The sequence below is a fragment of the Pinus tabuliformis genome, chromosome 7, assembly GCF_031772625.1.
Source record: "Pinus tabuliformis cultivar Carrire ecotype Pingquan chromosome 7, CPIR1, whole genome shotgun sequence".
NCBI classification, from domain to species: Eukaryota; Viridiplantae; Streptophyta; class Pinopsida; order Pinales; family Pinaceae; genus Pinus; species Pinus tabuliformis.
Window position 1 is genome coordinate 1,053,736,922 of NC_142293.1, and position 72,089 is coordinate 1,053,809,010.

Below are 72,089 nucleotides of genomic sequence, written 5' to 3' on the forward strand. Positions count from 1 at the left end.
CAAACTTGCAAAAATTTGTTTCCCTTTCATGGACGACTTCCCCATCATACTGCCATGGCCTACCCAGCAGAATATGACACACGTCCATTGGCATGATATTGCAAGTCACCTTGTCCTTGTACTTGCTAATATGAAACTCTACCTCGCACTACTCATCGACCAACAGTTGGTGACCTTTTTGCAACAAAGACACCCTATATGGAATTAGGTGCTTCAACTTCTTCAAACCCAATTTCCCCACCATTTCAGTAGCTACCAGATTATCAGTACTTCCACTGTCTATGATTAATTTGCAACATTTCCCATGTGACTTGCACACAATATGGAAAAATGCTTTCCTTTGTGTCTGATCAGCTACTTCCTTAGCTGGTTTCAATAATACCTTGTTCAACACCAAGGCTTCCCCGGTTTCAGGCATACTTTCCACCTCCTATGGTGGTGCCTCTACTTCATCAGGCTAAGCAACATATGCTCCCCTCTGTCTAGTTTGTTAATTTTTAGGACATTCAAAGGACCCGTGTCCCCACTTGTGACACTTGTAACACTGATAGGCATTTCCTCTGCCTCTGCCATTACCTCTTCCTCGCTAGTATGACCTTCCTCCTCTGGTGTTACCTTCTCTTTCAGTCTGTCCTTAAGTCTTTGAACTACTACCCTCTTCATTGTTGTTGGCAGTCCTACCTTTGCCAAAGGATTGTCCCCTACCTCTTCTAGAACCATGTCCTCTTCTGGCATTTTGTTTCCTGTCAATCTTTTCCTCTGCTTTCAAAGCACTCTGATAGGCTTCCTCTATGGTCTTAGGGGAAAGAATATTGATTTCATCTAGGATCTCCATCCTTAGACCATTTACAAACCTCATTGTTTTTTAGGGGTATCTTCAACATAGCTAGCTCTCAGGTTTACTTTATAAAATTCTTCAGTATATTCCTTTACGGTCATCATTCTTTGTCTCGGGTTCTCTACTTGTCTATAAAGGGAAATTTGGTAATCTTTAGGCAGAAATTTGCTCTTCATCCTAGCAATCATCCTGTCCCATATTTTAATCAATGGTTTGTTCAATCTTCTCCTTTCTGCCTGCACACTCTCCCACTACAGTGTTGCATGTCCCTTCAACTTGGTGACAGCAAACCTGATATTCTTGTCTTCGTTGATTTCTTCATATTCAAAATATTTATCTAGCTCACTTATCTAGTCTAGCAATGCCTCTGTGGAAAAAATGCCATCATAATTAGAAATCTTCGGTCTTGGCTTGCTACTAACCAAAAAACTGACCTCAATAGTTTAATCGCTGGTCCCTCTTCATCTGACCCATCCTTCGTGGTTGCGTTTTCCTCCTCACTGTCATCCCCACCTTCCGGATCTCTACACCTTCCTGCTTCCACTGCTGCCAAATGTGTAGTTAAAGTCCTAATCTCTTCTTGTAGCCCTTCATCGGCTACTATTCTAATGGCTCTACCTCAACCCCTTCTTCCTACCTCCATCTTTATTGAGAGAAAGGAACTAACTTGCTTTGATACCAAAATTGGTGGAAATCCCGAGGAGGGACACGTATCAATGACCGTTTAACTCTTGTCGATTTTTCGAATAAACAATAACAGGGTTTTGGTGTGAGGTTTTAATGCACTTTATTGTTTTCGGCCTACCCTTTGTACTGGCCTTGGTTTCGCAAATGTGATCATTTCACACCTGCCGAGGGAAATTAGGAGTTCATTCTTGTATTCGTCGTGGTCTGGTTCGGCTCTGTGGGTGCGTTATGCCTTCACTTGTTTCTTGTGGTGGTTTGTTAGTGTTGTGCCTTCACTTGTTCCTTGTGGTGGTTTGTTAGCGTTGTGCCTTCGCTTGTTCCTTGTGGTGGTTTATTTTGCTGGTTCTCAGAGGTTTCAGGTCGACTTTCAACCTGCAAGTTGTTTCATCTTTGTTACCCGGCTCATGCTTTGTCTCTACTCTGCTCGTGGTGTTTTTTTTTGGTGTTGTTTCTCGTGTTAATCTACCTCTGTGTAACCATAGATTCTTTCCTTGCTACTGCAATGGGTGGCTCAGCGAACACTACTTCAGGTAATGTTTTTGTTCCAATTCCATTTCTACACCTCGTTTTTATGACTCTAACCCTCTGGCTCGTTGGCAAGTAGGTAAACTTCTCCTATGGCATTCCTATTCGGAGAAACCCTCTGGCGAGAGACTCGGTTCTCATCCTCTGGTGCAAAGTCAAGCCTTTTCCAGGTAAATCCCTGCTCCTTTCTTCGTTTATCTGCTCATTGTCCTTTTGTTTTGTTGCCCCACTAGTTTCTTGACTGCCTCCTTGTTTTTGTGGTGGTGTGGAGGTCATTCCTAGGGAACGCTGCTCCACGGCCTCATCCTTGGGAGTCTTCGCAAGCTTGGGGAAAAATAGGGTAGGATCCCTCCGTGGCTGTATTGTGGTTTTTATGTTCTTTACTTGCGCTATCCTTAGTTGGGTATAACCCTTGGGGTTTCGCTTTCTCCGTGTTTGTATGGTTTCATGGGTTTTCATACCCTCGTTGTTTGACTAGTCTTGGCCTGCAAATTGTTGTTTTCAATGTTCGTGGGTTTCGGAACCCTCTACTATTTTTGGGTTATATAAATGTATAATGAACTATTAAATTTGGAAATGTAACGAATGCATAGGTGTGCTTGAATATTGAATGTAAATGTACCTGGGTTTTTGTTGAGAAAAGTTGTGTTGTCTTTGTTGGCTTTGCCTTTGTCTGGTTCCTGGTCTGAGATGCCTTCAGTCACGAGATTTTTGTCGATGTCATTCAGCCTCTTAATGAATTATTTCACTATTTTGCTTTAACACAATGTCTGAAACATTAATGCACAGGAAAAGAAGAAATTGTTTTGCTTCCTTAATGACAGGTTCTAGATTCATTTGCTTTCATAGATATTCAAGAAAAATTGTAATTTCAAATTCTATGTCCTCTCTTCTCTCTGGATGGCAGCCCCTTTCATGAGGCTCTGGTTTTTCTTTTTCAATGCCTTACTAGCAGTTTCTTACAGTTGAGGAACTGTTCCTCAGTTACCTTTTAGTTATCTAACAGTTTCTTTAAACATACTCTTAACTAATCCTATTTTTACTTGCTTGCTTAATTTTTAAAGGACAATGGTTGTGTCAGCCTTAATTTAAGTAAAACAAAAATAAAACAAAATTTGAAATGTTTTTCTTTCTTTCCAGCAAAAAAATGAAAACCATTTTCAGTCGGATGCTCCTGCATCACATTGCAAAAGGAGCAGCTTCTTTAACATATATAGAGCAACTCGTCCACTAAGAGAAACCTATGTAACTGATATTGGATAATGAGGATCCTAAGTTGGATAATGAAGATCAAGCATTACATGGGAGAGAAGATATAGCAGAAGAAGCTCACCTCCAAACAAAGGAAAATGATATAGTCACAAAATAAGATGTAATGACTATAAAAATTGTGATGCAACGACCAAAAATAAATAAATAAATAAAATCCACCTTATAAATATTTCCTTTAATAAAATAAATAAATAATAACTCACAAAATAAAATAAAAATATAATTTTGAAATTGCAATCCCCACTATCCAAATATCACTACAACCTAGGTTCACATAATTATGTTTCTTTAAAGTGTTTGTTGTTTTGCTAGCAATTTGTTAAACTACTTAAAAACCTTAAAAAATACTAACCCTTTGAAATTAAAAAATAAGTTAGCTCATCATAACTTTATATAACCCAACATTGGGAAATAGCAATATGTGAGTATAACTATCATCATAATTTAAATTGAGATGTACTAATATATTCACAACCATCCATCTATATATATATATATATAATTAATGTCCAGGTTAAATCGAAATCTTAAAAAATGTGACATTTTTTAAATTTTAATTATTTAAAATATTTAAAATCTAATATTTTTATCTATTAAATTTGAATTTTATTTGTATAATATTAAATATATTTTTAAAATATATATTTTTAATTTAAAATAAAGTAATTACCTTATTTTAATTGAATTTAATAAAAGTTTATGGGGCTTTGGATTGATGGTGGCTTTGGATTGATGGTGAATGAGTGCATTGTTAGGGCGCTCTTGCGATAAGTTATTGATTCAAATCCCTTGTGGGTGCTTACCTACCAAAAAAAATTAAATTTAATAAACATAATATTAATTAAAAATAAAACACATTATAAAATTTTAATTTTTTAATATTAAAAAAAAAATTGAATATTAAAAAAAAAATCTAATAATAAGTTTAATATTAAATTTATATTAGAAAACCTCAATATTCAAAAAAAAATCAATGTTTTAAAATAGCTAATAATAAGTTTAGATAAAATATTAGTTTTATTTTTATTATCACTTATTCATGACAAAAGTCTCCTTGTTTTATAATAACTAATAAGTTTTAAGAATTATTTGATAAAATATTAGTTCATATTTATTATGATCCAAGTTTGTAGGGTTTTTAATTATGAAAAAGTGTTATTTAATACTAATCTCAATCTCAGTATAATTATAACTATTTTAAAAATAATATTTTATTTTTTATTTTTTCATTTAAAAAAAAATAGAAATGAAGTTGTTATAATTTTTCATATTTTCAAAGATATATTAACACATATATTTTTTTTCGATAGTTTTGGTTATTTATTTTAGTTATTATTATATGTTAGGGTTTTTATCCATTATTTTGTTGCGATATAAATAATGTATCTACTATAACAACACTGTAATGTTTATGTAAAAATTACTTATTATGCATAAATAATATAATTAATTAAAATAAAAAATATATTAAAAGAGAAAAAATATCAATTTTGCATCCATATTTGTTGAAAAATAGTGAATTTTTTTATTATTAAAATTTGAAAAGTTTATTTTAAAAGCTTTGATTCATATATATAAAGTTTGGTTTTTAATTAAGAATGATTAGGTTATGTGCAACTAAAATTTAACATATTTATGTTGAAATATATTTATATTTTTATGTTAGAAATCTTAACAATCATATGAACAATGTTGTAGTATGAGTCTCCAATAACCATGTAAAAGTTAATATCTCAATTTTAGTTGGAGATTAAGAATGCCATATTGTGGAAAAAAAATAGAATCTCAAAAACATGTTACTCTACTCTTAAAAAAAAAGAAGATTAAGACTGTTACATAAGCACTTTGGCTAGATAGGTATAGTGACTTTATAATGGATTTTGTTTGTGTTCCCTTTGTATCATATGCATTATGTTTTGTGTGGTTTATGTATTCTTTCTCACACATTGATATTGTCAAGTGACTCAACTTAATTCTCTCCTAAAACAATTCATAAATTCCATTTCCTTGATTATTATTAACAAACCTGTTTCCTTTTGTAAACATTGACTTGTCCAAATAATTCAATCAAATAAACATTAACAATGTCCAAATAAATTGCACAAAACTTCAAAAAGTGTAGAGATTTTTAAAACAACGATAACATTCAAAAATGGACACATAAATTTTATGAAATAAATAACTGAACACACACACCAAATTTATTTGCTTCATACAACTTTTTTTTGTTTCCATGTCATCTTTGTTTCAAAAACATATATATAAATAGATAGAAAGTTTTAATACTTAGATAGAAAATTAAAGTGCAATGATTAAGAGTGTCATGTAAAATTCAAAATCAGCCTTGTATATCTAAGGTTATATGGGCCAAAAATACAATATATATAATTATTATGTAACGTACTTATCCATGGCTTCCAGCCACAATATGTGTAGCGACTAACCAACCATTAAAATTCCAACCCACAAGAGACCATTTCACCGTGATAATACAAAGTGATCCTCTGTAGAGGCTCAAAATTAATTTAATGCATGTGTAATGCATAACATGCAATAGAATATACAAACATGAAATAAGAAGAATTCAATCAAATAGACATTAGCAATGTCCAAATAAATTGCACAAAACTTCAAAAAGTGTATATATTTTTAAAACAATGATGACATTCAAACATAGACACATAAATTTTACAAAATAACTAACTGAGAACACACACACACAGATATCAAATTCCCTAATTTTTTTCTTCATACAACTTTTTATTTTTCCATGTCATCTTTGTTTCAAAAACATAAATAGAAGGTTTAACATATATTTAGATTAAAAAAAAATATAGAGTGAAATGATTAAGAGTATCATGTAAAATTCAAAATCAAACTTATATATCTAAGGTTATATGGGCTAAAAATACAATACAAATAATCATTATGTAATTATGTACTCATCCATCGCTTCCAGCCACAATATGTGTAGCAACTAACCAGCCATTAAAATTCCAACCCACAAGAGACCATTTCACTATGATAATACAAAGTGGTCCTCTGTAAGGGCTCAAAATTAATTTAATGCATGCATAATGCATAGCAATAAAATGCAATAGAATATACAAGCATAAAATAACAAGAACTCATAGCAACCAAATTCCCATGACCAAATTTAAGCATAACCACACAAGGCATGAAAAATGCATACAATTCCATAATTAAAAGAAGACATTAAATTACAGATTTTGGAAAAAAGAACTCATTTATCTTTTAACAGAATAGAGTCCGAAGACATTGTCCTCACACAAGCAAGTTTCCACCCAACAATAGGCATTCAAGGTAGCCACCACCCCCAAATCAAGCTATGAGACCACCATGACAATGGGACCAAGCTATGGGTTTCTAACTCACTAACCCAACCATTGTTCTCATAGCTTAGAAAATCTACTCACAACATCACTCCAGGCATGTCATCCATCCATCAAACAACCATGGCACTATCTTCCACTACCTTACCAACACAAGGAAGATATTTCCTTTCTATGCTCAATGGTCCCTCGGGGACATTCTTCCCTTCCAATGCACTTTATTGTAGGATAAAAGAATCCAATGTGTCGTATGCCTTATTGGAATAGCCTACAAGAACAACACTTGGATATGAAGCATCAAAGAGCAACAAATACACAATAGGTGAAGGCTTCATAATTTTCCTAGCCTCTATGCTCACCTACAAGGATCTCTCTCATCCAAGGTTCACAATTATTTTTCATAGTGCTCATTTGGTCAATTTCCATGTTGATTCATGGTTAGCAAAAAGGAACACATTAAGAGAAGTGTAGTAGCATGAACATAAGAATTATAGAGTGAGAGTAAATCGCAATGAGAGGGTTGAGGGAAATGATGATGGGGTTTTCTTTTAACATATTGATAGGATAATGAAGTAATTTTATATTACCTATAATGAATGTACTTCGTACATGCTTAATAACTACATGGGAAAACTTCCCCACCAACCTCTACATGCATTAAATGATTGGATTTCTAATTCAATGGAGGTGGATGGGTTCATTTAAGGCATGTGATGGGAAAAGGACATGAGACCATATGTTGAAACTTGGTAATAAAAGTACATGTCCCGTAGGCCCCATTTTCCCCTTGGTGAAATAACTTCCCCTCTTGTGCTCTCTACAACCATCTTATACTTATTTATTTTCATGTAATGCATTTCTTGGGGAAACTCACAAAGTGCTTCCCCTCACTCTAAGGATGATACTTACGGTAAATTGGATTCTTTAAGGCTCAAGGCCAAGTCAACAGTGAACAATTGGCTCACGAACAGAGCAAGCATATCACAAAATGGGATTGGAACCTGGTTGACGGAGCATTCAACTTTCCTCTCAACCACTTGCGCCACACCCAATTGATATGTTGGACCACTATATATTATATTCCAACATTTATATTTATATAGGTTGATTTCATCATGAAAAGCCTACCACATAGTCCATAGAAGTATATTTACAACATCTACATGGCTATTCATTCACTAGTTGGGCCTTAGCCTTGAGATCCACATGGGGTATGCATTCAAACATGTTTATATTATTTACACATGGGGTCATATGTTTAAGCTCGCATGGCTCAACTCCCATCAGTATAACCACATTTCTAATTTATCTATTTTATCTAATCCAATACATTATAGGGATCAAAACCAAGGTATTATAACTCAGCTCTCAAATTCGTTAACCTCATCATCATCTAGCCCAATAAACATCAAACAAGGCTCACATTTGATGGTAAATAGTGGAATGGAAGAAGTTTTTTCAACAATGCTTGTGAAAAAAAAAGAGGTCCAAGATGGGAGTTTTAACATCCACATGCCCATGGTTATAATGCCCATTAGTATATTCATCACTCTTGCAAGATAAATAAATATGCTCAAATGCACAAAGAAAATATCCTATGCCTTTTTTTATCCCAACTTGTAAGTGAATAAAACCATAATTGCTCTAGTTCACCTTTGTTATTGAAGAGTTTTCCACTTGTGAAACAACATGAGTAGTAAGATTTGCAAATCTACACCATTTTCTCCATGGAAAATCCACCAGCAAACAAGGTTCGTGCTCCTCCTTTCATCCAATGTTAATTTGTCTAAAAATTCATCCACTCCAACAACAAAATTTGAAAACTCTTCCTTCACTTTAGTCTATAGAGATATGCAAATAATCATATGATTGCTTTCTTCAATCTAGTGGTCCCCTCTTTTGAGAAATGTAACTAGAATCGGTCTTCATAATTGTACTTGAGTCATGATGTAATGTATTTGTCAGAATAAAGAAAAGAAAAATTATTTTATAAGCACAGGTTTCATGCTTTATTTATTTTATTTCTATGTCAAAGAACTCATTATGTGCTTCTACGGTTTGTGTCATGAGTCATAGTCATAGTCACCATGTAAAAGACCCTTTATTGGTCTCCTTATGTCAAATAAGAAAATTTGATTTTGTGTCAAAATGTAAAATAAGTCTCCTCCACCAAGTCGACTCCATCTCCACCAAGTCAACCTCAAACATTTGTCAAGTCAGCCTCATAATGGAGATACAACCAATATATATAGATGAGCAATTCAACCTTGTGGCATCCATAATAAAATCCATTCGATCTGCAATAGAAACAAGAAGAAAAGGAGTGTGAGAAGACTAGAAAACAAGGATAAGCCTTAGCAAAGGAAGAAAGAACTCATTCTTGACTATTCCATCTCACACATGTAAAAAGGATGAATATTTATAATCTGTTGTAGGGCCGAAAAGTTGCAGACCTGTAGGTGAGGCCTAAAAATCAGAGTTGACCAGCAAAAGGGAAGTCTAACTTTCGTTGAATTTATTGATTTGGGTCTATATAAATTGAGAGGATAACTTTGTGGATTGGAGGAGGCTTTAGTCTTGGTAAAAGGGTCTTGGTTGTCTCATTTGATTTTGTTCTAAAAGAAGAGAAGAAGATTTTTTGGGTTTTCCCCTAGAAGAGGGATTTTTCCCTGGTTGAGTGCCTACATCTTGTGTTCTCTTGTTTTGTTTGTGATCTTAATTGTTTGTTTGTGACCTTAATTGTTTGACATTTGTCTTGATGATAAAGATATAATAATTGCAAATAAAAATTAAACATCGCAAGAAATTGTCAAGAAAGAGAAATCAAATTGAATAAAACCTTAACCATGATGCCTTAAGGATTTCTCAACATGGTATCAGAGCTAAGGAAAGTGGTATCAAAGGAAAAAAGAGGATCACAACTTGAAAGGTAGTGAGACTACTTGTATTAGTTCTCTAAGACGAGTTCTTGGAAGGAAAAACCAAACTAAGAAGGAGCACATTTCTGAGTCAAAAACTTCTGCAATTAGGCTGCAGACCTGAACTTATAGGCCAAAGTAGTAAGAGGAGCTGAGAAGCAACATTTTGGAAATCCAAAAGGCCATATCACAAAACTAGTCGAGGCCAAATGCCTTGAGAGGGAGAGTAAAGTTTTGTGCAAGAATATTAGGGTCTGAATAAATCATTTCTGAGATCTGAAACTACAAAGTCCTGTAACAACAAAGAAGTCATCATCATCATATGTATATGTATGTGTATGTGTATGTGTATGTGTATGTGTATGTGTATGTGTATATGTATATATATATATATATATATATATATATATATATATATATATATATATATATATATATATATATATATATATATATATATATATAGATATATGTTTGAGTCTTAACAATGACTTAGAAATCGACTTTGAAAGATAAAGAGAATCTTTGTTTTGACAAATCATATTGGGTCTATTTGAAAGGACTACTTCACTATCTAAGGACTTAGCCCTAATCAAAATGTCATACTCAGAATTCTACATCAATCTTTGACAAGTCTTATAATAGCCTCTCTATCACACAAATTACATCACCTTGAAGAAGATCAAGAAGTAGCATTGGGACCATACCTTTTGTTGAGAACAAAGAAAGCAAAGTTCTAGCAGCTCCTACATCTTCTCCTAATCAAAAGTAGAAGAGTAGTAATATTGCCTCTTATTCTTGTTTGGTGCATTGGAAGGAAATATTTGGTGGTAGCATCTAGTATCTTGGGACCAACTTGAAGGAAGTCAATAGTACTGTGTGCCCTAAAAAATCTCATCATCATCAAAAAGGGAAATATCAGTCCACCATAAGATATATTTAAAAGACCTTATAGGTCTCTTCTATAATAACATAGTGAAAATGTGAAGCCCTATCTAGAGGAAAGGATACCTATGTTAGCACCTGGATTTAAGAATACAAAATTAGTAAAAAAGAAGGATGCTTGGTTGGGAAATTGCTTAAGAAAATACAAGACCTATTCCAAATGGAATTTTTGTGAAAATGTATGACAATCAAAGAAGAAGCTATAGTGGGGTACCATTTGGCGTTAATCATGACATCAATAATAGTTGTTGTACTCTTTGAAGGAATTCCTTAACCTTGTGTTATGAAACCAGCTCACAAAAATATGGAAAAGATAGATCAACGCCTTATAATTCAGCCTCTTCGAGGGGGCAACCTCCTTTACATTACATAAATGAACAATTCTTGGATGATTCAAATGACAAGACCTCCTTTCTATATATAGGAGTCTAAGGGGTCATAATATAATCAAAGCCGACATAACAATAATAATGTAAGGGCACAATAATAAGAATAGTGGGCTTCTATGGGGCACAATAGTAACAATATGGGGACTACATGGGTACAACAATATAATAATGGGGTTGTACTAATAACAATAAGGGGTTACACTAGTAGTATAGGGGCCTAACATGTGTCATGAAACCAGCTCACAAAAAGATAGAAAAGAGAGATAAACGCCGTAAAATTCAACCTCTTCGAGGGGGAAACCTCCTTTATATTACACAAATGAACAATTCTTGGATGATACAAATGACAAGACATCCTTTCTATATATAGGAGTCTAAGGGATCATAATATAATAAGAGCCGACATAACAATAATAATGTAAGGGCACAATAATAACAATAGTGGGCTTCTAAGGGGACTACATGGGTACAACAATATAATAAGGGGGTTGTACTAATAACAATAAGGAGTTACACTAGTAGTATAGGGGCCTAACATGCCCCTCTCCTTCAAAAAGTGTTGTCCTCAACACTTGAGTAGTTCTTGATGCTTCTGTATAAAATTCTTGTCCTTCCATGTGAAATCTTCAACAGGTAAGTTCTTCCACTTGATTAGGTGCTTTGAAATTGATCGATTTCGTAGTTGTCGACTTCTCGGTTCTATAAATGCTTCAGGTTCCAATATGCTTTTTCCTTCCTTGTCAAGTTTTGGAAATATTGTTGGAACTGGGATATTCGACAACTTTTGAATGAGTTCCCACCTTGCTTCGCCATTCTTCCATTCATACCTTCCTTTGTTTATCAAATTTGGTTGGATAATTGTACCAACCTCTACCATTTCTGCAACCATATGTTCAATTTCACTCCTTTGGGCATATGGATATCTATAAGGCTTGATGTTTGGAGGAACACATCCTGGAATAAAATGAATAGCATGATCATGATCACGAATACGTGGGAGACCTTTGGGAGTCTCAAATACCTTGGAATGATTGTCCAAGACTTTTTGGAGATCTGGAGAAATACATGATTTCGATGTGCGAACAGTTAGCGAACATAATTGTGCAATTACGCCTCGTTGTTATTTCTTTAGAAGCTTTTTCATTCCATCAGAGTTGATTATGTTTCATGGTTTCCCTGTGATACCCCTTAATTCAACTTCCTTTCCTTACGAAGAAAATTTCATAAAAAGTTCTTGAAAATTAAAATCTGTTGTACCCAAGGATTGTAGCCATTGGACTCCTAGTACAACATTAGCACCACCCATTGGAACGGAAAACATTGGGCTATTCAATAAATATTCTCCCATGGATATCTTGATATTATGGCACTTTCCAGAGCAATTTATGGTTCCTCCACTTACAACCATCACTTGACACTCTTGTGCTTGATCTAGGAAGCAATTCAAGTCCTTGTCTATCTTGCAATTAATAAAATTATGGGTACTACTTGAATCAATCAACACTATTACCTTTTTCTTCTTGATATGTCCTTCTATTTTCATAGTTTGAGGAGTGGTAATTCTAAAGAATGCATTACAAGATATGGTCAAATTCATTTCTTCTTTCTCTGGGGTTGGTTCCTAGTGAGTATCCTTTTCTTTTTATGTTTCTTGATACTTTTCTTCTTGATATTTCACTATTTGAACATTATTCTTCTTGATATATCCTTTTATCTTGAGAGTTTGGGGAGTGGTAATTTCTTCCAATGCTTTACAAGATATGGTCGGATTCATTTCTTGATGCTTGATATGACCTTTCACTTCTTAAACATTTTTCTTCTTGATATGTCCTTTTACCTTAATAGTTTGAGGAGTGATAATTCTGGCCAATGCATTACAAGATATGGTTGGATTCATTTCTTCTTTCTCGATGTGATCTTTCACTTCTTGAACCTTTTTCTTTTTGATATGTCCTTCTATATTGAGAGTTTGAGGAGTGGTAATTCTTGCCAATGCTTTATAAGATATGGTTTGATTCATTTCTTCTTTCTCTGGGGTTGGGTCCTGGCGTATATCCTTTTCTTTTAATTTTTCTTGATCCTTTTCTTCCTCCTCTTCATACTCTATGTAAAACAATTTCTTCTCAGCACACTTATGACTTTTAGTGCATTTGCTATCACAATTGTAACAAAGTCGTTTTTCTCTTTTTTATTTCAATTGTTGTGGTGTAACCCTTGTAGGTTGTGGAAGGCTAGGAGAAACAACACTTCCATCTTTATAGTTGTGAGGAGTAGACTTGCTTGTTGCCATAATTTTACTTTCCACTATGTAACAAATCCCTTTTACTCTTTCCAATTGTTTTGGTGTTGCTCTAAAGAAGGTGTTTCTCTTTGTATCCTCATAATGTGCTATCATTTCCTTCGTGAAAATTGACCACATAACAAGATGTTTATGAGAACAAAGCCCTTTATACCATAAAATTGATCCGATTCTAAATATGAAGATGCAATACACACCTTTTGTAATAGTGGTACACCATGTAGATCAAAATATTGCTCCATCTGAAGTAGCCAATTTACCATATCCTTGCCATCAAACTTCCTCATATCACCTTTTCTTGATTTTAGGAGCTCGATCTTGAAATGACTATAACTTTGTAATTTCAGTTCTTCCAGTTTTGAAATTGCAACCTACAATATCCCTCGGCGTACTCTCTCTAATGCCACCAGTCTAACCCAAATTGGATTCTCCAGGGAAGAGTTATGCCAAATCTTCCACAGTGACCTGATTATAGACTAGTTCAGTAGAGCGTACTTGTATGGCGTGCCACATGTCACTGTTTCAACCTTTGCTTCTGAAAAATATATACAAGAAACTACAATCCGTCCTCTTTTTGTAACTTCTTACGAAATTTTAATCCGATGCTCAAAGATAAAGTTATGACGATTTTCCCAAGTCACCTGTTTGGAATGTAATTCAGGAGTCTGCGAAAAGACCAACTTCCTCAGATCATATCTCTGCAAATATAGCGCGAAAAGCTCTGAAATTCGGATCCAAGGTTCAGTGTGACTTCGTCTCAAATGGGTTTTTTTTTCTTCTGAAACATCGTAGAAAAAAAAAGTTATAGCGAAAATGCCACGATGACCTATTTGGAGCAACGAAACCCTAGAATCCAAAGCTCTGATACCAAATGTTATGAAATCAACTCACAAAAAGATAGATCAACGCCTTAGAATTCAGCCTCTTCGAGGGGGAAACCTCCTTTACATTATATAAATTAACAATTCTTGGATGATTCAAATGACAAGACCTCATTTCTATATATAGGAGTCTAAGGGGTCATAATATAATCAAAGTCGACATAACAATAATAATGTAAGGGCACAATAATAACAATAGTGGGCTTCTATGGGGCACAATAGTAACAATATGGGGACTACATGGGTACAACAATATAATAATGGAGTTGTACTAATAACAATAAGGGGTTACACTAGTAGTATAGGGGCCTAACACCTTGACACCTTCTGAAGTGTTCATTCTTGAAAGAAACAAGAAGATCAAGACATCTTGAAGAAACTTCTGCAGAAAACTTCCTGTAAGCTTGGAGAACTAAGGTAAGTATTCCTTGAGGTATGTATAATCATTTTTACTTATATCAGGTCTAACTCAAATTAGATTAGGGTTTTTCGATCTTATTTTTGGTTCTAGGGTAGTAGCCTTCATATTGTTGAAAGTTGTTGGCGTCTAAGTTCTAGTAATCCCTAGTTGGTATTTGGAAACCCTAGTCAATGTAATAACCCTAACCCTAATATAATTATTCCTCCATAAGAAACCCTAGATTTTGGTCTCTACAATTTGTAGGTAGTAAGAATAGAATTGGATTTGAAAATTCAAACCCTAGGTTTGATGTTTTGAAAGGTAAAATCAAGAATCTTAGAGTTTGATCTGGAAATCCTAAAGATCCCTAATCATGATTATGTTATTGTACTTGTCTACTTTTGGTGGTACTTGTCATTGAATGTTGCAGGTACATAATTAAATGTTGATCTTATGTCATGAGAATGTTGATACTTCATGGTGAGAGGGAGCCCTTGAAAAGGAATCTCTACAAGGTTTGTGAAGGAAGAAACTCTAGGTATGTGTAAAGGTTTGTAGCATGTCTTCATCATATAAGAAGGTACAATCATTTCGTCTTTAAAATTTCTTTACATTAATGAGTCTCATGTCTAGGGTTTTTCTATAGTATCATAAAGATTCTTATATTGTTAGGCTGACTGATTTCTAGATTAAATCAACCATTGACATACTATCTTTTGCAATTTATTCGTTTTGATAAAACCCTAGCCTTTTAGGGTTTGTTGATGATATCTAGAACATATGATGAAACCCTATCTTGGTCTAATTGTTGTATATATAATGTTTAATATTAAATTTTTGATGATGGTATCTACAGTTTGTGACAAAGCCCTAGCAAAGGTTATTGTAAAAGTCTAGGGCATGAAAGTGTAACCCTAGTTTATTGTTATCTAGGTCTATGATTTGAATATCTAAGCTTTGATAACCCTAGATGTTCTCCTTATGATAAAATGCCAACCCTATATAAATAAATTTTATTTCATGCTCTTGTACATATACATTTGTGTGCTTGGTTATACTTATTGTTGAGATTTGCACGCACATAGTTTGCAAGACTGTCAAGTTGTAAGTTTGCCTTGTGTTTGACAATAACCTTGTAATAAGCATGATGGAAAGGAGGAGTTGTAAGAACCCCGATGACATTCAATTTTACTTTTATGATTGAAGATGACCTTTTTGCTATATGAAGATAAGAAGAATGAAGTTTTAGAAGTTCAAAATTCTACGATGACATGATGATGCAAAAGAAAGAGCCTATGAAGCTGAAAAGTTGTTGATGAACTCATCTCCCTATGTTGAGAGGAAGCTTTAATGAAGGAAAGTATATATCCTCCATAGTGGAGAGGGAGAACATGATGTGTTAGTCATACATATAATAAGGAGAGAATGAGATTGGAGAATAGCTAAGGCATTGTTGATGGTTGGTATTGATGTATCATGAATAAGATTTGATTGTTTTGAAAAGTGTTGAAGTTGTGTGTGGTGTTGTTGGAGAAGTTGGAGAAAGGAAGCTTACATTGAGATTTGTTTGGATACTATGATGACCTAAGAAAGCTTAGAATGGTTGAATACCCTAGAGATTGTGCTAGCATATCAATAATAAGAACCTATATATTGGAAGTGATTAGGGTCGTGTGGCTACAGTATGATGAATTACTAGTTAACGTGTTGATCTATCCCTGAAAAGTTTGAAGCATGTTTCGATTGGTGGATATCTCTGGTTTGATTGAGGGAGAGATGAGTACCATAAACTTCCCATATGATGGTACTTGGGAGGACATCTTGGCCTGGTTAGTATTGATATCTCATGTTGTGGTTTGGCCTTGATGATGGTTGGATCTCAATGTGGGAGGGTATCTTGTTCATGTGGAGCTCTGTTGTTGTGTTTGGCCTTGATGATACCTAGATGCCTGAGGGTTGGTGTCTTGGCATAGAGGCCTAGATGGTATATATATCCAATTGGATTGATACTAGGGTTATAGCCTTATGGTACCTATAGTGACATATTGTCTTGATGATACTTTAATCCCTAACAGTGTCTTAGATCCCTGTATTAGTGTCTTGGAAATTATACTTGGATCCTTAAGTTGATGAATCCTAAAAATAATGTCATTGAAACTTGGATCTTTGATGTGTTGGATACCTTGGTAGTTGTGGTATCCCTAGCATTGGGTATGTTGTTGTACTCTTCTTGGAACATTTCAAATTGAGTTCAACCTTGTACCAGTGGAAGAATTATGAATAACTCCCTAGTTAAAAGGGAGTCTTGAAAATTTTCACTAGTATCGGTCTTCATAATTGTATTTGAGTCATGATGTAATGTATTTGTCAAAGGAAAGAAAATAAATTTATTATAGAAGAAAAATATTTTATAAGCATGGTTTCATGATTTATTTATTTTATTTCTAGGCCAAAGCACCCATTGTGTGCTTCTAGGTTTTGTGTCATGATTCATAGTCATAGTCATCATGTAAAAGACCCTTTCTTGGTCTCCTTATGTCAAAGAAGAAATTTTGTTTTTGTGTCGAAATGTAAAATAAATCTCCTCCACCAAGTTGGCTCCATCTCCACCAAGTCAACCTCATAAAGGAGATGTGTCCACTATATGTAGAGGAGAAATTCGACCTTGTGGCATCCATATTAAAATCCATTCAATCTGCAATAGAAACAAGAAGAAAATGAGTGCAAGAAGAGTAGAAAACAAGGAGAAGCCTTAGCGAAGGAAGAAAGAACCCATTCTTGACTATTCTAGCTCACACGTGTAAAAAGGACGAAGATTTCTAATTTGTTACAGGAGCGAAAAGTTGCAGACCTACAGTTGGGGCCAAAACTCAGAGTTGACTAGCAAAAGAGAAGTTTGACTTTTGTTGACTTTATTGATTTGGGTCTATATAAAGAAGCATTGCTTAGGAGGATGACTTGGTGGATTGGAGGAGGCTTTAGTCTTGGTCAAAGGGTCTTGGCTATCTCATTTGATTTGGTTCTAAAAGAAGAGAAGAATTAATTTCAGGTTTTCCCCTAGAAGAGGGGTTTTTCTCTCGTTGAGTGCCTACATCTTGTGTTCCCTTGTTGTGTTTTTTATCTTCATTATTTGAGATTTATCTTGATGATAAAGATATAATAATTGCAAAGAAGAATTAATAAGGAACATCACAAGAAAGTGTTAAGAAAGAGAAATCAAATTAAATAAAACCCTAACTATGATCCCCTAAGGATTTCTCAACAACCTCAATATCCTTATGTGGATCCTTCCTTTTCCCATTTCTTTGGGCAATGAGGTCGTCATCATAAAATCTTGGATTTGAAGCATAGGCTAGAGTGTGGAAGGGAATATTTCAATTGGTCCCACCTATCAACAATGGTTGTCTTCACCACCTTTCATTTCCATGGTTTTCTCAACCATGGTATCCATGTCATCATAAGCCACTCCCAAGAAAGGGTGGTTCATTTTGTATTTTGAGGAAGTCCAAATGTTAATTTTGTGAATTTGAGCTAGTAGAAAATCTTGCTCCACCACTTATCAATCACTGGCCACATAAGTCGTACTCACCCTTTCTAAAATTGAAATTTGACCATCAACAAATAACCCATCTCACTCATGACCATATATAATAATGTGATTTCACCTCTACAAGGAAACACAACATAAGGAAGTTTGAATATCATATATCAATGACTTTCAATAACTCCAATTAAAAGTTGTCAAAAAATTGCTCAAAATCAGTGATGGTTGTGATGAATTATATAATTCCTATTTCTTCCCCTGGGAACTCTTGATCCACTATGTTCTAGCCTCAAACTCTTCCAAAATCAAATTTAAATTATAGATAATGCATGGAGTCAAGAATATGTGATTGTTATCTGCACTCTGCAAATTTACAAACTAGTGCATTATATTTGATAACTTTCATCACGCTGAAGGGGCCTACGTGCTCAATAACACTAATTAAGATATTTGCAATGAAATTGACTATTTTCCATATATAAACAATCTTCAATGTTTGAATACATTATACCTTTTGATGAAGACATGATGATGTTGACCAATGGCCCATGCATGATGTCTTTCACCTAACCAAGATAATAAAATTAGGGGATTTTTGAGGTCTAAAATGGGCCTCGTAAGAAAAATGTACAACCAAAATAAACTTTATAAGAACCAATAGGATTCAAGATGATTATGTCAACCATGGGGGATGATTCACCATTTTTTGGGTAAAAAAATACAAAGATTAAAAAATAATAAAATAATAAAACTATTTTTTCAACTCGTATTTTCAACTTATCTCCCTAATTTTTTACTCAAATTTCGAATGAGAGTACTTGTTGGATGCAAAATTTAATTCCTCATCCAAAGAGTACCCATGTTGCATACTTTCAATGGACCCTACTACAAAAAAAATGAGAAATACATGAAAAAATGTGATTGCAATCACAATTTTCATGTATTTCTCATTTTTTGTGTAGCAGGGTCCATCAAAAGTATGCAATATGGGTACTCCTTGGTTGAGGAATCAAATGTAATTCTACATCCAACGAGTGTTTCCGCTCAGAATTTGAGTAAATCCATATAGAGATAAGTTGAAAATACGAGTTGAAAAAACAGTTTTGTCTTTTTTCCCTCTAAAATTTGATGATGTAATCTAATCTTATTTTATTATTTCCACTATTATTTTATAATTTCTTTAGGATGCCCCTTTTAGACCTCAAAAATCCTCCAATGAACCCTTGAGCCACTCCCTAAAGAACAAACAAGAGCTATTACATACTCAAGAAGTCACCTATCCTTTATGAGAAAAACAATGTCAAGTTTTTCATAGATTACATCCTTAAAACCATTGAGAGGTAGAGTTAATCACCCTCACCAACTCCTTCCATTAAGACCACCAACCACATTCAAAAGGGATTTCACATGTATAGATGGCCCTTGATTCTTTGGTGTCAACTTCTTCCTTGCGTTAAGGATTCAACATTTCACAAAGTCTTTGTTATTTTCAATTGGTCATGGGGTTTCCTTGAGGGTTCTTGTTGCACTACTCTCCTCTTCCTAGTTTCTTGAGCAACAAGAGTATAAATAGAGAGTGGATAACAAGTTGGGCTCTCTGTGATTAGAGTTGTTGAGCATCATTATTCTCATATTATACGAAAGTCTTCCATGCGACAAAGTTGCTTTCTCATAACTTGTTGTAGCGGCTACAAGCACCCTCCAAAATTTTGCCTTGGCTTCATTTTGGAGCTTCCCTACCAACCATCCTTAGCATCATGTCTTGCACTGTCAAGTCCATAGGCTTCAACTAAGTTTCAGTGGCTCGACAACTTGTGCATGTCAACTTGTTTGTCCCCCACCAACAGGTTGTCACAACGGACTTAGGCAATTTCTAGCTAAGATGCTCCCCCTGAAAATTGCGCAATTCTGGAGGGGAACCAACCTTCCCTCCAAAATTTGCAAAATCTTGCTGGGCTACCTGTTGGGGTCCAAAAATACGGAATCTATCCAGGCAACCCTCCCTTAAGAAATTGCGCAATCTAGCCTAACACTGGGCTTCAGCTTAGAAATCACACAATTCTGGGAGGCAATGCCCTGTTGACTCCAAAAATTGCACAACGCATGAGGGACAGCCAGCCTTGCTCAACCCAAAAACTGCGCAAATTTCAACCTCAGGCTCACAGACTACTGCATGTGCCTTCAGTTTGGTCAATTCCCTCCAGGACTGAGCAATCCTAATTTGCATGCATGGGCTACTTTTCCTGAAAAAGCGAAAAGCAAAAGCATCCCTAGTTTTTAGGGATATATTTTTAGGAGCTGAAGGTTGCATGCAAAGATCGTTTTAGAAACCTCCCGCCAAGTGTCACTTTTTCCTAGATTTGTGGCATGTGTGTCATAACCTTGATCTTATCAAAACTCATTTTCCAGATGTTGTAGAGCTCATTCCTCATATCGATCTTGCAGCTCTGAGATCCCACATCGCTTCTAGGAGTCTTCGACACATTCAACTCAACTTTTTCAGGGTAGGTCTGTTCTACACGTCTTTTGTTGTGTTTCTGTTGCTTTTTGCATTTCGCTTTGTGTAAGTGTTGTATGCTTGGTTTTGATGAACGCTTGCTATCATTTTGATCCACGTTAGCTTGTAGAAGCATTGTTTTAGTTTTTCATTGCATCTTACTGTTGTCGCATGCATGACACTATTTTTGCACTCACGGTCGTCGTTGCAGCAACTCACTTCACACACATGCTTGTTTTCCTGTTTTCTGAATCTTTCACTTACTGTTTGCATGCATTATCATTCACTCTTGTTTGCACTCAGCTTCGCCATGCATTCAGACTTCTCATGTTTTCAGTCACCCGTCGGTGGGTCTGGGTTGCCTTGGCCCAGACCTTGCCTTCCTCAGCTAGAAAATGCGCATTTATGGAAGTGAAAGCTTTGCCTTCCCTCCAGAAACTGTGTAAATATGGCCCAGCACTGGCCTCCAGGCTTGCATTCCGCAATTTTGGGAGGCAATGACTTATTGACCCCAGAATTGTGCAATGCAGTTTGTTGGTTTGCATGACAATGCTGACTAAAATTGTGCATTGCACAGTTTCAATCCTCATCAGACCAGGCTGGACTGTGCATTGTGCAATTCCAGTAGTCAATCAACCTCCTGACAACCCAGACTGTGCCTTGCGCAGTTTTAGCAGTCAGTTTCCCAACCTCTGGGTGAAAATTGTGCAATCTTCACAATCAGTCACACAGGTATGTTGCATGTCGGTCCTCCATTTTGTTTTGGTTTTCAACTGGCAGATTTCTTGCCATGAGTGTTGTTATGTCTCTAGGTATCATAGGTGTTCATCTACCTCTCAGCAGTACAAGTACAGTAGCCTCCCATAGAGCAGGGTCAAAGGAAACCATTGAGAGCGCAATTGGTGATGCAGGTGAGCGAGTATTTATGAGCTTGCCTATCTGTGAAGACACCAAGTTGTTCATAGAAAAGGACATCAAGATAAAATGGCATCAGCATCACAGCGAGCAACACCATTAACAGCAGTAAAAGGTAGCATACTTGCGCATGACCAAGGCAGGAGGAAGGTTGTTGACAGCACAAAGGTGTAGCAAAGTTGCAAGTTCAAAGCAGATCCACTTGTGATGTAAGAAGCTTTAGGGATTGAGGCTAAGAGGCGACAGCGTGACAAGAGGATCATGCAAAGGAAAAGAGACAAACAAAGGATGAAGGAAACAGAGGAGTTGTAGGAGTTGAAGCGGCAACTCAGGGAAGAACAGGAGTTGTGCAGAGGAGAGAAAGGAAGTGCAACAAAAACAGGTACAGCAAGAGGCACAACATACACAGATTGAAGAAACTGTGCCCATATAGGTTATAAACCCATCCCAGCAACTAGAATAGAGCAGACAGGGTGATCAGTTTCGTCGATCACATGCATGGGTGTTCAAGAGCATGGATGTCATTGTATGCACGCATGTGATCCCATCCATCAACACACTCATCGAGGCGAAGATGAAGAACTAAGTCCAATTTGAGCTGGATATATACTTCCACAAGTTGATGCACATAGCCACCAACACAGACACTGTGTGTTAGTACGTTGTTGGTCTGGCTGCACTCAAGACGATGATGTGCATGTTATCAGATGAGTTGGTCAGAGGAGCCAAATCAGTGTACCCGGATGCAACGGAGGCAAGAGTTCGCTTTCAACAGGATGTCACCATTGAGCACGCGGACACCATCATGGGCTACAAATATTGGCATCAGTTCACCACCGTCGACCATTGCAAGGATCTTGAAGAGTTGGTCTTCCCATAGTTGTCCAAGTCTTAGTGATGTCTTGCATGGCTTAATCAAGCCTATTTTGTCTCACATGGTTACATGTGCATATTCTAATGTAACATCTTGTAAAAATGAAAGAACAAGTGTCGATAGTAGAATGTAACAGTCATGTAGTAGTTGAAGAGTCATGAGGGTAGGTGAAGAGTCAAAAAAGGGAATGTCAAGGGTCACCCCACCCTTTGTTATTTATAGAACCTCATAACTCATTGGACATCCTTTTGGGAGCCAAGCTTCATATAGGTGTATCTTAGAGAAATCTTGGAGTGTATTGTAACAAGCCTTGGCTTCTCCATAGTGTAGCCTAGTACATCTCTTTGGAGGAGCAGGCAGCAGTGACTGTAACGTTTCGTTGTTGAAACTAGTGGTTGGTCATGGTTGTATTGTATGATTGGATCTTTCACTCTTAATATAACAGAGCCATCACATTTCATGCATATGTTGCTATTGTATTTCAGTTGTCTTGGTTACTCTAATGATATATGTAGTTGTTTGCTTACGCATATATGTATGGACTCTTTCTATATATGTATGTATAAATCTTACTAAAATTTGAGGTTGGTTTAACCATCACTTTGGATCGTTGGTTTTCCTGCCTTCTAGATTGTGATGTATCTTTGCTCTTGTGTTCCTTTTCAAGCTACGTGTTTCCACAGGTTTCCAAGGGGCGCACTCATTCCCCTTCCAGTGTGTTAGAACCCTTCATGCACCTTCCTTGACTTGTTGTGCATGTCACACCTTTGCTACCAACAATGACATCTTACTCACCTTTGCGTGCAACCGCGGTGAAGGCAATACCGTACGACCCACTGCTGGGAACACCAAATGGTTTGAGGTCTAGTTGGGACTTCTTACCAGGGATATCCCCTGACATGTTGGCGGGTCCAACACCATCAACATTTTGGCTCTAGAAGGAGGGCCAAATGACAAGTTGAGTCCTCACAATCTATTTTGAATCTCTACATACTTATCATGACTAACTACAAAGTTTCTCTTCCAGAGTGTATGTCTTATGGAAACGACTTTGAAATCTCGGAAAAGCTCTTAAATAACTTGTCACATAAAACATATGATGGTGGAGGCCAAGTAGCCTTGGTCAGACACGCAGTCGGCGTTGTAGGCTCCTATGAAAGACATGAAATCTTTGATGATTACATGACCTGTGTGTTGTTCGCCTACACGCTTCGAGGGCACCCAATTCATGGTGTGCCACGCTGCCTGAAAAATCTATTCATCCTCTTTCTCATCTGGTCGCAGAGATAGACCATGCTTTCAATCACTTTGACCGTAAAAAACTCAACAAAGAACTTCTGAAATTACGAAAAGCACCTGATGAATCTGTTGAACAATTTTACATGCGCTTTCGTAATCTTGCATACCAATTTCCCGAAGATGAAATTGATTGGGAATTCCTCGATGGAAGATTTGAGTATCTTCTTTATATCCAAAAATCTGTAATTCCTGAAATCATTCGAACCACGCTCAGCACACTTCGGTGATGAAGCTATGCAATCACAGGCAGGCAAGCACAGTTCTTGTCACAAGTGACTATCCGCCTTCACCTCATCGAACAGCTCCACCACTACAGAGTGATGTGGGAGAACATGCACACAAATATGTTGAACTATCACATCCTCCCACCCCACCTTCTCTTGATATTTGCACAGATTTGGCTTGCAAGCCTGCTGGTTGTCACGTGGATTCATTCCCTCAACCTTCGTCCCTGCGTTCCATTGATCCTTTGGATTGTATTGTCTTGTGTTCTTCCATTTCAAACTCCACACTTGTTGTGAACGAGGATCAAGTTGTTGACGGAGTTGGTGTTGTGCAACCAACCTATGTTATCATTCATGATGAGTGTGTGCGGGAATCTAAAGAAGAACCCACAATGAAGGGTGACTCCTTTCCATCCGCGCCTCATCCACTTTATCCTAACATCCCTTGTGATTCTACCACTGTTGATTTCCCCTACGAAAATTCATTTGCGAATGTTTCTACTTTCGATCACTCACAGGACACATCAGATGTCGGTCTGTCATTACATTGTGGAGATGACACATCTTCCTCTGAAAATCCATCCAATATGTCATCTATCATTTCTAAAAACATAGAGGGTGAACATCCTTGCTTCTCATCTACTTCTCTACACGATTCATCAAATCATGAGGATGTCGACGAACATCCCAAATTTTCTAATCTTGGCTATCGTGATCTTTGTATTTCTTCATTCAATCACGATGTTGATTCACTCACTGATTATATTTCTAGTCCACTAGTCTCTGATGATCTACCTATTGACAAAGTCGAAACCCTGCAGGCTGTCGAGGCACTTCAGCCCGAGTTGATGGTTATGTCAGGCCCTCGATGTCCTGAGGTTGGTTTCATTTCCGATCAGGAAATTTTTGAAACATGCAAGGCTCCTCATCACTCTCTGCTTCGCATTGAGGATCAGCCAAACAACCAAATTTTGCTTCCTCCATTCAAATCACATGATCCCATCGCTCTTGCATTGGAGGAATCTTACACAACAAGCACACTTGCGCGACGTAAGTGGTCTACCTTTCTCACGTTTGCTTGCATGTCACAGTCAAGAGAATGCGTATGCTTAACATCTGCACGCAGTGTAGCACAACACCATGGCAAGTCCACAGAGTGCATGTCATGTGCTTTCACTCATTTCTTTTCTATGGACACATTTAAACCCGGAGTGTGTTTGTCTTCATCGTTATATCCTTCATGTTTGTTGGTTTGTGTGACTGTGCTATTCACGAACCACGCCTTCACCAACATGGGTCGACCAATGTGCCGATGGCCACATTGGAAGTATCACTTCACGTGAGTAGACCCATGCATTGTTAGCTTAGGAGTAGTAGTGTTTGCTTCTTGTTGGTATGCTTGCATGCATGTTTGCTTTCTTGTTTGTTTTTTTTCTCGCTTGCTTGTTCGCTTACTCCCTTTGCTTTCGCATTTGCTTATGCTCTTCGCTCTTTAGTTGCTTGTTTGGTTGTTTACGTTAGTAGGTTAGTTTCGCATGAACCATGTGCGACTCTTGAAACAAGTAGGGTATATTACAAGAGGACTTGTGTAGTTATCAATACTTGGTTATCTGTCATCTTGTCTTTGTATGGAGAACTTTTTGTCTTCAGTCCATGATACAATAATGGAAAATACGTTTTGTTCAAAGTGAGCCTTAATAAAAACACAACGATTGCATGCTAACTAGTATCACCTACTCTAGTCGGTTGTTTTTGGGTTAACCCTTGTCAGCTCAATCAAGTAGAGTAAGGTGAGGGGGAAAACCTTAACAAGTATATCAGAGGTATATACAAAAATACTTCTCTAAAGGAACAACCTCTTCTGCTTTCAATAAGTCAAGATGCCTCTTTTGCCTCTGAAATGAATAAGTGTTATGCACAGTTTTTGAAAAAATGAAAAAATGAAAAAATGAAAAATTTTGAAAAAATGAAAAATAAATAAGGCGAAAGAAGAGAAAGGCTTCCTACTCGGAGAGGTGATGCAAGTAACTTCGTTGGGGTACTGGCCAAGCTTGTTGGTAATGGAGCGATGCTTGTGTTTCTACATGACTCTGTCGGGGTACTGTCCAGGCCTGCTGGTAGCGGAGCAACACTAGAGATGAAACTTAAACTCTGACTATCATATTGCTTGTGTACCAATATACCCCTCATCCCCAATCAAAACAATTGTGTTGACTTGGCTTGGAATGTGTGCTGACCGACCAAGAGCATGGCAGGTGCTACATCTTTCAATCAAGCTAGTGTGGGAATCAACATGATCAGAGAACTGAACAATACTTTCCGAGGAGTTAGAGTTGTTTTTCACGAAACCAGGTCCATTCAGAGAGTTGGAGTTCTACTATTATGTCACCAAGTGTTGTAGTGGCTACAACCACCCTCCAAAAATTTTCCTTAGCTTCGTTTTGGAGCCTCCCTACCAACCATCCTTAGCATCATGTCTTGCATTGTCAAGTCCATAGGCTTAAGCTAAGTTTCAGTGGCCCGATAGGTTGTGCATGTCAACTTGTTTGTCCCCGACCCGTAGGCTGTTACTCCAGACTTAGGCAATTTTTTGGCTGAGATGCCTCCCCTAAAAATTGCGCAATACTGGAGGGGAACCAACTTTCCCTCCAGAAATTGCGCAATCCATCCCAACACTAAGCTTCAGCTCAAAAATTACGCAATTCTGGCAAGTAGTGCCCTGCTAACCCAGAAATTGCACAATGCATGAGGGACAACCAGCCTTGCTCAGCCTAGAAACTGCGCAAATTTCATCCCCAGGCTCGCAGACTACTGCATGTGCCTTTAGGTTGGCCAGTTCCGTCCGGGAATGAGTAATCATGATTTGCATGCATGGGCTGCTTTTCCTGAAAAAACGAAAAGAAAAAGAATCCCTATACTTTAGGGATCTATTTTTAGCAGCTGGAGGTTGCATGCAAAGATCGTTTTAGAAACCTCCCACCAAGTGTCATTTTTTCCTAGATTTATGGAATACACGTCATAACCTTGATCTTATCAAAATTCATTTGTCAAACGTTGCAGAGCTCATTCTTCACATCGATCTTGCAGCTCTGACATCTGACATCGCACTTAGGAGTCTTCGACACATTCAGCTCAACTTTTTCAGAGTAGGTCACGTAATCATGATTTGCATGCATGGGCTGCTTTTCCTAAAAAAACGAAAAGAAAAAGAATCCCTATACTTTAGGGATCTATTTTTAGCAGCTGGAGGTTGCATGCAAAGATCGTTTTAGAAACCTCCCACCAAGTGTCATTTTTTCCTAGATTTATGGAATACACGTCATAACCTTGATCTTATCAAAACTCATTTGTCAGACGTTGCAGAGCTCATTCTTCACATCGATCTTGCAGCTCTGACATCTGACATCACACTTAGGAGTCTTCGACACATTCAGCTCAACTTTTTCAGAGTAGGTCTGCTTTACACGTCTTTTGATGCGTTTTTGTCGCTTTTTGCATTTCGCTTTGAGTAAGTGTTGTCTACTTGTCAGTTTTTCATTGCATCTCATTGTTGTCGCATGCATGACACTATTTCTGCACTCACATTCGTCGTTGCAGCAAATCGCTTCACACACATGCTTGGTTTCCATTTTCTGAATCTTGCACTCATTATTTGTATCCATAACCATTCACTCTTGTTTGCACTCAGCTTCGGCATGCATTCAAACTTTTCATGTTTTCAGCCACCGTTGGCGGGTCTGGGCTACCTTGGCCCAGACCTTGCCTTACCCGGCTAGCAAATGCGCATTTCTGGAAGTCAAGGCTTTGCCTTCCCTCCAGAAACTGCGCAAATCTGGCCCAAAACTGGCCTCCAGGCTTGCATTACACAATTCTGGGAGGCAGTGCCTTGTTGGCCCCAAAAATTGCGCAATGCAGTTTGTTAGTTTGCATGACACTGCTAACTGAAACTGCGCATTGCGCAGTTTCAATCCTCATCAGGCCAGGATGGATTGTGCAGTTTCAATCCTCATCAAGCCAGGATGGACTGTCCATTGCGCAGTTCCAGCAGTTAGTCAGCCTCCTAACAGCCCGAACTGTGCCTTGTGCAGTTTTGGCAGTCAATCTCCCAGCCTCCCGGTGAAAATTGTGCAATCTTCACAGTCAGTCACACAGGTATGTTGCATGTCGGTCCTCCATTTTGTTTTGGTTTTCAACTGAGAGATTGCTTATCATAAGTGTTGCTATATCTCCAGGTATCACAGGTGTTCGTCTGCCTTTTAGTAGTACAGGTAGAATAGCCTCCCAAAGAGCAGGGTCAAAGGACACCGTTGAGAGCGCAACTGGAGATGCAGGTGAGTGAGTGTTTATGAGTTTTCCTATATGTGAAGACACCAAGTTGTTCATAGACAAGGATATCAAGATGAAATGACAGTAGCATCGCAGCAAGCAACACCATCAACAACAGAAGAAGGTAGCAAACCTGCGCATGACCAAGGCAGGAGGAAAGTTGTTGACAGTGCAGAGGCAGAGTAAAGTTGCAAGTTCAAATAAAATCCACTTGTGATGTACGCAGCTTCGGAGATTGAGGCTAAGAGGCACAACGCAACAAGAGGATTGCGCAAAGGTAAAGAGACAAACAGAGGATGAAGGAAACAGAGAAGAAGTTGCAAGAGTTGAAGCGGAAACTCAGGGAAGAACAGGAGTTGTGCAAAGGAGAGAAAGGAAGCGCAGCAGGAACAGATACAACATGAGGCACAACATACAGAGATTGATGAAACTGCGCCCATACAGGTTATAGACCCATCCCAGCAGCTGGCACAGAGCAGACAAGGTGAGCAGTGTTGTCGATCACATGCATGGGTGTTCAGGAGCATGGATGTCATTATGCGCATGCATGCGATCCCATCCATCGACACACTCACTAAGGTGAAGACGAAGAACCAAGTCCAACTAGCGCTGGACATGTACTTCAACAAGTTGATGTGCATAACCACCAACACAAACTTGAAGATCAGCGCAAACACTATGCGTTAGTATGTTGTTGGTCCGGCTGATTATGATGCGCATGTTATCAGACGAGTTGGAAAAAGGAGCCAAATCAGTGTACCCGGATGCAACAGAGGCAAGAGTTCGTTTTCAGCAGGATGTCACCATTGAGTACGCGGACACCATCAGGAGCTACCAAGCTTGGCATCAGTTCGCCATCGTCAACCATCGCAAGGATGTCGAAGAGTTGGTCTTCCCACAACTGTCTGAGTCTTAGTAATGTCTTGCATGGCTTACTCAAACCTATTTTGTCTCACATGGGTACATGTGCATATTGTAATGTAACATCTTGTAAAAGTGAAAGAACAAGTGTCAATAGTAGAATGTAACAGTCATGTAGTAGTTGAAGAGTCATGAGGGAAGGTGAAGAGTCACAAAGGGGAATGTCCAGGGTCACCCCACCCTTTTCTATTTATAGAACCTCATAACTCATTGTACATGCTTTTGGGAGTCAAGCTTCCTATAAGTGTATCTTAGAGAAAGCTTAGAGTGTATTGTAACGAGCCTTGGCTTCTCCACAGTGCAGAGCTAGTACATCTCTTTGGAGGAGCAGGCGGCAATGATTGTAACATTCCATTGTCGGAACTAGTAGTTGGTCATGGCTGTATTGTATGATTGGATCTTTAACTCTTAATATAACAGAGCCAACAAATTTCATGCATATGTTGTTATTGTATTTCAGTTGTCTTGGTTACTCTAATGATATATGTAGGTGTTTGCTTATGCATGTATGGACTCTTTCTATATATGTATGTATGACTCTTACTGAAATGTGATGTTGGTTTAACCATCACTTTGGATCATTAGTTTTCTTGCCTTCCAGCTTGTGATGTATCTTTGCTCGTGTGTTCCCTTTCAAGCTGCGTGTTTCCATAGGTTTCCAAGGGGCACACTCATTCCCCTTCCCGTGTGATAGAAACCTTCATGCACCTTCCTTGACTTGTTGCACATGTCACACCCTTGCTACCAACAAAGACATCTTCCTTACTTCTACCCGCAACCGCGATCAAGGCAATACCATACAACCACTGTTGGGACACCAACACCAAATGGTTTGAGGTCTAGTTGGGACTTCTTACCGAGGAGATCCCTTGACATGTTGGTGGGTCCAGCACCATCAACACAACCATCATCACCATGCACTCCTTCATGCAAAAAATGTTGACTACACTTTTGTAAAAGACCCTACAGGCTTCTTACAAATAGTGCACTCTCATTCCCAATAGCTACTCATGGGAATATGTACAATATTTTTCACTTGCTTCCAAAGAGGCTAAACTCATTTTGCATCTAAGTTGCACGAAACGGGGAAACGGAAACGAGTTTCCGAAACGGGAAGCGAAACGAAACGCGACCTCCCCAAATTTTGGAAACGGGGAAACGCGAATATATATAATAATATATATATATATATATATATATATATATATATATATATATATATATATATATTAGGAATTTAAGAAATATGTGCAATCATAAAGCATATATGATACATTCTAATTTATTACATTATGATAAAATTGTCAATTGTCAATGCATAGACTATAAGTATCTAAATTTACATCACATTTACTCATGAATAATCACATAATGAAAATAGAAATATCCAAAATCAGCCACGAGAAATTTCTAATTTTTTGTCTCGTGCTTGATTGGGAGTCTCCTCCTACATAGTCGAATGACCTTAGTGCTCTTGATTAAATACAAGTTTCATACCCTAGTACCCTACATTCTCTTGATTATTGGGAGTCTCCCCTGCATAGAGGGCTTTGTTCTCTCGATTAAATACAAGTTCCATACCCTAGTACATGATAAAATCCAATGGAAACATTGAAATCCCCCCAATCCTGAAATCCTGAAAAACAGATAAGTCTGCTGGATTTTGAGTAAGATCTAAAATTCTACTTTCTCCATATGAAATCCAATGACGGCGAAACCACTCTCAAACATCCTGAGTCATTTCATGGTAATGTTAAAAATTTAAGTAAAAGGATGAAAATGAAAAATAAAGGAGAATATCACTTTTACTTTAAGAATTTAACATTACCATGAACTGCATATCAACACTAGGGCAAACAAATGTAAGAGATCTACATTAGAAAAAAAAAATTAAAAACAAATGTTTTTTTGGGGGAAACGTGGCCCGTACGGCCTGGAAACGCGTTTCCGGCCGTACGGCCACGTTTCCGTTTCGGGAAACGTGGCCGTACCGGAAACACGTTTCCAGGCTGTACGGTACGGGGAAACGCGTTTCGTTTCGTTTCCCCTGGAGAAACGCCCCCTAGGGCCACGTTTCCTGCAACTTAGTTTTGCATGCATAAATTTAGTTTAAGAGCAAGATAAACACAACTTCGAGAGGTCATGGATGGTGCAAACTTAACAAATAACAAAGTTTAATAAGCCATGGATGCTACAAACTCAACAAAGAACAACATTTGAGAGGCCATGTGTAAGGCCCTAATTAATTTACTCATACATTTACTTTGACCAAAATATGAAACCTACTTTAACAATTTAACCAAAATTCATAATATTGCCCTTAATTTATCATTAACCAGACAGTGAATTTGAAAATAAAAATTCAGAAGAATACCTGGAAGTTAATTTGAAGAACTTTCTGGTTTGATGTTTCCCAATTTGCTCCGGCTACCAAAAGACCAAAACCTCCCAGTGAAACTGAGTACAATCTCAGTGCCCAACTCCAAAATACTTCAAATTGGAAGTAATTTGGCCCCTATGCCCAGAAGCTTCAAAAACAACTACTCAATTCTTCTTTCTCTTTCTCTTGTAAGTTTCTCCTATGTCTCCCTCTGTATAAAATTTTATTCTCCCGTTTTTCTGCAGTACCTTTCCTCCTTTTACGCTGGAAAGGTTACTCCAGTGCATTCAAATTTCTCCATCGCCTTTAATTAGATAACTTCAAAAGTTGCAAACGCGGTCGTCGCCTTCTCTCCTATCGACTCGATAACAAAATATTTTATTTATAGTGTATCTCCTTTATCATATTATGTTTCCCCTATTTATTTATATTAAATTATTATTATGGTTCTATTTTAATTCACAGTTTAATATATATATATATATATATATAATGGTGATGGTACATATATCAAGTACCTTACTATACTCTTGTGAGTTAGGGATTCACTTCAATAGTTAATTTGTTACTTTAAATATGAGTGTTTTTCAATATTAATCAATATATATACTAGTGCAGAGCACGATACAAAGATATGTAGCTATCATATACATACATAGTTTTTTGTGAGTTAATGATTTATTTCAATAATAAATTTGTTACTTTAAATATAAACAATTTTCAATATTAACCAATATATATACTAGTATAGAACCAGCGATGCATGTATATGTCACTATCATATACATCACTCATGTGCATGTTAATATCCATATATTCCTTTTAATTCAATATGAATCATTACACCATAAATATTGTTCATTGAAACTCAAATCTTCTCAATGTAACTTCTATCGGAGACTAATATCGGAAATTACTCTCAGTGCTCCGAAAATTACTAAAAGCCCTTCTTGTTGCCGTTTGTTGCCGTAGGAACGCAATGGCTATCCAAGATAGCGTGAACCATGAAAAAGAACGTGTTCTATATAGAAAAACAAGAAGACGACTGGGGCTTCTATAATATTATTTAATATTATTTTTCCATTCGATGAGATCATTTAAGATACAATTTCTCGAAATGACCAAGGGATCATTTGATTCTATTTTTTCGGGGTCGTGTGGAATTCACATGGCCCCAAAGATTCCCAAATACGCTTTTTCAACCCTGAAACAGGTGGCTTCAGGCCCAAAATGACTGCGAAATGGCCCAAAACGTTTTGGGCTGCATTTCCAAAAACATAAAATGCACCTAGAAAATTTCAGCCCATTTCAGAGCGCCCCAGGGTGCATTTTCAGTGCCTGAAACATTTGCACGTATCAAAACACAAGGGGTTAGTTTCCTGCAACTAAGTGTATACTCTTCTCTCTAGTCAACTTTAAGCAAAACGTCTTGATACTCTTCTCTCTAGTTAACTTTAAGCAAAACGTCTTGATACATTACAGGAAAAGAAGTACACTATAATGGTAATTGTTCAGTCCACTTCAATACTATCTGCACGTTGACAGTCTTATGGTAATATGGTCTCTCCATTTGTCCACAAAAGCATCCCAACTGAGCTTTAATTTATGACCTTATATTTTCTTGATTCATTTTGCAAATATAACTCATCTATACTATCACATTCTTTTACCTAAAGTTGTTACAAATGATCAATATAGTCTTTCCAAGCCAAAATCTTAGACTGGGAGACCCTCAACAAAGAATTCAAACATTATCCACACTTCACAGGTATTGAAGACAATCTAAGGAACCTTTTCCCATATGTAAAGACTGTTAAGCCAAATCATATTCTATGTTTAAGTTTCACGTACATAAGGCCCATCTATGCATTATATAAAACAGTAATAGAAAGCTATTAAAGTCCCGATAAGTGATCTGGCCTAAATTTCAATATATGTATCTTTTGAGGATATGCATGAAAACTTCACTATTGCAACAGATGGTATCATGTTCTTAACTTATTACCATTGATCATAATTTCTTAGGAAGGCATTGAAGTGAAATAAGTTATTGAATGTGTCACTCTGGTTAGCATATCGACTAAGTCAAAATGAACAAGTCCTAATTCTAAGATATTCTAAATCTTTCCTCAAATCCTATATATCATTTTAGAAATTGGGACATTTTCTTATTATGATCAAAACAATAACACACACTCAACAGAAGCAAGAAAATGGAAGCGATAGTAATACGCTTTTGTCAACATCCCATATGCAGTCATATTAAATCAAGGCCAATATCTTTTGCATGCGTTTCTAGATCGGAGACAAACTGATGAAAACAGCAGAGAAGAGCAAATTATAAAATTTCCATATTTTACATGATACAGAAGATGATTATGAGTTCATGTAGGGAGCAAAGGACTTAAAAACTTGCTCATAAACTGGTCGCTTGTAATCCACAGCCTGATCCAATTATCAACCACAAAATGTAAGTATCTATTCAGATAAATGCACCTCCCATATGCATAAGCAATTCAGAAATTACACACTTTATCATACACACTCACATTTTCAATAACTTCCTGAGGTGACATCCACCTCCACTCAGAAAACTCGGCTGCATCTGTCCCATCACCAGCTAGATTGATCTCACTCTCGTCTCCTCTAAATTTTAGGAGGAACCTGTGGATCTCTCTCCAGAAGATTCAGAAGCTATACAAAGTCACTTACTTTAAAACAATAATGAAGGGCACTGTAACTACTTATTCTGAATGTCAAGAAAACCGTGTGCTTTTTGCACTCTTAGAATTCAGCACTATTCTTATCCACTTCAGCCTTTGAAATAAGCTATAAATTTTCAAGGATATTCGGATACAAAATTCAAGATCCAAAGCATTAAAGTTCATGCAATTATATACAGAGTCAAGTAAAATTTGCACCAGTATGTATATATGTTGGAAAAAAATCTAAAACTAAAATCTACACTCGTAACCCAATCTTTCCAATAAATTATTTTGGAAATGACATTAGTTCACAGTTCAGTCCATCATCACTGTGAAGAAAATGTTTCGCATGATAGACTTGATCTATGTGGTCCCAAAGATGCCATGCCATACCAGCCCATAGTACGGTCTGCAAAGAATGAATCCTACAGACCCACAAAAGACGGAGGCCCATGTGAGGATGAACAAACAACCTTTACATGAATAGTTACATAGATTCAGTATTATATTCTGTCATTATGACACTAACACACACTGGTGCAAATATCTCATCATCTTTCCGGGATTTTAAAGATTCTTAAAGTGCCCCCACAGGACCACATAGGATAAGCCATGTGGACCTACATGTCATAAACCTGGTGGCCCTGAAGGGCCAAAAGGCCTGCACATCATGACCTCTATTGGGCCAACAGCCTGAAAATCAATATATAGATATATGTAATTTATTGTGTTAAATTTAAAAATAAATTGACGCTGGTAAGAACTAACTTCTGTGACCCTGTTTGTGGGGAGAGCGAGCTGTAAGCCCTGCAGGCTACAAGGACCTTGAATCTTGTGGCACAGTGCACTCAAGAGTTTATAGCTAAGATACAGAACCTGTCGTAATATAACACAAACAAGGGCACAATCTATCCTTTATCACAGATAAAGAGCTGCAAACAAAGTGGAGAAAAATGTAAAAACAGCAATAGGTGCCTTTTACCAAACACACAAAAATTGTAAAAGTCGTATGTTGTCCTTGGTCAAGAAAAGATCCTACAATGGAGGGCGTACGTCAGGAGGAAAGAATACACTTGCATCCAAAAAACAATGTTTTGACACATGGATGACCAGGGAATGGTCAAATTTGTATCGACCAACTAATGCCTTTAGCTATAGAACTTTATATTGAAAACAAGAAACGGGCAATTGAATCTGTTTATATCCTAGAAATTGTTGCGGCAATGTAAGACAACAAAGGTTATGAATACACTTATAATAAGACTAGTGATATCAACAGCGTAAACACCATTTCAATCTGAACAGATACAATATACTTCAAAATTAAGGACCAAGCCTGATCATGGCTTGAAGTAATGTTCATTCTAAAATATGTGCCAATATGGTAGGCATCTGAGACACAGATCTGGACCAAAAGATGATCATGATATTATAGTCATTCTTACTATCCAGTATCAGTCTGCTGTAATAAGTCCTAGAGGATGGGGTTGATGAAAACATATTGAATCAAACTGCAGTATTGGACTGGACTAAACTATTGCATGAGTACTCAATTTATATGAAAAGCATATATCATCTACAATGCTTCACAAAGTTCATAACAGATAATAATCAAAACCTTGAATACACTCTCATGTGTATTCTTGGGACAGGAGAAGACAAGATGGGAAGGAAGATTACAAACCAATCATTCTGAGCAAATAGAACCAGGTTACAGGAGCATGCATCCAATGAGAATATTCACTTTAGGCATTTCAATAGTTTTAACCTTTGAAACACAACTCAAGTCTTTAATAGTTTCAGTTTCAACCATAAGTATCTAGATGATATTCTTGTCAACTGACGGCCATTGATTGAATAATGTGCTTTCCATGGATTAAATCTAGAATAGTGCATAATTAAAGTTGATCTGTTCAGTTTGCCCTGAAAACCGCATGCTGACTGATCTACGTATAACTGACTTGCCAAATCTTCGGATGGACATCAAGGGAAGCACAAGAAGTCATCTAATAGGTGTAATGCTAGTTCATCCACTAGCTAAGGGTAATAGTGGTTTTGTGAAATAGCTCTATCTTCTCCTTTTTGAGCAAGTACCATGCATGAAAGTTTACTTTTCTTTGAATACTTTCAATGAAGGATGGATGACAAAGGGAAAAATAAAACATTTAACGGAAAATACGTTAATAACACTTGCATGTAGTCAGACACCAGCAATCTTGCGATATACACTTACAAGTTAAAATAACAGCTTGGATAACTCCATTGTTAAAGCCTAAAGGAAAAAATTACAGATTGTAACCACCATCCTCATCTTCTTGTTGAAATCATAAGATAGTGGATCTATTACAAATTCTCCAATAAATCCTAATCCAGTCAAGCAAAAAGATACAACAGAAATAAAACAGTGTTTAAATGATGAACACTGGAGATTGTTGCAATAGCCAACTGGCAACACATGAACAAAAGAAGCACACTATGTTAGGTAATTATGACCTAGTGAAAGAATCAAGGTTGTTAGGTCAATAGTAGTCAGTGTTACTTGGGAGTGGGAGCGAAGGCGGGGAGCCGCAGAGGAAACGGGAGCGGGAGCGACATTTTCAGAAGCTCCCGGTTTGGGAGCGAATCCCGGAGTGTTTTTTATATAATATATATATTTTTTATATTTTGATACATATATGTCAACAAAGACATGTAGAATAATGAATTAGATATAAAAAACATAAAAAAACATAGATTGAACCATATAACAACAATCATCTAGAAGTTATAGTCTTCATCAACCACGTCCACAAGTTAGTAACATAGTAACATACAACATATTGAGTCTCATGATTCATCAATCTTAAAGTTTCAAGCTTTCAAAATTCAATATATAACATTTATCATCATTGATCACCAAAGTTGTACTTGTAAGCTAAGTTTAACCATTACAACAAATAATATCTAACATGAAATGAAATGTTATAAAATGAAATGAAATGAAACAACTTTCAACTTTCATGAAGCGTCATATTCATAATTCATTACTAATGAGTTATAATTGCCAACTTCAAACTTAAATTGTCATATATTGTTTAAAAAAATATCATAATAAATATGAAGAGTCAATAGTTCTAAAAACTACTAGAAACTAGATAAGAGAAGTAAATCTATTATCTATTTCTTATGCTTGGGCCTCTTGCCACCACGAGAAATGTCTAATTTTTTAGTCTTGTTGGAAAATCAGGATCTTTATCATTAATATCACCCTCTAAGCATTAATGTCCAGAGGTATCTTTTTCATTACCTCTGTATCTATATAGGGATCTTTGTCATTAATATCACCCTCTAAGCATTAACATAAGATGGAAAAAGCATAGCATGTCAAGTCAAGATTTAGTTTGAATGATGCGTACATTTTTAGGAGGGTCATGATAGAGGAGTTCGACAACCAATGTCACTAACATCAAGGTACAGAGGGATTTGTGCTCTTGATTAAATACGAGTTCCATACCCTAATACATAACAAAATTCAATGGAAACATTGCAATCCCCCAATCTTGAAATCCTGAAAAATTGATAAGTCTGCCAGATTTTGAATGAAATCTAAAATTCTACTTTCTCCATATGAAATCCAATGAGGCTAGAACCACTCTCAAACATCCTAAGTCATTTCATGGTAATGTTAAAAATTTAAGTAAAAGGATGAAAATGAATACTAGGGCCATAGACTTGATCATTAAGCTGCCCCACTAAAAAATTATTTGTTTCTTTCAAAAAAATTGCATTTCGAACATTACCACAAAAAAAAAATTGCAAAAAAGGCAAAACGCTCCTGAAAAGGCAGGGAGCGAAATTTTTTTTAGGGAGTGCGCTCCCCCGAGTCGCTCCCGCCCAGAGCGCAGATTGGGAGCGAGATCGGGGGGAGGGGCGCTCCCTCGCAACACTGGAGTAGCTAGTATTGGTGACCCGTGGTATTAGGCCCATGGTATTATATGTAGTTAAAGCCTTTCAAAGGCTTGGGGATTCTCCATTGTATTGTACTAGAGTTGAGTGGAATGCCAGGGTGTATGGCTAGCTTCACTACATTTAAGTCAAGGATATTGGATTCTTTTAAGCCATAAGATAATATATCTATTGTTGGCTGGGTTTTCCCCGGTTGGGGTTTTCCAGGGTGAATCATGTGTGTTGTTGCTATCTACGTAATCGTTTTTTAATTATTTTCTTCTTGCATTATTTTAATTGTTAACAAGTGGTATTAGAGCCAAACAAAGTGCTAGAAAGGAGAAGTTGCTACTTGGTGAAGAAATAAATATAGTGTTTTGTCGAGCCACGAAGGGGCCGAGAGCAGTGACGACTCGCTTAAAGATGCCATGAGATCATTGTTTCAGTAGGCAAATACAATGGTAAAGACCAAATCCAATGTAGATAGAAACCAAATCAAGACGTTGGTTACGATGAAGCGGCATGAGGAGAGCACCTAGTGTGAAGGTGAGAGTATGGCAATTTAAGTGCTGAAAAAGCAATAACCAAAAATAAAATTGTTTTGGAGATGGAAATTTGTAAACTGCATGTAAATGGGCATAGAGTTGTGAGACCTGGTTAGACGTGCGTACCCTTTCCAATAAAGTCTTGATGTAGACCTAGGTGATAGGGGAGAGGAGCATGCAGGTTTTCTAGATTGGATTCAAAGAATTTCCCCAATCAAGTCTAAAGGGAGGATTGTTAGGTAAACTTGACCCAATGAAAGAGTCAAGGTTGTTAGGTCAATAGAAGAGGTTTTGAGCATCGGGTATTGGTGGCTCGTGGTATTATATGTAGTTAAAGCCTCTAAAAGGTTTGGGGATTCTCCATTGTAATGTGCTAGAGTTGAATGGAATGGTCATTTGGTCAGGGCCAGGGTGTTTGGCTAGCTTGAGTACGTTTAAGTCAAGGATATTGGCTGCTTTTAAGCCATAAGATAATACATCTATTTTTGGCTGGTTTTTTCCTAGTTGGGGTTTTCGCGGGTGAATCATGTGTGTTGTTACTATCTATGTAATTTTTTAGTTTTTTTTTTATATTTTCTTCTCACATCAATCCATAGTTTTCAAAACCGTTTTAAAAAACCGGTTACCGGTCTAACTGGCCGGTTAGCAAGGCCGCAGGTCTAAACCGGCCAAAAAACCCGGTTGGAAAGGCCCTTTTGCCCATTTTTTGCCCTAACCGGTGAAAAACCGGCCAGTTTAGGACGGAACCGGCCGGTTTGTATCAAACCGGCCAGTTTAGGACGGAACCGGCCGGTTTGTATCAAACCGGCCGGTTTTAGGCATGCCCACCAAAACTTGCAAAAAGTGTATTCCTGATTGTGGTTTAGGGGTTTTGGGGGGAAACTAAGGGTGTTTCAACCCTAACAATGTTGGCAATTAATGGTAATGTTAAATTCTTAAAGTAAAAGTGACATTTCCTTTAATTTTTATTTTCATCCTTTTACTTAAATTTTTAACATTACCATGAAATGACTCAGGATGTTTGAGAGTGGTTTCGACCTCATTGGATTTCATATGGAGAAACTAGAATTTTAGATTTCACTCAAAATTCAGCAGACTTAATGGTTTTCAGGATTTCATGGTTTGGGGGTAAACAATAAATGCAATTAGAGCTCCAAATGATGAGCAAAACTCCTGATCTAGATCCCATTGTGTTGGACGATATTGATCCAACATCAAAATGGGTGGAGGAGACTGAAGAACCTGTGTTCTAAGTCACCGGATTCGCCGTATTTAATCCTTAAAATTCGAAATTCGCCGTATTTAATCCTCATTCGAATTTGTTCGATAAAATTCGTCGTATTTAATGACGTATTCGAATTGCATGGCGAATTCGAATTTCTGTCGATTAAATTCGACATTAAAATCGATGAAATTCGTTGAGATCCGTTAAAATTCGTTTTTTTCGGGCCGGGGGTATGCGTGCTGCTGTTTTAGCTTAGGTTTCAATGTTCATTGGTTTCGTTGTTGTTTTCATTGCCGCCGCAGACGCACGACAGAGACTACAGACTACAGTCTACAAGACAGAGACCACGGACACCTTGACGGGCTCGGGCTAGGGTTTCATTGCCGCCGCAGACGCCATAGAGTCTAGACTACAGTCTACAGACTACACCTTGAAGGCTTGACGGGCTCGGGTTTTTCCAGAAACAAAGAAAACTGCCGCGTGCTGTCAGCTGTGCCTGAGGCTGTAACTTGTAACCATGCCTACCATAATAACATGTCTAAAGGCTTTGTGAAATTTCTTCTCAACACAATGTAACAACTGTGCCCTCTTGGTTGTAGTTCTAACAGCTTTGGATAAACACTTCAAACCAATCACACGCTATAATATAAAATAATCTACTAAACCTAAGTCAACCAAACATGGATATTTAGTTTCGATGACAGAGAACAAGAATATGTGACGTTTAATATAAAATAATCTACTAAACCTAAGTCAACCAAACATGCATATTTAATTTCGATGACAGACAACAAGAATATGTGACGCTTGAAAAAAATTATAGAAGCCACCCACCGCTAAGTATATTAATTAAATTAAGAATGTATATTAAATATAGATATGCATATGGTATATTAATTAAGTATATTAATTAAATTATATAATTTAATTAAATTAATTTCTCATATGCATATCTATCTTTAATATACATTTTTTTTTCGAATTTCTATATGTCGAATTTTATCGACAAAATTTTAGTTGCCGAACTTTATTCGAATTTCATGGGCGCCGAACTCGAACTCGAACTTGAACCTGGTGACTTAGCCTGTGTTTGAGATTGATTTTGATATCGACATGGCTTTAGCAAGGGTTGAAGCAGATTATGTGGTGGCATTAGAACCAGGATCAGTAGCGGCATCAAGGAAAGGCAAAGAACCAATGGAAGGCACTAGTCATGCAGGTCGACAAACTCGTGCTTCCATTAGGTCCACTTCTATTGTCATTGGTGGCATTGATACTGAGGTTGCAGATCAGGCTGAGGCATCTTCAGACTCTGAACCAGATGATGTCTGTAGCTCCTGATGATGATCCTGTGTCTAGTAGTGGTTATGAACTTGATGATTGATCATGTGTACACTGTAGGCTTGTAGTAGGCCAATGGCCTCATAGCTTACAACATTGTTTTTAGACTTTATAGGCCATTTAGAGCCTCATTTCTTATGTATTTTGCTATTTTGTCGATGATATGTATTGCACTCGGTGCCATTTTGATATATTCACCTTTACATGGTATATAAATGAGCAAACTTTGCATATTTTGTCTCTATTGGCTTGGAATCATGGTTTTACATCTTAAAAATAGTTTTGTTTCATTAAAAATTAATTATTTAATGTATTTTTTTAAAACCGGTTCGTTTAGACCAAACCAGTCCCGGTTAGACCGGTTCCGGTCGGTAAACCGGTTCATTAGGTGGACCGGTCCGGTCACCGGTTCCGGTTTTAAAAACATTGCATCAATCTAATTATTAATACACTAGATGAAGATTTCCCTTAGGCCTATATTGAAAGATAACTTAAATAAATGAATTATGAATGAGAGGTTTGCTTTATTTATACACCTCCTTTAGGGTTCAAGGCATTATCCCCAACAGGGTGACTAGGCCAACCTTGTCAAAAGTTAAAAAATACAATAAAGTAGGTTAATTACCAATATGTAGGCTCAATAAAGCCAACAATACATCAAATAGAGGGTCAACACATAGCCTCAAGTGAATATTAATCGTAATTTCCACAACCCTTCCTAAGTTGAACAAGAACTCACATAGTACACATACATCAACAAATCATCACAATTTGCATCACAATAGATAATCACAATACTCCCCCATAATGTTAGGCTAGAAGTCGTCAAAAGCCATATCACTTGTGGACAAAACCTTCATGATCTTTATTGGGATTAATCATGCTACGAAGAGTCTTTGGCGAAGCAAACTACTGATTGTGAAGAGGAGGAGGGACAATTGAAATGAGGGACCTATAGTGAAGGCGACTTTGACCACTATATGGAAGGACTTGCAAGAAAATCAGCAACATTGGTAAGATTAGAAACAACCCACTTGGGCAAAGATGGGAGCATCAATTAGTAGGATCATCATAGTCATCATCATCCAACAACTGCACTTCCAAGTGGAAAGTGCCATCACTAAGTTGACACCAAATGGAGAACCATCACTAGGCAGTACATATAGGTTGTTAATAACCTCATCTAAAGAGAGAGGAATAGAAGATACATCTAGTTGAGAAGAGGGATTGGAGGAAGAAGGGGTCCTAGCAGACTGTCCCACAACTATAGAGGAATTCCTTGGAGGAGTACATATAGGTGGACCAACATCGAAAGGCAATGAGGAAAGGTCTACTACAACTAGCCGAGAATCATCCAAAAGCAACCCAACAAGAGGAGAAGAAACATGACCCATAGATATGTATGCAAAGAATCATCTTTGGAAGGGAGTGATGGAAAAGATACTAGTCGACCATTGGGAAAAGTCTTATCAAAGATAACATCACAATGCTTCGTCACCTAGTGAAAGGTGGGGTCATAAAGGTGATAACCCTAACAAGTCTCATTGTAGCCAACCAGAGTCCTACAGGGAGTGTAATGGATAGGTGATAGATCATGTGACATTAAGGCATGTGGACCCATGGTCTTGATTCAAAGATCTTGAAATGTGAGATAGAGGGATTTTACCCATGCAATTTCTAGGAGTCATACCAATAATTACACAAATATGCGTGTGATTGATGATAAATAATGCGCAAACAACTACGTCTTCCCAAAAAAAGAGCTTCACGCTCTGAAAGTGGAGCATGCAACAAGCCATCTCCATGATAGCCCTATTCCTACACTCTACAACACAATTCTACTGAGTATAGGGAACATCTACTACCAAGAAATGCCCTAAGAGTGGAGAAACTTGTAGAAAGCGTTATCAATGTACTTTCCTCCCTCATCTGTCCAAATACAATATATCTTCTATTTGCATTAACCTTCAGCGACAAATTTGAATTCTTGGAATTTCCCAAACATGATATCCTTGAATTTAATCATGTAGATCCAAAAGAACTGAGAATAGTCATCAATATAGGTGAGGAAGTACTAGGCTCCCCCAAGAGAAGTAGCAACCATGGGACCACAAATGTCATTGTGAAACAATTGAAGGGGCTTGGAAGCATACCTTGGTTTGTCCTTTGAAAAAACTCTCTATGATATTTACGATCACATAACCCTCACAAACATCCATGGAAGACCCTCAGTGAGGAAAAGATGGCTCATATGTCTCAAGGATCCATAATTGGTGTGACCTAGACAAAATTGCATTAGCTTTTTGTTGTCATCTACATTGCCCACCATTACAATGAAATTTTTGAGAAGCTACAGGTGAAGAGATCTTCCCCAACATGTGCATGCATTTATATTCTCAAAATCCTAAAGTAACCTTTGAACCCAACCCTATATCTTTGACAATCCATCTATTCGACAAAAATTCCACCTTTTTATTGGTGTGTGTGATACGGTAAGTAGAAAGTAAAGCTGGTCCAACCCAAGGAACATGGAGAACATCTTCATACTTACCATTATCAAACACGATAGTGCCACAACCAAAAACTAGAAGACTTTAGTCATCATTGATAGTCAGAGAAAAGGTGTTTGTGCTTCGTCATGTGTCTCATATCCCCAAAATCTGAGATTGACTTTGTGAGGAAGTTAAGGACCACAAAGAAGAGTGCACAACTAGATGTGTAGAGTTAGAGGAACCAGTTGTGCCTTTGAAGAGGTCATTGTTGCTAGTTATTTGCTTAGCAATTTCTTCAATCCTTTGAAGATGGAGGAGACAATTCTTAAATGAATGTCCCTCATTGTGACAATAAGAAGATGCATTCCTCTTCTTCTTTGAGGATTTGGGAGTTTCCTGTAATGTCCTAAGGAAATTTTTCCCTTAGGGTTTCCAAAACTAGCTAGGGCTATTATCTTTCCAATGCAACAAAAACAAATAAACACCATACAATAGACATTTGTGCCACAATAGATATCTTCTATGTATGCATTGAAAACAAGAATTTCAAAGTAATTTAATACTTGAATCAAAGCATAGTATTTTTAGGGTCGACTACCAAATAACAGTGAGTATATCCAAACCATTAATCCTTCAATAGTGTTGATTTATCAAATTCATAACCAATATAATTTCTAGCTATGTTATATCAAGTCCATTACTACTAGGCTATTGCATGCTTATTGCATAGGCACATATTCATGAACTAGTTATGTAATTTACTCACGGCTACCCTGCTACACTTCAGGAAGGAAGGTTGTACTTTGATAAGGGCAAATGGCTTCAGGTCGACTCTAGAAATTCACTGTCTAGCAACTGGTTACAACTAGTTATACCATGAACCGACTTGCAATCTGGAAACAGGGACCTTGTTGGCTGTTGTCTACCTTCAATACTTCATCAAGGATTTCCGCAACCTTTGTTACAAGTTGTTAAGCCTCAATTCTTTCCTCAGACAAATTCCCTTGCCAGTTGAATTAGGAATTTGATCGTTGAACAAATCCTATAAAAGGGCCTCGATGTCCTTTTGTTTGCCTTTGGTGCTTTACAAGAAGCCGCAGAGAATTTGTTGTGCCTCAATCAGTCGTACCAGTACCCCTGCGACATCCTAGAAATTTCAGCCATGTGACCCTGTGGTCGCGGCCCTGCAACCTCCAGACAAAACCTCAAATGCCTCATGTTGTACCTCAGACTGGGCTCGGTATTCTTGGGATGTCTTCCCCTATCCTGAGACTTCCTTAGCTAGAGTCTTAGTGACTATAACCCACAGAAATTTAGAGAGAGTCTCACTTCTTCTGGTCTCCTTAGACAGGTTTGATAACCAAATAATCCACTAGACCAAACCAGAGATGCTACAATGTTATTGTTGTGCCAGAACAAAGAAAAGAGGTGTCTAGATAAGGTGGGATCAACTCCATTGAAACTAGACAAAGGGATTAGATAGGGTGGGATCACCTCCACTGAAGCTAATCAAGAATAAGGGGTCTTAAAAGTAAAACCCTTAGAGCCTCAGCTCAAGAAAATAGAGATATTAAATCCAAATCCATAATGAAAAATGACTCCAACTCTCCTTTATTTATAGATTTTCACATTGGGTTCCTCTAAAGTGAAGGGTTACAAGTGCAACCCCAATTTAGGCTTTGCTGCCCCAGTCAACCCAAAATTTACCAAATGTTGCCCCAAACATTGGATAATCGGATTTTCCCCCTTTATCAAGACTATAGCCTACGAGTTAGTTAGGCTATTTCATCATCCTGTGGGCAATTAATCCATAGGGGACATTACAATCCCCCCTTCCCGACATTGCTTGTCCTGAAGCAATGGCAAAACTGGATGCTGCAAAATTTGCACTTTTATCTCCAGAAATGGGAACTCCTCTTCAATTTTTACAACATCCTTCCTTGGCTTTTGCAGCCCAATAATTTGTTGGTTGAGGGATGTTATCAGGTCATAGCTGTTGATTCCACTTGCCAAATCACAGATGAATAGGGTACAACTGTGTTGCTACTGCTGAAGCAAATTCTACTTTTGGCCCTGCATTTTCAGCCTTCATAATAGGTTTTTTACCAACACATCCTTCATCAAGCACCTGCTGTTCACATTTTGCTTCTTTGTATTTTCCATGGAGCTTTGGATAAGCTAGTTGATCATATTTTCCTTCTAAAACTAATAATAGCACCAGTCAATAATCGTATACTCCATCTTAACTACTGGTTCAAACAATAGTATTCGAAAACTGTAAACATCACAACTCTCAGAAACTTTTCCCCACAGGGCATATTCAGGTGCAATATGGTCTAGTGTTCCTTGCACTCGTGGGGTAACATGTGCTGCCCCTTCAGGAGGGAGTTTTGCAAATTCAGAATCAGCAACTGGCACTTTAAAGCCTGTGTCTAACAGTACATTACTTGCCCTAATATCTCTGTGAAGTATATGAGGCGTAGTATGATAGTGAAGATAAGCAAGACCATCTACAGAACCACTTGCGATGCTCACTTGCCTATGCCAGTCAAGGAGTCATTCTGTGGCATGTTGACCCTTGAATCCCTTGACAACAATTTTTGAATCAATCCAGACTCCAAAGTTGACCCCAGTAGACATTATCAAAACCACCTTTACCAAGTTTATCATCATGATTGATATATGATTCAACTGTAGTAATTGAGTTTGAATTATCTCCTACAATTTGTTCCAGCCCCTTATCAGCCCCAAATGCATCTCTTGTATTATCATCAACAGTTTCCCAATCTGCAACAGCATCACCATCCTGAAAGGTATAAGGTATTTGGAGTGCATTCCATATCATCCTCCCTACCAACTACAAAAATCGGTTGTGGTTTAACCTTCGAAGTCATTCCATCTACCCACATCACTTCAATATCCAAATCTTGGAGACCTATAATATTCCCAATCGAGGGTAAATCTAATTCTTCAATATTCATACGCACTTTAGTCTCACATCTTCTTGAAGACCCTTGCTGGAAAATTGGCTCTGTACTTTTGGTCTCATTTACCCATTTTGGCTTTGGTTCAATTTCTTTATCATCAACAATCTGATCTTCCAAGGCCACACCAACTTTAGCTTTTAGTCTTCTTCTCACAGATCTCTGTTCTGAAGATATCTCTACTTTAATACAACACTCAAGTTTTGGCTCCATTTCACAATCTTCCTCAACATTTGACTCTTCTTCCATTTTCCTACAATTCTCAAGTTGTGAGATGTTTTGATACACCTTGTCGTTAGCTGATGATTCAGTAATATTGGACTCTTCTGGTAGCTATGCGAGAGAGGGCAGTATAAAGACAATATCCCCAATACAGTAATTGTAATCCAGGTGCTCCATGTTATTCTGATGAGGAGCATGATTCATTAAGTCAGTGGCAGCATCAAATAGGAGATTTTTCAAGTTGGCATCACCTATCCCTCCTTCATCAAGTGGGTCCCTCTTGAACACTGATATATGCTTGACAATCTCCGTCATTTGCTTTACATTTTCAACAAGTAGTATCACTTGTTTTATCAGCAAAGTCCAGTTCAAACTCTTTTGATGAGACTGCCTGGGCTTGATCATTGGTCAGCAAACCATCTTTCCTTATTGCTTTTGTGTTTTCTGTCTCAATGATTAATTGTAATAAACAATATTCCTCCTCTTGATTCTTGTTGGGGAATTTTGCCACTACCGAGAAGCCATTTTCTACTGCAATGTCCGTGTTAAGATATTTTGAATTACCTGTTTCATCCTTCTCAAGCTCGTCCTCTGTTTTCTATTTATCCTCATTGATTTCATTTCCAGATAAGTTACTGCCTCCACTCTTCTCAGGATGGCTATCGTTTTCAGTCCCTTTCTTCTTCTCCATTGAGACACCCTGAGATTCAAACTCATGGTTCTCATCAACCAAACGCTAGAACTCAGCATTACAGGCTGAATCCTGTTTCTTTGATAAACATGGTTCATATTTCTCACCATTTTGGGACTTGTTTTGAGACCCATTGCTAGTGTAAGGCAGAGATTCTGCTTTTCCCATACCACCAAATTCAAAAGATTGAGGTCCTTTACTCTTTTTAGGAGGGTATAGCCATGACCAATCATTTGGGTGTGCCTTTGCCCCTCCTTCAGCTTCTCTTCTACTTTGCTTTTCTGTCTTGAGGTTACCATCAGTATCACCTGATCTGTCTCTCCTGCAGCTAGCCAAAAATCATTGACTACTTTCTTCTATGTGCCCTTATTCTTCAATTCAGGTGCTTGTTCAATCTTGGGAGTCACGTGTAGCCATTATATTCAACTGAGTGGGTTTCTCAATGGCATCCTAACCAAAAACTGGAATTGATATACCACCAAAGGCAGTTGGTTGTGCCTGACCAAAATTACCAAAAGAAAATGCACCCTGTGTCTGGGCAGAATTTGGCGATTGAAGGCCATTGAACAGGGAAGGAGTTCATTGTACAAGGTTTGTTGGCTTACTTTGCGACATCAGTGCTGATGTACTGCTAGAGAAAAGGTTGTTCTCAAAAGCAGGAGGGTTTTGACCAAAAATTGGCGTTGAAGATTGAAACATTCCAGATGACTGAGTACTTCTAAGAGGTGTGCTTGATTCATATGGAGGAGATGACCCTAATGATGGGATTGACCCAAAAAGAGATGTAGGTCGAGATGATTAACCAAAGGGTTATGATTCAAAATTTCGTCACTTCATTCAATTGAAATATTGGCTGAATTTTGTCCCTTGCAAAATTTTGCAATCTTTGATCCTTGGAATCTGATCCCAGTGCTAGGAACATGGAGATTGTTGTCTACATTAATCCCAAGTGGGGCAAGAAGCTGAGACATCACCTGCTGTGCTGCTGCAATTGAGCAGTCATGGTTTGCTCGACCTCTCTCCAAAATTGTTCATTCTCCATTGAGCCTTACTTGAAGACCCTAGGTCCATGACATCAACCCAATTGCTCACAGGTTGGTAGGGTGAACCAGCTCTAATACCACTATAATGCCCTAAGAAAAAATTTCCCTTAGGGTTTCCAAAACTAGCCAGGGTTATTATCTTTCTATGTATGCATTGAAAACAAGAATTCCACAATAATTTAATACTTCAATCAGAGCACAATACTTTTAGGGCGGACTGCTCAAAAACAGTGAGTATATCCAAACCATTAATCCTTCAACAGTGCTGATTTAACAAATTCGTAACCAATACAATTTCTAGCTATGCTATATCAAGTCTACTACAACTAGTTATGACTACTAGGCTATTTCAGGCTCACTGCACAGGCACAAATTCATGAACTAGTTATGTATTTAGTCACAGCTACCCTGTTGCACTTCAAGAGGGAAGGCTATACTCTGATAAGGACAAATGGCTTCAGGTCGACTCTAGAAATTCACTGTCTAGCAACTGGTTACAGCTAGTTATACCATGATCTGACTTGAAATCTGGAAAAAAGGACCTTGTTGGCCATTGTCTGCCTTCAATACTTTAGATAGGGTTTCTGAAACTTCTGTAATAAGTTGTTAACCCTCAATTCTTTCCTCAAACAGATGCCCTTGCTTGTTGAATTAGGAATTTGGTGGTTGAACAAACACTAGAAAAGGGCCTCGTTGTCCTTTTGTTTTTGCCTTTGTTGCTTCACAGGAACCCACAGAATCTGTTGTCCCTCAATCAGCCGCACCTGTACCCCTGTGACAGCCCAGAAATTTTGTCCCTGTGGCCTTGCGGCCTCCAGATAAAACCTCAAACGCCTCATTGTTGTACCTCAGACTAGGCTCGGTATACTTGGGATGTCTTCCGCTATCCTAAGACTTCCTTAGCTAGAGTCTCGGTGACTAAAATCCACAGAATTTTAGAAAGAGGCTTACTGCTTATGGTCTCCTTAGATAGCTTTGATAACCAGATAATCAACCAGACCAAACCAGAGATGCTCCAATATTATTGTTGTGCCAGAACAGAACAGAGCTGGCACAACAGAGAAAAGAGGTAGTCTAGGTTTGGTGGGATCAGCTCCACCGAAACTAGACAAAGGGATTAGATAGGGTGGGATCACCTCGACCAAAGCCCTTAGAACCTCAACTCAAGAAAACAGAGATAATCAAGAAGAAGGGGTCTTAAAACCCTTAGAACCTCAACTCAAGAAAACAGAGATATTAAATCTAAATCCAAATCCATGGTGAAAAATGACTCCAACTCTCCTTTATTTATAGATTTCCCCATCGTGTTCCTCTAATGCGGAGGGTTGCAAGTGCAATCCCCAATTTGGACTTTTTTGCCCCAATCGACACAAAATTTACCCATTGGATAATTGGGTTTTCTCCTTTTATCAAGACTATAATCTTCATGGTTGGATAGGCTATTTTGTCTTCTTGTCAGCAATTAATTCATAGGGGACATTACATTTCCCCTACAAACTCATGCTTCCATAAGGAAATAGAACCATTAGAATGGGCTTGATCCATTAGAATGGGCTTGATCTCTAGGGGATAGTTCATCCGAATTCCTCAAGGTGACTTGATCCTCAAAAAGGCTAGAAAACACATCCTCTAAAGTAGGTGAAGTAAAGGCCTTGAGAAAAAGAGGAATGTTCTAAAATGTGATCAAAAAACTTTTGAATGCAGGAGAAAGGTTATTTAGAACAATACTTGCATATTTTGAATCTGACTTTTCCTTACCACCAGATGTCACAATGTCAAATTTAAGGTTGTTGAACTTTGCAATATAGTCCTTAAGACTAGGAAAACCAGCCATCTTGACATTGAGAACTGACTTGGGTAGTGCTCAGTATATGAGCTAAGTTGTGAAAAGATTTCCGAAATCTGCTTTGCACTTTTGTTATTCTTGGTATGATAAATAAGATTCTCCACAGAGAGTAATCAATCAAAAGGCATCATCGTTTTTCAAGCAAACTAGGTCATAGATGACATCATCAGGGACAGGAAGGGGTTTCTAACTTTCTCCAAATACACCCGTAAATGCTTACTGCAAAGAAGAGTTGGCATTTGATCTACCCAAATAGGATAGTTGGCCCCGTTAAAATGAGGGAAAAACCATTTTTGATCTGTAGATGCATGAAATACCAGCACAGCTTTGAAATTCCTGCAATATTTTGGTTGAAATAAACGAAAGAGGAGGGCGCTGCCCTCAAAAAGGGCACAGATCTGCAATAAAAAATCCCTTAAATCTGTTGTAAAGACCAAAAAATTGCCAAAATAGGAAGCTGCTGGTGAAAGAAATGATAAAATCCCTAGAACCCTGTTTGCTGTTTGAAAAAGGAACGCTGAAACCATTGTTTCAGACCTGAAACGGCACTAAAACAGCGCTGGACGCACTAAGATTCAGCCATGAAATAAAGTAGGATAGAAAAAGACGTGTCCACATTATCTAATATCTCTGATACCAAGTTGTGATCATAAGATAGTGGATATAAGGTGAAATCTCCAGTAAACTCTAGTTCAGCGAAGCAAACTACAGAAGAAATGAAGCACACTTAAATGATGAACACAAAAGAGATTGCCACAATACCCAAGGGCATGAACAAGCACACTAGAGGAAGATTTCCCTTAAGCCTTTATCAAATAACAAATTGAATGGATGAATTACAAATGAGGAGTGTGTTTTATTTATACACCTCCAAATTGAATATGAATGAATTACAAATGAGTGTGCTTTATTTATACACCTCCTTTAGGGTTTAGGGTGATATCCCCAAGAGGGTGACTAGGCCAACCTAATTACCCATATGGAAATTCAATAAAGCTACCAATACATCGAATAGAGAGCTGGCACATGTCCTCAAGTGAAGATTAACCATAATCCTAACACCCATATGCAAAAAGAATACATAAGACATAGATGAACAACTTAAACACTCCCTCTGTCAGCTAACAACCAAGGATACCAGAAAACATAAGACATGGATGAACAACTTAAACACTCCCTCTGTCAGCTAACAACCAAGGATACCAGAAAACATAGACAACAAAAATTAAAAAATACAGTCACAGAAAATGCACTAACCCAAAGAATTCCTGAATGAAATTGAAGTAAAAATTACGTTGGTTTGTCAATGGTGGATTGCCAAATTGGTGAAAGCAAGGTATTGTCATTGCCCGCAGCCAATGGGCAGAATACCTTGTCCTCTTAGTTGCATACATGATTCCCATCAAAATGAAAGCATTGCAAAAATCAATGTTGCGAACATCGGTATCGGGATAAAATTGGCAAGGGTCTGAAAAACCAGAAAATTGTAAATATTGATAAAATATTGGTTAAAAATCGGCAAACATCGGCAAAATTAAGATACCATCAAAATATCTGTAAAAATCGAAAAACATCGGCTAGGCCAAAAAATCGTGATTTCGAGATAAAATGGGGATATTATTGAGATGTTCGCAACACTGGCACAAATTACTAGCATACAACGTATAAACAAACAAAAGAAAATAGAATTCTATCTATAGTCTCAACAAGGACCCTAGATCATGAAAGACTTATCACAAGGATGTACCACAGATATTATAAAGTGGGTAACCATGTGGGGAACTTTAAATATCCCACTGGATGTTGCAGCACTAAAAAGGAAATGCCATGGAATTCAGAAGAGCTGAAAAATGAGAAAAAGTTGTCTACTTTTGAAATATGATCAACACAAATTTGATAGCACAACTGGCCTATAAGAGTTTAGAGCTACAAGAGAAGAATGATCATCAACCAACCAACTTCAAAATTTAGCTAGCCCATTCAATAAAATATGAAAATTATAAATGGAAGCTGGACCAATCCAAAAGCCCCATTGGAGGAACATGTACCACAACATAGTATAAGACAACATGCTTTCCTATGGTCCCTAACCCACAATGGTAATTAAAATTATAAAAATATTTAGGGGATGCCAAAATTCAGAAGCTACTAATGGGAAGAAATCCCAATGGGGAGGGAAGTTAATAATAGAGATCCAGGACACAGAAAGGTGAATAATGTCATTTCATAGTTCAATGAGTCTCTAAAGTTTTGAAATGGTGTTCTTGGCCACCTAAAAAAATCGTGGAGGCTTAAATCTAAATAAAAGATGTGCTTTAAAGGCTGAGAAGCCAATGGAAACTTGGGTTGGGGATAGAAAGGTGAACAATGTTTCATAGTTCAATGAGTCTCTAAAGTGTTGAAATGATGTTTCGGGCCACCTAAACAAATTGTGGAGGCTTAAATCTAAATAAAAGATGTGACTTTCAAGCCTGAGAAACCAATGGAAACTTGGGTTGGAGCCCAAGAAAGCTATTTCCACTTGGTCCCTAATCATAAGTGGTTTCCTGTAGATGAGAGATTAACTCCCTTGGGATTATAAAGCCCAAGTGTCCTCATTGTGAGTGCTTGTCTAGCGAAGCCTGCTTCAGCTTAGATGAAATAGTTTGTGGTCAATACCACGATGAGTGGCCTGAAACCCTTAAGCACCTCTTATGGTTATGTTGTATAGCGAAGCCTGCTTCAGCTTAGACGAAATTGTTTTGTGGTCAATGCCTCCCTACTTCCATATCCTGGAAGGCAATCCTTCAGGGAGAGAAGTTACCTAAGACATTAGAATTTCATTCAACATAGTTGCTTATTCATGTTCCAGTCTTGTTTTGGCTACAGTAAAGGAAAAACGAGGTACTATTTAATAATAAGCAACACTCTAGTTTTTTTTATAAGTATGACAGCTCCTTAATACGTGCAACTTTGTCCTTGTAGATCATTATCAGTTTAAAAGTACAAAAGATCGAGATGGAAATGGCCAACTTGCTCCAGCTTTTAGAGTTTTGCCAGGGCGCAGCTTGCAATCTGAGCAAGGAGCCACCTGGCACCGCTCTCACCCAATCTATAAGCGAGTTGTTTTTAGTGCAACTTTTTGGAAGCTTTCCTGGTGGGCTTTCCCTGTCTAATTTCTCTAAAATCCGGCAGGAATTTATTGAAATCACAAGTTTGATGGGTAATCCCTGCACAATCTAAGTGCCCTAGGGGTTTTTGAGGGTGCTGAATCCATATATACAGTCAAAAAACCAGTTTAAATAACACAAATCAAGATTTCACCTCAAATTTTTCCACTAGATTCTGGCACCGGAAAGTCCAAAAAGTCACACTAAAGACAACTCCATCTATAAGATCTCAGTTATGTCATAGAGATGATGATAAGCCCAAGCACCGTGCCAGCTGAACTGTTAGAGAGAAACACGAATAAAAGTGGAGTTGACCTCCTCGTCCTATTCAAAAGGACAAATTTCCAACACTTGCTTTGCCATATCAGAAACCAAACACAGTTCGAACCTGGAAATGATGGTTGGGAGTCTATCATGGTTGAGGAAGAACCTGTAACTGGTAGGGGCTTGTCATAAATGATCAAGACGACCCGCATCGTGATGCCAAGCTTAGTCTTTCTACTTACTGTATATGTAATGGTCACGGGCCCTTCTTATGTTTATGTCTCTTTGAAATGGACGATTTTTTTGTTTTAGGTGTTCAGTTTTTGAGGCTGTTATGGTAGTAAACTGGGCTCAATTTTATGCTCTGCGTTGACATGTCAAGCAATAGAATCATAGGTTGAAATGCATCTGGGATGCAAAAATGCAAAATGCACTAATATTATAAAACCTTACCATTTCTGTGCTTGACCTTTCCATTCGCCTCCCCACAAGCGATTGATCTTTGCTTTCACAGGAGGAGGAAAGTCATAGGTTAACCAATGAGATACCTGCAAACAAAGATCACCGCATCACAAAGGCATAAAATAGTATGCACACTGATCAATGGGCTATTTCCTATAAAATCACACGTGGAAAACACAAAACACATGACCATTTCTTCTTATATCTGAGCCTACACATTTTCCTGTGAAATTGGCATGCAATCAATCCAAGATCAATGTAGTTAATTACCAAAATTTTATATATAGTGAACGTAGCTTACAATCAGGATTCAAGTACAAAAGCATTGTCCCAAACGTTGTTGTACAGTGCAGTTTAAATTCTTGATTTTGGATACCCAAGTTCAAGTTATAAACAAGGCCCTTGTTTATAACTAATTAGGCTGAACATTTCCCCTAGAGTGCTTGAGTGACTCGCATTGAAAACCCTCAACCATATTGTTTTCTTAATTAGATGCTTACTGAATAAGGAAATGGTAAAAAAATAGCAAGACAGGTGGCATAATTATATGTTGAAGAGCCCAAAGGAGTTGGTTTACTCATGAGGAGCAAGGAGTTTTTCACCCAAGGGCAAGGTTCCCTTTTCGTGAGAGCATTTTTCTAGAGAAACGAGATCACATAAGTGGACCAAAGCCCACCCATGTCTTTCAAATAAATAAAAGGTGTGGAGCAAAGAGTTTTGAACCAGTTAGTAAGATTCAATCTCATGAGGGCCTTTTTGGAACAGTGGATCACCTTGAGATAGTGATCAAAAGTGTCGTTGCAACCAGAGAGATTATAGTAGATGATCTAATGACCTATACACACATAAGTGGATAAATGTCCACTTCCATGTATTTCAATCTTTTAAGCCTAAAGGGATGGATCCATTACTGAGGAGTGATGAGTTTCACCAATGACCAAGGTTCAATTCCCAAGAGCACTGATCCTAGAGCTATGGGATTCACCTCGGTTGAACATGCAGTTGCCCCTACAAAGATTATATTAAATGATCTTGTGACCATGCACACATAACTGGATCATGTCCTTCCAGGCTTCAAATCAGAAGTGAAGTCTACCTTGAACCGAGAGGGTGGGAGTATGGCAATTTAGTGGGAAAAAGAATTATACGTTGAAATGTCGCTTAATTTGACTGGACTCTTGACTACTTTTACCCGTAGTACGAACAACCAGTTTTGTTATATTCTCCCCTTTCTCTTGTATGAATATTTGACATCTGTTCCACGAACCAATTATGGGGGTATACTTTCAGTTGTAAGACTGGTTGGGTCGTGTATCAACTTTAATACCCAACTGGGTCTTGCAAAAACCTTAGTAAATACTAAATAGCAATGACAATTCATTCAACATGGAGCTTAGAAGATATACACATTTCAAACAAAATGAAAATACTACCTCCGCAAGGACATCTGCAGACGTGACTGCAGTTTCTTCTTGCAATTCTCTAATGGCAGCGGCCTTTGGTTCTTCGTCTTCATTAACTCCACCCTGATCCAAATATTTCAGTAGTGAGCATGATATAAGATATTGTAATAACTAGCATCATACTAAAATTGCGAAGTTGACAAATATTGGTAAGGAGCACTGCCACAGACTCGTAAATCAAAATAGATTCAATCTTCTTCAATAAGAACCAATTCAGAAAGACTGCTACTGCAAATTAAACTATAATATCTTTGAGCTGTGTTGAGAATTGCACAATTATTCGAATTGATATGCCTGTAGAAATGGCCCTAAAGCTACTTATTTCCAGTACATCTAACCAGATTTTCTTTTGCCATATTTGTTCGAGTGAAACTGATAACAAAACCGGAACCATTATTAGATCCAATATTTTTTTCAAAAGCTTAGTCGTGTCAATCACACTAGTAACCCAACAGGAAGTCACAATGAAGAAACTAAACAAGTACTTAATTCAAAGGGCAGAGTATAATTGAAATTACTTCAGTAAGGCCTTCAAAAGCTATATGTTACAAATCAATGTTCATAAGTTTAAAATGACAAACCTTAACAACTCGATGCATCAACCAAACTCAAATAGTACCATGCAAATAAGTATATTATAATTTATAACCCTATGAGGACATGAATTACAGATAGTCCAACTGATATAATTCCATTCATGTAAAAAACCATCTAGTATCAAGATTGGGAAAGAGGGGTAGAGAATCTAGAGATACCTGCGGCATTTGCCATGCGCCTGGAAGGTTCAATCTTGAAGCAACAAATACCTAAAACAAGCAAACAACAATCAATACCAAGATTAAAATTCAACTGAAATACTAGTAACCCAAAAAATTACCCAACAGAAATAAAAAAAATTTAAGAAAGAGAAATGAGACACGAATTTTTACAGATCCATCAATTTTGGGGATCTAATATCAGATTGGACTGAACAAAATATGTACCTCCTTGCTAACAATAAAAGCTTTGTAACTGGAAACTGAAATACTTTTTGGAGGCACACTGAATTGAGTTGGGTGTATATATATAACCAAAAATTGGCTTTAAGATCAGATTAAATCAATTAAATATGCACTCACTGGAGACAAACTCAACTAAAAGTTGGATCATAACCACCAATTTTCTTTGGCTGTCAGTTTAGATTAACATTAACATTAATGGATTAGCTCATTAATACCCATAAATATCATGACTAAAAGACAAACCTTATGGTACAATAACAAACTTTAACAACCCCATCAATATTTTTTATCCAAATCATATTAAACTTTCAAACTGAACTCAGTAGGTCCCTCTTTAATGACAAAAAAATTGCAACTGCAATAAGAATAGGACTGGATCGAAAATAATGACTTTGTCTAGGCCTTTCAGAAATAACCCTTCGATCTCACGCAAGACCATAATCAACTGATGAAACCCATTAATTTTCAAGGGATCGAATATCAGATTGAACACAACTGAATATGCACCCAATACACAAGCACACATTGAACTGAATAAACACGTCATTAGTACCCAGGAAAAATCATGACTTCAAGAAAAATAAGAAAATTTGTGAAGCTGACATAAATGAAGAAAATTAAAGTTGGATCTGAGCCATCCAGCTTTAGGAGTCTCAAGTCAGATAAAACTGAATCAAATATTTAATCTGATTAGTATGCAAAGAAACGTATCACTGCAATAGAATTTTCGACTGAATATTTACCAGTCAGTACCGAGAAGAAGAAAAAAGAATAGAGAGAGATAAACTGAAATAAAATTTTGGAGGCAAACCCAATTGTGAGAACATCCATTTAAATCGAACCCATGAAACCATTTAGCTCTGAAATTAGATGAAATTGGACTGAACTGAATATGTACCTCATTCATAGAATTCAATAGGCAAACTCCAACATTTGGTCTGTACCCAGAGGGAGGCCCGTCCATTGATTGATCAAAACAGAGTAATTCAGCGTCCTGGGATTGATGTCTAGGAGATTCTAACAGCAGCAGATTCTGTTACAGGCCTTGTATCTTGGACCCCGGATGGGCTATTTATTTATCTAAACACAGCAGCTTCTGTTGCAGTCCGTCGATTGTGGAGAAATGAACTGTCAAGTACCATAAAAGTCCAGGGCTTCTTTCTGACTTTCTGGAAAATCAGGCAGTTGACTTCTTCAGAAGATCTGATATCTGTTGTCAGAGTTAACTAGGGGTGAGGTTTGGTTGTTTTGTTAGCAGGCAGATCCAGATGTCCGTCTCTCTGAGGAGTTTGACTTTCGTCAGTCATCACGAGTAACAAAATTGGATTGCTGCATTACCACTGATGTGGGTGCTTCTTCTTCATCATCAAAGCTTGGAGGTTTGTATGGAACATATTATTATTCTGCCCTCTATGTTACTTCACGTGTGGGTGGGCCAAAAAAAATGTGAGAGAAGTGTATTTTTTAAATTTCTAGAAAAAGTACTAAGGTTCCTGACATGTAAAAGGTGTATAGTCTCAATTTCATATGTTTAAATTTCTAGAAAAGTGGACACGAAAGAGATGTATGGTTTTAATTTCAAAAACAAATATTAAGGTTCCCTCACATGTAAGTGATGATCAAATTTGGTTTTTCTATGAAAGTGCTGTGTATGGTTTAAATTTCGAGAAAAATATGAAGCTTCCCTGCCATGTCAGCGATGGTCAAATTTGGGAAAAAGGTTCAAGTGGAAGTGTTCGGACCTTTTTGGACTTTCCAAAGAGAGCACGGTTTATATCCTCCTCCATAATCGATTTATATAAAATAATAAAAGATATAAGTATTTTGCATTTTTAATAATAATAAAATATATTACTATAAGTGTTTGAAATTTAATAATGAGTGTAGGTTGAGAAGGCCAATTAGTTGATATGTAGTTTTTTTCAGTGTAAAATAAGATTAAGAAATCTTATTTGAAATTTAATATATATGTAGTTAAAATGATCTATGTTAGTTTTATATATACACATAATATATTTATTTTTCCTTTGTTTAAATTGCAAAAATGTATAAATGGATACAATGTTTTGAAAGTCTATTTGGGCACTTGTATTTTGTAGACTGCATCTTTTAAATTTGCAATTCCAATCATTTTTTGCTAGAGTTTAGACAAAACTTATTAAAAAAATACCTAAACCAAAATAGTAAGATTACTTTTATTTATGGATTACAGTGTTCATATTATTATTATTATTATTATTAAAAAATATACCTCAATATTACTTAAATTTACATAGTGAAATACTTTATTTATATAGCTCACATTGAATATTTTTATTATTATTAATATTTTTAGATGTTACGTATCAATTTTGTATTATGAATTACAAATTTTCTTTTTATTAGAAAATAATTAAATTTATTTATTTTTAATCACTTTTTTCTTACGGGCATCAAAATATTTTAATATGGTCAACACATATTTTATTTTTAATCACTTATCTAATAATTAAATAATTTTATTTTTAATCACTTTTTCCTTGTAGGCATTAAAACATTTTAATTTGGTTATCTTTCCTCCTATTCAAATATATTAATTAATATAGATATTCAAATAATTTATTTAGGTTTCATATTGAAATATTTATGAGCTAAATGGCTCATAAATGTAATTATATTTTTGTTATGTATATTGGAAATTTTTCAGAAAAAATCACAGGAGACTTTTTAGTCCACGCTTTTGGAACCATCCAATGTGGTTCATTGTTAGGATAAGATGGAGAAACATATTGAAATAGAGAAAACACAATGTAGAGAATATAACAACTAGATTTTAATAGATAAATAGAAATATTTTAAATATGATTATTAGAGTAATTTTTATAATATTTTAATATGATATTAAGTCAACCACTAACAATAAAAATAAAAATAAATTTATTTCTATGAGTCAAACTTTAAAATATATAAATAAAATTTAATTTAAATTAAAATAAATTTAATTAATTAATTTGCAATCATAATAATAACAAAATCAAATCAAGTCAAATAAAATCAAATAAAGTCAAAACGATTATTAAAATCAAATAAAAGCAAAATTAAATTGACTATTGAAATCAAATAAAAGTAAAACTAAATTAATTATTAAAATGAATTAAAAGTTATATAAAAATTATTTTCTACTTTCAAATAAAAAGATTTAAAAAATAAAAATTAAGCAAAGTATTTCCGTAGAAATTACATAATAAATTTTTTGGCGGACGCATTTCGAACCAACAAGTGTGGTTCATCATCAGGATCGAAAGATTTTGCTTAATTCATTATGGATCACAAAAAATAAAAATTATTAATTAAATAATACTAATAAATTTTAATTTCATATAAGAAGATTTTTTAAAACAAATTCAATTTTAAAATCAAATAAAAGTAAAAATGACTTTTAATTTAAATTAGTAAAAATAAATTGATTAAAAGAAAATATAATAATTTTTAAAAACAAGTAAAATGATTTTTTTAAATAAGTAAAAAAGATTTTTAATTAAGCAAAGTCTTTGGGTAGAAATCACATAAGAGAAATTTTTAGAAATAAAAGTAAAAATAAAAAATAAAATTATTAAATGATTTTAAAATCACATAAAATAATTTTTAAAAATAAATAAAAGAAAAAAGAAAATTAAGAAGACATCATCAACAACTAATCTTCCAGTCATTATCTCTACTAAGATTACTCGGTGATGGACTAAAATGACTTAGGTCTCTTCAATGCAAATGTAATGTTTAGTCTTTTCTTCATGTTCTGGGCAGAGTTCTCCCATGTTTTTTTTTTCAACTTTTAATTACTTTATTTCTCTAAAGTTGACATTAAAATATTTTATTTATGGTTAAAAGAGGTTAGCCAAGTATGAATATTCATTTATCTTTACATTTATACTTTTATTAGAGTTGACATTGTTTTTTTATTTTAAAAGGGACTATGTCAACTTGAAGTTGAGCACAAAGAGAATCACACATCTCCCTCATACTCGGCTGTAGAATGTGCCTCTTATCACAAAAAATATATTTGTTAATAATATTTGTATTATTAATATGATTTATTTTTTTTATCTCTAGATGGTGTGACTCTGAAGACAAAATTGGGGGCTACCACCATCCCACTTGGTCGATGGATCGAGGATGTGACAGCACGCCCTTGAAAAGTTTAAGGCAATTAATATCTACAAGACCAAATCATAGATTTTGACATTATCTGGTAGAGTTGGTTATAGGCGAGAGGAGGTGGTTTCTGTATTATGCAGTTTTCAAGTCTAATACTTGTGCGGTGTAAGGCATTATCAAGGCCCCCTTCATGGAGATTACCTTAGAAAACATCCATGCATTTGGCTTAATGGCAATTTTCTTTCTTGCAGAGCCTAGTGTGGGCAATGAAGGATAGCGGAGGTGAAACTCTGGCAAGGTGGCATTGCAAATTCACTGGTTCAGAGACCGTGTTCAATAAGGGAGTGCTTGACCAGTCGGGTTTCCAGCTTCACGAGGTTGGTATTTCCTTCCACACTCCTCAAAATCACCAGAATGTTGGTAATTTCCATACGTTTCTCGGTTTTGTTTTTGGAAAATCATATCTATTCACCTACAGGGGCATCAACATCTGCATCGCTCGGGGTGGAAAGCCATGTTATTTCCTAGCTTGGTTTTGGGTGTGTGGATGTTGTCGACATTTTGTCCTCTATCCTGTGTTTTACGGTGAAAGCTCAAGTCCTTGGTGTTGGCTATATTATTGTGACTACAACCTTCAATTGTTTCCTTTTTGGGTAAGCTTATATTTCTCATCTGTCGTCTCAGTAGTGTAGTCTTTGCTTTCTCTAGGGAAGTATTGCAAGCCCCTTTTACATTGTCATTTGGTGTTTTGGTGGGTGAGGAGCTTCACAGTCCCTTTACCCCCCTCTGTTATGTCAGCCTTTCTCAGATCCTTCCTAAGAAAACCCATGTCTAGAAATGGTAATCAATCTAGGTATTAATTTGTGGCAACTCCCTTTCTCTTCAGAATCCATCAAATTTTTTGGCGTTTGTTCCAAGCTGTCTGTCAGGCACCTCTCGCCACCATGCCTTGTCAACACACACGGGTTTGAAAGGGGGCAACATATTACCAAAAATAGGCCCACAAGGGGAGTACACAACATCATTGGTTGGAGGATTTTTTTAGGAATTATCTAGACCTTATGTCAGGCCCTATCTAGGAAGAAATTACTTGGACTAAGGGGGGAGCCTCCACGCACAGAAATCCCCTCTCAAGTACGAAGGTCCTGGTAGAATGGAAAAACTGGATTTCAGACACAGGGTACACCAAGGGTCATTTCAACCAGTATATGTAAATCATCGACCTTTATTGGTAGATGAAATTCTTATTGGGGAACACACTTTTAGACCAACATGAGCATCGGGAGGATGTTCTTCATTTTTGGAGCACTTACATTGACATCTAAGAGACTTGGACCACATAATGGATAGAAAGATCTTGGCATACCTCTTGCGACAAGAAGAACTCTTAAATACCCAAAAGAACTTTGTGGTCTCAGACTTGGACCCCTCAGCATAGATATATCATGTTGATCTTATGTGCTTCCTATATTATAGAAACTACTAGATAGAGCACCTTAGGCCAATGCTCCAGTTATAGTTTGAACTTTGTGATCTCTTTTTGCTTTCAATTATCATTGTCCTATCTGCAAAGTTTTTTTTTTGGATATGGTCTAGTCTCCCTAGTGAGAGACTATTAATATTGTTCATGCTCTTGATGTAATCTCTATTTTTCTAAGGAAATACAATTCACTTTACAAAAATAAAGATATGATTAATTTATAATCTTAAAAGTTTCTTTCTTGTGTACATAAATACTTTTTAGGTTAATGGAAATTATGCACAAGTTATAATTTAGTAAGAAACTTATAACTAAGCAAAGATTCAAACACATCAATATATACTTGTGGGGAGGTCTCATTTATGGGGAAGATCTACCTTTCCATCATAATCATAATAGGCCAAAGTTTCATCAAGGATTTGAACTTGAGAAGAGAGAGTGTGAGCCCTACCTCTTAACCATTCTAGAAAACTACCTCAACTAAGATTAACATTGGATGTTTTTTCTAATTGTGGAAAATTGATTTGCGATCTAGGTTAGGCCTAGTATAAAAACAAATTGGTTACCTCTATAACCCAAGTTTATATCCAACAACCTGTAAGCTAGATATACCTAAAAGTATATTTCATTGGAGGTAGCCTCCATGATGACTTTAAGGAATATTGGTCTTTTGGTGGATATTATTTAAGCTAAGTTATTCCTTAGATGGGGTGTTTGAGACATAATAATCCTCATACAGGGACCTCTTGCTACAAGAGGTCACTCCCCCGTCAGCTCTCTCTATATATGAGGTGGAAAGAATTGAGCCCTCCATTTTGGAGCCTTTGCATGTGAGATTCATAGTTCCAGTGGCTATGGATCCTCTTCATCATTATAAATGTAGGCAAGTAGTTGACTATGGTAAGAGAAATCTTGTCATCGCCTTCAATATGATTTCCTTCATTTGATTTAGAAGGTGGGTTTTATTACAAGCATGTTGATTCATAAATCCTACTAGAACACATTTATTTTTAAAATTATGATATGGAATGGGGATACCCCATCTAGTTTGGCCTACCTCTTCTTAAATCTCAAGCTTATCTTAACTGAAAACATTATTTTTATCTCTATTGATAGCCTTACCCTCTTGTCTGCACTCACTTTTCCACTCTTGTCATGCTCTAATCCTACCCCTAATGCCATACCTTGAGGTTGCCACACTTTTCAAGGATGTAGAAGAAGGTCTAAACCCTACAAATTTCATCAAGGTAGATCTACCCCCTCAACGACTTGCATATAGCAATTTTCTTAGGATTTTTTCAATATTTACTAGGAGCAAACTCCTCCCAATATTCGTGAGAAAATTGCTAGTGCAGAGGCTAAACATTTTCTAGATAGGGGTACCATGCATGAATGGGATGTCAATGACAATATCAAGAACTACACGGTTTATGTTAGTAGTTTGAGGGCTTGAGTGATCCAAGTGGATGTTGGTGGCCACCCACCTATCCCATTTGGACCCCCACAACTATCTCTTTCAGCTTTTTCAGGTTCCTAAATTGTAGCATAGTTTACTATTTTTAGCAGTTTTTCGGGTCCTGAACTTCCGGAGTCGTTTTGAGGCCCTAAACGACGTTTTTTTGGGAATCTGGGGCAACATGGGTCCATGGACCCATGTTGCCTCCCAAAGTGGTAGTACTCGGATAGATCTTTCTAACGAGCTATCGTACGCATCAAACGGAGATCGTATGCCAAAGTTACGACCCCAGGAAATTGATGTACCAATTTACCCAAACGGGGCCCACAATTTGGCGTTTCATCTTCTAGGGTTAGGTTTCGGGATGTGAAGGGTTTTCCATTGTTTCTCAACAATAAATAGGCCTTCGAGCCTCATTGTAACACAGTTTAGAACAGTTCAGAGGCATGTAGCCGCACATCTCTTCTCAGAGATAAGCTACCATTGCCCTAGCTGGTTTATTTCCATTTCTGGTTGTAAGCATATTTCAGTATTTTACAGTAATGAAATGAAGTATTATTTCCGCTGCATCTTTGTGTTTATGGTTATCTCAGTATTTTATTGCGTTCCTGTTTAAATCCGGATCATTGAGACACCAATTATTGGCACACTATTAATCTTTATTAGCACATAAAGATTGTGGTGGGAAATATTCTACAGGACCTAGATGAGACTCACAAGGAAATTCTCTTATAGTTGGATGAGGTTCAATTGTAGCTCAAGAAGATCAATTCCAAACTCCCTACCTTAGGATCACAAATCCTAGTTCATCAAGTGATTTCTACTCAAGACACATATCATGTGTCTCCTCATGGTGCTAATTATTATTCCACGAGTTAATTTCTAACATGTTTTGGCTTTATGCTATTTTCTTTCTTTTTTATAGGCTACATTTTTTTTGAACTCCTCCTATTATAGTTATACACTTGTTTGTTATGTAAATCTTATTTGGATTATAAACCTATCCCAGACAAGATGGATAGGCAATGTATTCTTATATGACTGGTATAGTTTCCTTAGTGGTAGACCATTAACATAGGTGTATTTGCATTGTGATTTTTTTATTATTACTTAATAGTAAAACTTCTAGCTTACAAAAACAAAATTTACGTTAATGTTATCTTTTTGGTCATAAAGTGAGGCCTAATATTGTTTTTTATTAGCTTGTGATTCGTTAAGAGTTCATTTTCCTTAGATGTAAGGAAACATGTTAATGTGTCAAAACCTAGAAATCTGGAAGAAGAAAAAAATTGCAAGTTTGGTCCCTTACATGCCATTAATGGGTTTCCCTTGAATAATAGTGATGAGTGAACCTCAATTTGTAAATCAATCTAATCCATCTTAACTTTGTATCTCTAAAGCACCTAGATGGATCAAATCTCTTAAAGTGCAAACCTCTTTTAAAATGCAAAAGTTGAGGAAGGATTTGCACCTCAAAGATTCGATCTCTCAAACCACTTGATAGATTTGGGGTTAAAAAGGATTCTGGGTTGATATATATATATATATATATATATATATATATATATATATATATATATATATATATATATATAGATATATAGATATATATATATAGGTTTAAAATAATAAGTTAGTTATTAAATTACTATAAAGAAATCTTTTATTTGTAGAATGACAATGTTATGAGTATTTAAAACTAATATATTATCTTAACAAATGCTCATTGATACTTATATAAATTGATCATTGACTCAACCCATTGTATAACTGCTCATTGATAAACTCTACAAGTATTAATGTGTTGGGGGTGTTAAAGAAAGTGTAACTAGGTTCGGTATTTACAAATGTAATTTTGATCTTTCTACTTGTCAAGAAAAAGAACTATTAATTTTGTAAAATTATAAGAACGAGTTTCTTGCTCATTTCATAGGTTTAGGAAAGTCATGTAAATAGCTCTTCCTAAACATATATGTAATATATATAATTCTGTAAAATGGTGTCTAACAACCCTCCAATAATGACAAGCACAATCCTCTTCACGTCTCCCAGCAAATTAATTAAACAGAAGTCATGTTGGCTTACACAACAGTTCACTTGATCAAGTCGGCGAATTATAGAGATGAAACCACTATATATACCTAGTGAGGGTCTACGCAAAAGAAAGAAAAAAAATCAGATTCCTCGGTGATTTTCATGGGTACAATAGAGAGGAGAAACTTGGACTTCCTGAATTAATTCGATAGATACAGGAGTCTGTAATTAGTATTACAGGACGACACTATTTCGAGGTCTTTGAAATTTTGTGGATATTTGCAGTGGCACAGTTGCAGTCGCAACACAATCATTCATGATGGAGAGGATCATGATGATCCTACTACAGTCTCGACACATTTGTTATGTTACACTCTAGGCATAAATATAATCACAGTATCTTTGTCTTGAAATACTTATAAGATGAAGTCATGGTCTCGGTATCTTTAACGATGAAGGGATACACACAAATAATACTCTATAAGAGAAGTCACAGTCAAGATGATAAGGATCTTGGCAAACACACCTTGTCTCACGTTCTGGACGCAATTATAATTATGACACAGTGATTTCATGACCGTAATGTAGATATAACTACAAAGGCATAATTGCAATAGAAGATCTCGATGCATCTTCAGTAGATAGACTTCGTAGGAATAGTGATGATCTTCGTAATTAAACAGTGATAATATCAGGAAATATGCAGTGATGATCTTTGTAAATGTACAATGATAAACTCAGTAAATGCACAATAATGATCTTGATAATGGGATAGCTATGATGATCTCAAAGATGACCTCGGTAACGTAGCAGTGAAGATGATAATCTCAACAATGAAGAGGATTTGTGTCTTGGTCTTGGAGTGGCCTAGTAGGTCAAAGGTCAAGGTGGTATTCGTCAAATGGAATTTCTATAAGAAGAATTGTGTGCAGGTTTTCCTCTCCAAGAGGGAGAGGTTTTGGCCCTGGCACAAAGCCAAACATCTTGTGTTCTTGTCTTTGGTTTTGGTAGTTATTTGATGAAATAAGAAACACACACTCTAATAATGTCAAAGAGAAGATTATGCTAAGAAGAAAATAAAATGCCTCAGAAATAGTTATCAAGCTAAGAAGAATCACATCAATCCTACTTGCCCCAGATTCTTCAACATGGAATCAGAGCTAAGGTGCTAGATTCAAAGGAAGGGCTACAAAAGAGACATACAAGGACTAGTCTTCAAGAAGGGCATCAAAGCAAGAGCTTTGTCAAGATTAAAGGATTAGCCCACAACACCAGTCTACAACAGCAAAGGCTTTTGTCAAATAATGAATTTTTGATCTCAAGTACTCAGAACTCAGGTTCATGGCAGCAGTTTCAATGCCTCTCACATTGTTAGTCTATGTCATACCACAAGGATCTCAATATAGAATGAAGTTGTTATTTGATGGATTTCAATACCATAAAACGATCATCATCATGAAAAGCAACATCAAGACTCTGTGGTTCTACACAATGTTGCATACTACAAGCTTCCATAATCCACTTATGTGATAGCAAGACAATGCTACCTCATGTTCATCAATAGGTTGTGAATCATAAGAATCAAATGTATAAGTCAAAGAAACTTGAATACAAGAAGGAAAGCTTTATACCATTACATCAAGGATCTCATCTAGAGGAAGCATCAATTCATCTACTTCAACCATCATCAAATCAATCAAGGTGAAGATTTCATCTTCACATGACAAGTACGTATCTTTTCAATTTATATATTTGGTTAAATGACTTCATGATTGCAAGGACATCTATAGGTTGGATGGACCATCAAGATTCCTTGCATGAATAAGGAGGATAGGCATAGTCCTCTAAGTAGCTAAAGTAATTAAATATATCAATAGGTCTCCTCTTATTTATGAAAATGGATGCTTATGAAATATCCCCTCACATAGCAATATTAGAGACATCAAAGTGATGTAGGTGATAAACTCATTCTCTAAATATGCAATGAATAAGGTCACATATTCTTCATGAAAGTAAAAGGGTATCAAGGATGTAGGATATCTTCATAAGATCCCATCTACAAGATCTAGGAAGGAAGATAATCATTATCATTCTAATTGATAGGCAAGGTAACAAATGTCCATGAACAAGAAGGTTACCTCATTCAACAATTTGTGGTCTCTATGCTATATAGAGAAATACAAGTTGATGACAAAAAAAATATTGAAGTTTAAAAAAACTCAACCTTGTGTAAAAAGGAAAGGCAAGGTTGGTCCTCAAGCAAGAAAAAATAAGTATAGTTAAGATTTAATACTATAGAAAGATTTTGGAAGCTCATATCACTTAAATATGGAGGAAGTTGAAGAAAAGGGCCAAGGAAAGAGGGAGCAACAAGATCTCTCCATTGAGTAAGATAATATCCCTCACAAAAGGGTCCTATCATAAGCTCCTAAATATTGTGTTAAAAGATATGACAGTGATAATAAGATGCACCATGGAATCATGGAAGCGTTAGAAACAAGAGCTCGTAACATCTTCATAAGGATCATGAAGGAAAAAAAACCCATGGCAGACAACATGTAGGGTATATAGATCTTGGGAACCTCAGTGGACATTGAAGGAAATAAAGGAGTCATCTAAGGCTCATCATACATCAAGTCAAAAAGGAAACATCTGCCAGTTGGGGATATACAAGATCCTCAAAATTATTTGATGGAATCCTTATTGTAGGGTTCACTAATCTAGAGAGGAAGCAAGTGTTTCAATAAGAACTCCAACATATGGAATCCATGAGATGATGATATGACATGAAGCAACTCTTTTCAATCAAGGAAGTTGTTGGAAAAAGCCTCGATGACCTAAAGGTAAAATAAGGCATGTATGATTGTGTTTAATATTATAATGTCATGTCATATGATTGCAGCTAACATGGATCATTTATTCTATCTTAAGAAACATGATCAAGAGAAAAAGGTTCTCCTCCTCTGAAAGGATGCAAGAAGGCATAAAGTCACACTAAGATGGAATCAACATAATATGTCCTCATATGAAGTATGAGGTGGTTGAATACAGTTAAGAAACTCTGATTGAAAGCGTGGAATGGAATGAGTGAGGAAGGAAGAGATCATGAGATATGCAACCATGATGAATGGAATCAACATCCAATAGACCAAGAAGATTTGACCAGGAAATCTCCCAGAAGGATATGAAGGCTCTGATGAAAGTCTGAAAAAGATGGAGAACCTTGACAATGGATATCTTTGGGAGATGTGTCAACATGAATGCAGGGTGATGATATCTACAGGAAGATGTCATGATGAAGATCCATCTAGTAAGGTACGATTTTATTTAATGTTATGTTTTGATTTCTTGAATAATATTTGGATGAGTGCATGCAGGGCTACTGGAACAAGAGTTGTAAGTACAAGTACAAATGGCATTCATGTGGTGGATGGAAATTCCTGAAAGAAGCATGATGGGAAAGAAGTAGCTATATGACGAAGGTTCCATATATGTATCAAGAAGGCTACTTTCCATAAAAAAAGGAATGACATGACGAATCAAGAAGGAAAGTGATCGATGGCTGATGCCCTACAAGAAAGAAGCTCAACTAAATTTTATGACATCGAGGAGAGAAGTTGATCAAACAACTAAAGGACCCATAAAGAAAAAGTTGTTGATATATAGAAGAGTCCCTAGCTAAGAGGTAGCTTTGATAGATCCCTGATTAAGAGGGAATTTGAATTAAAATCACCCCTAATTACAAAGGAGTGCCAATTGTGTTTTTCCTTGTCATGTTTCATGCACTAGACCAGGCCTAACAGTTGTAAGTCTAGAAGAAGGCCATGAATGAAAATGTATACACATGGTGGACACAAAATTCTTGTTTTCACTTGGGAAGAAATAATGAGAGGATTGGGTAATCATCTGTTAGCTGATACTCTTTGAGGATGTGTAGGGAATCCAAGACAAGAGTAGGCAAGAGGACCGATATTCTTTGAGGGTTGGGAACCCAATATAATAATAGTCCTAGAAGGTCATACTCAGTGAACACCCTGGTGGGTATGTACCTTGAGAGACAATGATGAAGGTGTCTATAAATCATTGGTCACGCCATCATTGTAGCTCATGGCCTCGTGGAGCGATGGAGTTGTTAGTCAATGTCTTGCACTATGACAATGCTGATTAATATGATGCTATACAGATGGGATTACCAACCCTATTCTCCTTATGAGAAATTCTTCAGATTGAGAATGACCAAGTACCATTATAAATACCTCCCTAGTTAAGAGGGAGTGTTGAAGAAAGTGTAACTAGGTTCGGTATTTACAAATGTAATTTTGATCTTTGTACTTGTCAAGAAAAAGAAATATTATTTTTGTAAAATTATAAGAATAAGTTTCTTGCTCATTCCATAGGTCTAGGAAAGTCAAAGAGTCAAAGGCATATGTAAAGAGCTCTTCTTGAGCATATATGTAATATATAAAAGTCTATAAAATGGTTTCTAATGACCCTCCAGTAATGACAAGCATAATCCTCTTCACGTCAACCAACAAATGAATTAAAAAGAATTCATGTCGGCTTACACAATGGTTCACTTGGTCAAGTCGGATAATTATAGAGATGAAACCACTATATACCCATTGAGGGTTTGCGCAAAAGAAAGATAGAAAAATCAGATTCCTCTATGATGTTTGTGGGTATAGTACAGAGGAGAAACTTAGACTTCGTGAGTTAATTCGATGGGTATAGGAGTGATCCGAATTGGATCCATAAAGAACTGTCAAAATAACCATGACTATATTAGGTCGGGATGAACATCAAAGAATTCCAAAACAGCGAAAAAAAACACCTCAAACCAGTGGCAATGGCAGCCAGCATTGAACGATGAAGACCTCGGTCAAAGTGCGCTGACCGAGGCCCATGGAGACTGCGCGAGAGGTGGAATTAGCCCTTGGGAGGCCCAAATCAGGAAACAAAGGAGGTTTTTGATGCACGATTAGCGATTAGCGCTTAGCACTAATCGCGCATCGTTGGGCGAAAAGGCTCGAAATGGAGAAGCCTCGAGAACTTGGTTGCGTGGAGAGCCAGAGAACCGTAAGCCGAAAGGTGGAAAATGCTAAAGTTAAAAGGCAAGACCCGCTCCAAAACTGACGGTATTGATAGAGGGCTCCTTGAATGGTAAGTGGTTTTAGATGAAAGCGGAGTGGTCCCACTCAACGATCGACGCATGGCAAGTAGAGGAGAGATAAAACTGTCATTGATCGCGTGCTAACGGTCAAGCAAGTCAAACGCGTGAAACGTGCGTATGACGTCAGATCTGGAGGCCCCAGATCGAACGGCTGAGATCACGCCAAATGGGGAAGCAGAATCGACGGGGGATTAAGCCACAGTTCGTAAAGAATTTTAGGTTCGTTTTGACTGCCACGGTGGAGGAAGACTCATTCCACAACGTAACTGAAGAATTGAACTGACGAAGCAGGTTGGCGCATTACAGGAGGACATGTGGCCACTCCATGTGAGCTTGATGATGACGTCGAACAGGGAACTCCAAGCGCAGTTGCAGAAAGCGATTCGACGGAGGTGGAAGAGGAACTTAACAGACATGGGAACAAATGGCCTTAAGGCCATGAATAGAGACAGAAGACACACACACAGAGAGACAGAGAAGAGGAACCAGAACCCTGAGAGGAGGATGGAACACAAAGAAGAAGACAGTAAAGAAAAAGCAGAAAGAAGATAGAGGGCTAAGCTGACCAAAGGCAGCGTCGAGCACTAGAGAGCTTGAGAGATTCAAGCCATCCCAGAGAGGATCTATCTGGACTAAGCACCACATTGGGCTCTCTCCATTGTAGACCAGAAGGTCACAGAGCTGGTAGGCAATAGAGTCTGTGCACTCCAGTGGCTTAGGGAATCCAAGAACCACTCTGCCAAGTAAATTTGTTTTAGGTGACTCATATTGAGCTCCTGCATTGTAATTCTTTGCTTAATACAAAATAAAATAAGGCCACCACTGAAGAGCTGGACCAGAGATGTAGCCCTGGAGGATAGGGTGAAATCCTTATTAATCTCTTGTGTTCTTGTATTTGCTTGCTGTATTTTCTCTGTTGTCTTTCCATTTCAAGTGTCTGTGTATTTGCAATCTGATTGATCCGTTGCTTA

The 72,089-nt window shown here is 36.9% G+C and overlaps 1 protein-coding gene across 1 annotated transcript; it reads right to left on the reverse strand.

The window, feature by feature from the left end:
- Positions 1 to 33,630: 33,630 nt before the first annotated feature.
- On the reverse strand, positions 33,631 to 58,293 carry LOC149251280 (nudix hydrolase 25-like). The gene is made up of 6 exons (XM_089459331.1): positions 57,743 to 58,293; positions 56,599 to 56,649; positions 55,814 to 55,906; positions 54,372 to 54,466; positions 34,037 to 34,151; positions 33,631 to 33,932 (listed from the first exon to the last, which is right to left on the reverse strand). The coding sequence occupies exons 1-6, from the start codon at positions 57,806 to 57,808 to the stop codon at positions 33,864 to 33,866; spliced, it is 489 nt and encodes a 162-aa protein (XP_089315457.1). The 5' UTR covers positions 57,809 to 58,293; the 3' UTR covers positions 33,631 to 33,863.
- Between the last annotated feature and the right edge of the window lie 13,796 nt (positions 58,294 to 72,089).

What these genes read in the sequence shown, in the direction of transcription:
- LOC149251280 (XM_089459331.1), bottom strand. Translation starts at nt 57,808, where the DNA reads ATGGACGGGCCTCCCTCTGGGTACAGACCAAATGTTGGAGTTTGCCTA. An exon ending in TATTGAATTCTATGAATGAG is followed by an intron (nt 56,650 to 57,742) that starts GTACATATTCAG and finishes TGCTTGTTTTAG; the next exon opens with GTATTTGTTGCTTCAAGATT. An exon ending in CTGCAGATGTCCTTGCGGAG is followed by an intron (nt 54,467 to 55,813) that starts GTAGTATTTTCA and finishes CTTTGTTTGCAG; the next exon opens with GTATCTCATTGGTTAACCTA.